This window comes from Triticum urartu, chromosome 6 (genome assembly GCF_003073215.2).
Source record: "Triticum urartu cultivar G1812 chromosome 6, Tu2.1, whole genome shotgun sequence".
Taxonomy (NCBI): domain Eukaryota; kingdom Viridiplantae; phylum Streptophyta; class Magnoliopsida; order Poales; family Poaceae; genus Triticum; species Triticum urartu.
This window is the reverse complement of record NC_053027.1, coordinates 227,550,793-227,617,162: the sequence shown is the minus strand read 5'-3', so window position 1 is coordinate 227,617,162 and position 66,370 is coordinate 227,550,793. Positions and strand designations below refer to the sequence as shown.

At 43.1% G+C, this 66,370-nt stretch overlaps 1 protein-coding gene across 3 annotated transcripts; it reads right to left on the bottom strand.

Annotated features, from left to right (window-relative positions):
- Positions 1-6,439: 6,439 nt before the first annotated feature.
- On the bottom strand, positions 6,440-18,903 carry LOC125512656 (MACPF domain-containing protein At1g14780-like). 3 transcript variants are annotated; one of them, XM_048677755.1, is made up of 9 exons: positions 18,361-18,492; positions 15,272-15,392; positions 15,032-15,163; positions 8,880-9,118; positions 8,352-8,553; positions 8,186-8,266; positions 7,924-8,107; positions 7,613-7,779; positions 6,440-7,461 (listed from the first exon to the last, which is right to left on the bottom strand). In XM_048677755.1, exons 3-9 carry the CDS (start codon positions 15,074-15,076, stop codon positions 6,721-6,723), a joined length of 1,659 nt encoding a protein of 552 aa, XP_048533712.1. In that variant the 5' UTR covers positions 15,077-15,163; positions 15,272-15,392; positions 18,361-18,492; the 3' UTR covers positions 6,440-6,720. The 3 variants fall into 3 exon arrangements, with proteins under 3 accessions (XP_048533712.1, XP_048533711.1, XP_048533710.1); XM_048677754.1 differs by having other exon boundaries at positions 15,032-15,392; XM_048677753.1 differs by lacking the exons at positions 15,032-15,163; positions 15,272-15,392 and having other exon boundaries at positions 18,361-18,903.
- Between the last annotated feature and the right edge of the window lie 47,467 nt (positions 18,904-66,370).

The window sequence follows — 66,370 nt, the reverse complement described above, 5'->3', positions numbered from 1 at the left end:
TTATCGCTTTAATCTCCCTAAAGTTGATAGTCTTGAGGACATCGTCCACATCATCCATCCTTAAATTCTTTGCTTTCCTGCATATTAAAAGCGAAAGGTCAGTGAAAAATGCATGTTGAACTGGCATCATGTCATGTGTTGCGTAATCGGTTTAAACTGACAGAGGAAAAGGAGGGAGGGGTCTGGGAGGAGAATAAGTTTGTACTTACGTGTTAATCAGGTTTTAGGCATTCATTTCGAGGAAGTAGCCACCGGTGCCATCGTCACCCAGTATGCTCATGATTTTCGCATGTTCAATGCCTTTGAACTACAGGAACTTGGCGTACTCCATGATTGTGGTGTTGAAGTTTTTGTGGGAGTGAAAGAACACAAGCATTTGGGGGCTAACCACTAGCCTGTGGTTGTGTTCCCAGCATATCTCCTTTACGACAAGTGTTCCATCATTTTCCTTCTTCAGTCTCATTTAGCCTTGCAGTTAGTCCTGGCAATGGTCTTGTTCCTCTTTCTATTTGCATCTGAAACCTTCGATTCATAGACTCCATAGCATGTGCACAAAAGGAAGACTCTAATATTAACCTTAGAACCTTCCCTGACAGCAATCCTTTGCTTCTTTGAAAGATTCAAACCGCATCTCTAGCCTTGGCGGAACGTAAGATTCAATGGTAGGGTGTTGCACGCAACAGTGAACAAACAAAACACGGTGATGAAAATGTTAGATGGGTGGTCACAGTACTATGGTATGGACTGTGCATGTATGTTTTTTCCTAAAGGGATACTTACATGTGTATAGCTTTGTGCTGCTTCTAGTATTTGCTGTTCACCCTGGTGTATGGCGCGGGTGGTGCCACCCTCGGCACATGCAGTAATGCATCTCTTGGAGAGAGCAATGTTGATGAAGCTCTCCGTCTGTCATTGTATGACCCTTTGCTCAGATTTGTTGTTAGGTGGCTCCTTTCTATACGGCTCATATCTGCTACTTTGCACCCTGCTAGATTGGTGAACATTCCTGTCTCTTTGGCCTGGTCTTCCTGTCACAACCGCTTTTGCAGCACGGATGATTGATGTTGATGGAGTGACTGATGGAAGCCTAGGTGTCCTTGCCTTTCTACATGCACGAGGGAAGGAAGACATTTGTTATTAGGGACATTGTGGACCTTGTTGCACACTAGCAGTGGCAAATCTTGTATTCCCAATAAGCGGTGTTTGCTGCAAAGAAGAACCAGGCCGTGCTTCTAGTGATTCTCGTGTAGCTTGAAACCTGCCTGTATAGTTGAAGAATCCAGGGGCTATTTCTGGTGTTACCCAACCAGGCGGCGCCTCATATCCTCTTGGCTCATCGAACCCTCCCCGTGTGTGTCGTCATGCATGTTTCTGCAATGACATTCAACACTTTTAGGATTAATCCTTTTGGATTTTCTCCTATAACTCATGGTAACATGTCATGTACTGGAGGTAACATATAAATTGAACTTGCATCGTTGGGCGTTATTAAACTTTGTGTCTATTCTCCCTGATGTACTTTCAGTCGAACTGGTGGAAGGACATGTTTAACACCGATGTACTGATGTACTGTTAGCACTGATGCATCAGTTATGCATAGTTTTTTATGGTTTTTCCCTATAACTGATGCATGAACATTTGGTGCACTACTGGTAAACTGAACATTGAACTTGTGGACAGTAGGCATATATAAAACAGATGTGTGTCTTTTTGTTTTCTAGTAGAACTGATGCATCTACATTAGAAGTACCCCCAGTTTGTGTATCATTGAACTTACTGTGTAATAGGTGTATTTTTTTCAATAGCAGTCTTCCTCGTTTGAACTGTTGCAACTACATGGCATGCATTATTAGTAATCTCAACATATAACTTGCAGTGGTAGTTGGACCTTATATGAACTATTGAAGCTACTTGGACTGATGCATAAGTTTTGTTTTTTGACTGGAACTGAAGCAAGCACATTAGAGGTACTGACGGTAACCTCGACATCCAAATTGTGTATCAAGTGGCAGGGGTGTAATGAACTGATGCAAGTATTTGAAATGTACTATCAGCTTCTGTATCATAGAACATGCACCACAAACAGGTGTAGTTCATTTTTATTAGTATTAATGAACCTAATAGTGTAACGTATAGACAGAGCATAGTGTGTGCAATTTTTAAATTAAATCTTTGCAGAGTAGGACTGATGAACTGACACAAACGTGGTATTTGCTTGAGGAAAACCCAGATCTGAAAACAGTTTCTGAACTGGTCGTTTGTGCTTCGGGAGCAATCAAGCAGATTGAAATTTGAGGAAAATCAAGTGGGAAGCACGCATCACCTGCAGAGGCATGTTCTTGCATGTGACATCTTCTTCCTCTCGTCGGTGGCGCATCGGAATAAGCTTGGAAGGCGGCGCCATTGATGCAGGCAAGGAGCTTGGGGAGATGGTGGCGCTCCTACTGGTGGTGGAGATCCGGTGACGAGGTCAGGGGAGGCAGCGACTAGTGGCGGAGATCACGGATCCGGCGAGCAGCTCCAGGGAGGCGGCAGCTGTTGGCCGAGATCATGGATCCGGCGAAGAAGCTCCGACGGATGCTGGTGGCGGAGATCACCACCCCGGCATTGATGCGCCAGCGAGGAAGCAGACGGCAGCGGTGGATCCGTCGGCGGCCAGTCACGGCGCCGCGGGCTTCCCTCGCTCCGGCTACCATCATCGCTCCCTCGCCCGCGACGGCTGCCTCCGGCCGTAGGAGGCGGGTTTGGGTGGGGAGGGTCGCAGCTTGTCGGGGAGTTTTCTGCCTCGTACCTGTTGGGCGCGCCGTGTCTTATAGAGGGCGATGGTAATTATTCTGTTACTAGTTATGACAAATTTTATCTACCACCAGTGATAATTACCACCACTTGAGTTTTGTATGTTGTATGTAGTATATATCAAATCAGAGAATATGTACGTGTAGTATGTAGTATATAAGAAAGTTTATGTAATATATATACTTCCTTTTGGATAGTATGCATCGTATTTTGAGTATGATCCTTTTTACGTATAAATATATACATATTTCATAAATATAATAAAAACCATGAGTCAATTTGCAATATTTTCAGGTAACTCACTTTGAAATATGTTATATGTAACGTATGAACATATTTACATAGTATATATAATACCACATGGTAGTATATGAGACATGTGGGGTAACTACCCCGGGTGGTAGGACGTATTTTTCCCTATATATGTCACCCTGGGTGAAGTCTATTTTAACATCAATGCACCGTAAATTTACGCTCCATAAATTTTGTCTTATTTCAGAAGTAAAAAGAGAACATAAGAAAATATATAATCGTCGTAAAAAATATTTTATGTTACATAAAATTACAAATCTAAAAACATAGTGTAAAATGTACATAAAATGTAATTTTTTTGATCTTATGACCTATATTCTATGCCAAATTTTACGCAGTGAATCAATACGAATTTAACTATTTATATTTCAAATGTAATTTATTTATGAAATGATCATAAGATTATCTCGATAAAGAATAACTTATTCTGCACCCTGTGTGATGAATAGACTTTATATATAAATAGTTGAATTTGTACTAAATTTGGCATAAGAAAAAAAATATAGATCATAAGACTAGAAAAATTACATTTTATGTATATTTTACACTGCTTTTACATTTGTAATTTTACGTAACATAAAATATTTTTACACAATTATATATTTTATTACGTTCTATTTTTATGTCTGAAATCTCTATCTCTACTACGTAAAAGAAACGTAATTTTCTCTCTCCCCTCTTACGTTCGTCCAATCTCCTCGTCAAGAGCTCCCGCCTATTTAAACCAGTGTCTCATCTTTGGTAATTGTTAACAAATCATGGTAATCCAATCACGTTTAAAAGGAAGGAATTAATCAATCACGTTAGTATTTGGTAATCAATCACGTTCGTAATCAGTACCAAATCAGTACAGAACGGGCTATTTGGTAATCACGTCCAAAAGAATGAGTTGCAAAAATATGAACACTGTTAACTAAAAGAATGCAGTGCTGCACCTTCTTATTAGACTTTCACCATCATATGCAGTTCCTAATGCTAATTGTGATGCCATCACTTCTTCTGTAATTAGACTGTGGCACTAATCCTTCCGTTTACAAATAGGAGAGTAAGATTTCCACAGAACTTCGGCGATGTGTTTCTTAAAAAAAAACTGTTTGGCAATGTGGAGCCAGCTCTGTACCATCTTTACTCAATTGTTCACGACTTCTAGCTCAGCCGACCGCCAATACAAAATCAATGATCGTGTTGGAAAACAAAAATTATGACATATTGGATAATTTAAAATTTTAATTCATAGCAATGCACATGTATTATAGTGGATGACGAACAAAGAAAAAGAGTGAATTTATCTTTTCGATAAAAAAGAATCGACTATGTCCTATAAAATAATAATATCAGATGTGAATGATGTCTCACATAAATTGTTGTTTTTCCGTTGCAACGCACAGGCATTTAGCTAGCAAGACAATATACGGAACGTAAAATTACAGTGTATTGATATTAAAATAGAGAGGGAGGGGGTGAAGAATAACTATTCCTCATCCAGGGTGACGAATAAGTTAATTTTTTTGGAAAACAGGTTCATATGCCCCCATATTCAGTTTGATCCCGTTAAGCGACTTCTACGGGAATTTTTCACATGAGATACTGGAGTTGCTCTAGGCTCATGCAAAAAAGTGTTATCTACGCCAAGTTCCAATGTCATTTTTGTGTAGATCACATGGTGACTTACTTCATCACACAAATTTGCACATGTTTAGTGTAAATCCATATGAACATTTAGATTTTATTTTTGGATTTTTTTGAAACTTCAAGTGTACATCCATATGAACATTTAGATTTTTCCTTTCAGGACTTCAAAATATCATTCTGACACTATTCGAAATATAGTTCTCACCCGTGCACCGAAGTGGTTCTTTTATTGTTGATTGATGGACAACCTACAAAAGTTCTGCTGGGAAAAAAAAAAGGCAACCTACAAAAGGTATAGTCTTTCCCTAATTAATAATAAAGCGGCTAGCGTTTCTGGTCATACGTTGTCATGTTGATTTTTTGTCTGTTCGCTCGTCCGGTTCCAAACGTTGTTTGCAGCTGCGTAAGTCAATGGGCCAAAAAAATTTATGGGCCATTAAAAAAGTTCGACCTCACAACCTGCCCTTCCCTCCCTTCCGGCTGCAGCAAACGGAATTTGTGCCAAAATTTCCAATTCAAATTGATAGTCCCACCCCGGTACTTTACATCAATTCCTAGGCATTTATTTACGTTCCAAATTGCAAGAACCAACAAGCGAACAAGAAGAGGATAGCTACGACCAATCAAAGACGACAGGCGCATGAATCCAACAAAAAGCAGTATGGGGTGCCCGGCCTAATAGAATAGTCGAGACAGAGCCGAGAGGATATAGAAAAAGATTGAAGATTGATAGCACGGCTCGTGCCGCCCTGGCATCTTGCAGCATCGGCAGCTGCAGTGCACGCAGCCGCCGAGGACGACCCTGAGCAGGCCGCCACCGCTGCGCCAGACCGCCTCCGCCACATGCCCACCTAGCAGGCATGCGCGTGCAAGTGACTCTGGGTGGGTGGCGGCGAACGAGGCAGTTGAGGAGGGGATCAGATCCCTCAATTCTTTTTTACAGAAATTAGAGAGAGGGTTGCGTCAAGAAAAAATGAAATTAGAGAGACGGGAAAGAGAAGAAAAGAAATAGCCAGTGATTTTATAAAATGTTCAACCTTTTTACATGGGGCCTAAGATTATACTTAACCCAAATAAAAAAGTTACACCCACTTTGGAAAAGTTGAATTCAGACTCATTTGAATTTCCAAAAATGTTGATATTTTTGGTGGAGCTATGGCAAATGCAGAAATAATTAAGGGAAAGGTTTGGAGGTCAATATTGAAGTAGGAAAGGCGTGGGATTTTAGAAAAGGTTTGGAAAGAATTTGAAAAGGAACTTAAATAAAAGGTAGGTTCAAATGATTCTCTTAAAACGTTCATATTTAGTTGCTTTAGTCCCTAGTTTTGTTTCAGATGCATTTATTCATGTGAATGCCTGGGTTTCCTAATTATATATATAATTATAAAAGGAGGAAAATACTACACCCATTCCATCATACGTTTGCTCTTACAGAGTAGCTTGCAGACCGCAGGCCTCACGTTGAGCTCGATGAGATTAGTTGTTTAAGTTTAAGTTTGCTCTTACAGGGTAGCTTGCAGACCGCAGGCCTCACGTTGAGCTCGATGAGATTAGTTGTTTAAGTTCTAAGCATTACTGGCATTGTTCACTGACATATGTGTTGTGCGGTATTTCTCCCGTTGCAATGCTCGGGCATATTTACTAGTAGTATCAAAGGGCTAAGGCAAATATGCCCGTGTGCAAGATGAAGAGATCAGAGTGATCATACATTCTCCTTGCATTACCAGAATCCAACTGATATCTTAGCTGTTAACTACGCAAATCTATTGAGTACAAGAATTGAGAATTTGCAATACAAGGCTCTTACGTTTACTGTTTGTGTCCTCTATACATTTTCTATAGCCCCCCCCCCCCCCCCCCCCCCCAAAAAAAAAAAAACTCTAACAATCTCGTATCCTAACGTTGCTTCCAAAATCCTGCCATCTACTCCATGGTAGCTCATGATACTGCATGGAGTACAAAGATCAACAATCACCTGTCCTATTTACAGTGGTAGCTCATGATACTTCCATGCGGTTGTTCTGTATCATCATAGTTGAGCAGGGCAAACTTCACATGCAATCCAATTTTGCCAGCTTCCTTCACAAGCTTCGCAGCTGTCACCAGCCAATGCCCAGGGACATCATGTGCCCCCTTCACCACCTCCGACATGTCAACAAACTTCAGGAGCTTCCTCGACTGAAGCGGAACAGGTGGACCATCAGGGTAAACACCTGAGTTCAGCTGCGCCGGCTCATGCTTCTGGGCAGGCTGTGCGTTGCGATGCATGAAAGGAGAGCTTAGAGTTGTGCTTATTGTTGTAAAAAAGCTTCCCTTTTGAGATGCTGCTGGTGCTCGGGTCCACTCAGATTTATGTATGGTGCACTTTGGGATATGTGTGTAGAGGAGCCGCAGATGGAGCACCTTCCTTGCCCAGGTTCCCTTTGTGAAGAGCTGGGCACCAGTGACGATGAAAACTCCACCAGAAACTCTCTTACTCCACTCGGGGTTGTACTTCACAACAGATGTAGAAATGCATGAGTAACTATTCCACTGGATAGCCTCAATGTACCCTGGGTCTGTATCTTCCGACTCACGCCACTCAGACATCGAAGATGCCATCGAGTCTCCAAGCATGCTTGGGACACTAGAGAGGTGCTGGACATGGATGGCCAACTGATTGCACTTCCTACCCTCAAGATATAACCGAAGACCGACTACAGGTTTCTGGGCGCTAGATACCTGGAACAAAAATACAATTGTTAATTAATAGATGGAAGCTCAGCTTTGTTGGAAAGTAATAGTAGTACTTCAATCTAATCTTTCTCAGCAGATAACTGGGAATTAAGACTCTACCTAAAAAAACCAACTATGGAAACAAACAATCTGGTACCTGAGAAGTGTTAACTCGAAGTTTGGGGCCAAGGAATCTGAACTGCAAGGAAGGGTAAGAGCCTTTTCTCTTCTGGGGCCCAAGGACAAGCACATTGAACACAGGTGCCCATTGCAAAGGCACTTGAAACTCCAAGAAATGTTGTAAGTCGTCAAGATCGGGTTTATCTGAGAGGTAAGTCAACTTTAAGAATTAACTTAACCAAATATCATGCTTGAGCTAGACAATCCATTAAAGTTAACACTGTTCAGAGTTTGCTTGGCAAAATGCAACAAGAGTTTAAGAAGAAGAAAAATGCCTCCAGGACTTACAGCGAAGATATAAATTGATGGCATGGCTGAGGTAACCACTACCAGGAATGCCAGTAAGAAGAGAGGTAATGGGAACAAATTTGAACATTATAGCGTCAGGATTCTTCGGAACTGTTGGTAACCACTTGGAGTGACTGGGTATATGTACATCTCCACCCCTTTTCGAACATGTAATTGTCAGGCCCTATTTGGACAAAAAGTTATGTTTAAGCATACAGAGAACTTTAGAGCCGATTGGCACAGTAAGGTAGGAAAAACTTACATCTTTGGTTGATGATTCTGAGTAACTGGAAAGATGTAGGTTATTAGGCTGCTGCACTATCCTGACAAAAACATCAGGCACCTATAATGATATGACTCAAGTTAGCTAAATTTCAAGCGATATACAGAAACATGGGCTCACCGGCTCAGGGTAGGACTATGTATACCTTGCTCTTGCCATCCTTGGTCTTACGATGTATGGGGGAGAGGTTTTTCCCATCGGAGAATAGAAAATCGCCAAGATCTTCCAGATGTAACTTTAGTTCAGCAGATGAAATAGTTGAAGAATGACTTTGTTTAACACATATGACATCCTGACCTCCAACTGCCATTTCAACAATTATGTGTGTCCCATAAGTTCTGATAAACCTGAGAAAAATCAAAAGATGAGAAATTAGATCATGTATCTTTTCTAGTTTGATATTTATTTCGGTACATGTAAGGTGCCGTTTGGGTGAGGTAGGTGATGTTTTTCATAGAATTTCCAGTCAGATGAATATATCTAGTTAATTGATGAAAAATAAGTTATTTTGATATTTATTTGGGTACATGTAAGGTATCGTATGGGTGAAGTAGGTGATCTGTTTCATAGAATTTCCAGTCAGATGAATATGTATAGTTAATTGATGGAAAATAAGTTAATTAGACAATATAAAACAGAGTTATGGGACTGAGTTAACAGTGTGTTTTATTACCAAGATAATGCTACAGGATCCCACTTGGATGGAACAGCCTTTTTGACTTCATCGCAAAGAACCAACGGAGAAGCTTTTAGGTTCAAGTTGAACAACGAAATGAAATAGCCGTCAAAAGCAAGATACTTAATCTCTTTGGCATCTGTCAACCAAGCTCCCATTAAATCAAAAAGTGCATTGAAATAGCCTGAAGGAACTTTCCCTTGGACTGAGGATTTCTGATTAAGTAATTCCGACATCTGTCAAGAAAACCAGAATGTGATTAACTACAAAATGATCCAGTTTCCAGAAGAGAGCAATAGCTGCATTCATCATGGTCATACAAGTCACTGCAGTTTTTGACCAAGGCATATCAATAACTGATATGGCTCTAGTTTAAATCAAAAAGGGTAAGAAGAAAAAATATTTGTTGGAGAACCAAGAATTTCAGATTTTTGCCCACAGGGGTAAAAAGGAAAATTAGATTTTCACCAACATATGAATCATTATTTTTCTCGATAAACAGCGCTTTTATTAACTCTAGTTAAGTTTTGTTGGTGCTAGAGTAGAGAAGTCGGCAGCTGCTTTTTGGCTCCAGTAATGAAAATGGATTTTATAGACGGATGCTTAGTTTGTTGGCACTCCTTTTTTCTCTTCCCATGAGTACAATTTCGTGGGGAATAGAAAATTGGCGTTCTACATCTTCCTCAGAGTTCCATTCCGAATGAAATTTTTTGGGCAAACTGCTCCTATCTGATGCACGATTATGCATGTATGCTCCTAATAGGCTGAGAGGATCGCGTGGGCCTAAGCAGCAGGAGCATGCGGACATATGCAGAGTGCAGAGGCGCGCGTGGTGGGAGGAGAATGTGGAGAGCGAGGAATCATGTGAATTTATTGACGCATCTAGTGTAAGCTCAGGGGCAAAATCATCTAGCAACACTCTTTGTCGGCGCTCCTTGGTATCCATGTTTCATCTTACGCGCAAAACAAAAAACAAACGGAGGGAGTATTAATCAGTAACTAAGTAGTTCTATGTGGGCAGGGATCTGAGCTCCTGCTGCCCTCAAAACAAGATTATTTCTTGCATATATAAACTCTTTCTCTTCAGGAAAAAGCAACGCTCCTGCCATCTTGGTAATAAAAATCCAACTGATCCAACTGGACAAACAGTGGTAGCCTGTACGCAACAGACATACGAATAAAAGTATTTCAAGACGGTAAAACCATTGTTGGTGGGAAAGATAAGATGTGGGTGAAGGAACAAAAAAAACTGAAATTCCGCCACTTCTTAAGACTGACTGGATGACTTAAGCAGCATACTTATGGCGGTTCCAGAGAAAATATCTTCGTGACACAAACAAAATGGTAATATGAAGCAACAGGAACATAACATGCCCTCACTCCGCAAAGCAAGCTAACCTTCACATTTTTTTACAAAAACTTAGTGGGTACCAGTTCGTCTAACTGCTTCTCTTTTAATGTTACCCCTTGCTTCGAAATTTGGTTCTCACCCCCAGGCTCAATCCCTTGTTGCCCCTTTCACCCAAAATGAAATCGACTCTTCTCTCGATTCGGTGGACGTCAAGTCTAGCCCAGGCCTGGATGGGTTTGGTCCAGCGTTCAACAATCCAATTGGGACCTTGTCAAACATGATCAGCTTCATGTCATGTCCGACCTCTTTTCACACCAGGCAGATCTTAAACGTATTAAAAGCTTTTATAGCTCTCATTCCTAATAAACAGGGAGCCATTCACTCTGACAACTTCAGGCCGGTGTCTCCACAAAATTGAACTATGAAACTAGGTTCCAAATGCTTAGCTAATCATGTTCAACCATTCACTATGCAGCAGGTCCACCAAGACCAAACGGCTTTTGTTAAGGGTAAAAGCATTTCGGAAAAATTTATCTATGCCACGGATACTATCCAATCATGTCATAGTCGGAAAGCTGTCGATTTGGTGTCTTGGCATGCTCTGATCGAAGTTCTAAAGGCCAAAGGTTTCCCGGAGCGTTGGTGCCGCTGGATCTCAAACCTAAACTCCTCGAGTCAATCTGTAGTTTTACTAAATGGTAAACCAGGCCCCTGGATCAAGTATCGTCGTGGCCTTCGCCAGGGCGACCCTCTATCTCCCTTTATTTCTATTATTGTCGCCGACGTACTCCAAAGGGTGTTTCTTGAAGCTAGCTCTTATAATCTTCTCTCACACCCGCTGGATGATTCTCTCACATGCCCAGTCATTCAATTTTCAATTCACAGATGACACACTTATTATCCTCAAGGCGTGCCAGGAGTCCGACACCTCAAATCTATCCTACTTGCGTTCTCCAAAGTAACCGGTCTCTATATTAACTTTGACAAGAGTAGCTTTGTTCCTATACAGGTTTACCATGACTTGGCCATATCTTTGGCATCTACTTCGGGCGGCTCGGTTTCACCTTGTTGCCTCTGTCAACCTCCAAACTTAAGATCTCGGCCTTCCACCCTTTGATCTACAAGGAAGATAAACGGCTGGCAGGTTGGCATAGAAGTCTTCTCTCGATTGATCGTAGGGTGATTCTTCTGCGTGCGGCTCTTAGGGCAGTACCTACACATGCGATGTCAGCGCTTCTCCTTCCTATCAACACTATTCAAGCTTTTGACAAGCTTTTTCTAGACAGGTCAGGACCACGTTAATGGTGGGCAATGCAAGGTTGCTTGGGACGCGATGTATCCGTTCGCAAAAGGTGGTCTAGGGTTCAAATTCCTTCATACTCATAATATTTGCCTCCTCTTTAAAAAACTTGCTAAAACTGACTGGCCTGGTTCTTCTACTTCAGAAGTTCGGTTCACTTCTATGAACAGTTGGACCAACTCCAGAAAACTCGGGGACTCAAATCACCTAGATACTGTTGTCTGAGGTTCTTTCGCCAGGTAACTGAAGTCATGATTGGCAATGGGCTACCTCATTCTGGCTCGACCTTTGGATCTTCGGAGACACTCCCACTCCACGCTTCTCAATGTTGTTTTCTCACTATAAGAGGCTCAATGATTCTGTCACTAGAGTGCTCAACTCCTCTTTGTTGATCCTCGGCTTACAACCTAAGATCTCCTCCACTGCCAAGAATGGGCTTACCTTGTTGCGCTCGATGGCCACCATAATCTTGAATTCGCGGGTGGAAGACACCTGCATAGGAAGACTAGATGGGAAGCCTCTCTCCACGAGATTGGCATATGCCGCAGCCTTTGCAAACAGGCCAATTGACTCATGGGCCATGGCGGTTTGGAAGAACTATGCGCCTAATAAATGCACCATATTCCTTTGGCTGGCATTCAAAAACAGGTTATTTACAAATGAGCGCAGGTTTCGACGTGGAATTGCTCATTCGGATTGCTGCCCTTTTTTGTCTATCTCCAGAAACAACTGCACATATGTTAGTACAATGTGAGCTTCTTCAATCTCTAGGGGCAACCCTAATTTTATGTACAGATGGTCCTGACAATACAACAGATTTGGGGCGACAACCGCGAAAACAAGGTCCGTTTGACTGTCCTTCGGAGTATTTGGAAACAGTGAAATGCAATGGTCTATCGCCAAGAATTGGAAGGGCTTCACGTCATAGACTAGGAGATGCTCAGATGCTATGATCTAATCGCTGCGAGAAGGAGAGGATTTTAATAATTATGGACTGGAGCATTATGTTGTACCATCTTGTGCAAAGATTTTCTGTTCTCCTTCCTCTTTACCTGATGTATCTTTATCCCGCTACATACAGTGCTTTTTATTAAGGGAATGCTCACAATCCGCCGACTGCTTACACTCACGCGTCGGCTGGCTCACGCGTGCAACACGCGTCATGTGAGCCCCGCACCTGTCCCCTCTCCTTCCTTATCTCCTTTCCTCTTCCGAATCGAGCGATTTCCCCATCCCCCTCACAGTCTCCCTCCCCATCCAGCGCTGCTCCTCGCAATTGAGACATGGCACTGCGGCCCTAACGAACTGGACAAGCAGACGGCTTGCTGCTGCAACGCCATGGGCTCGCCACGAACTGCGCACTGGCGACGCTGCTGCATGAAGGGGCGACAGCCACCACGGCTGCGGGGGTGACGGCGAGGTGCAGCAAGGCGCCGGGGGCACTGCTGCTGCAGGCTCCCCATGCTTCGAAGGGTCCAAATCTCCACATGATTCAGCAATGACGACGCGCTTCTGCAACGCCGGCAAAGTTGCATGGCGACAACCACGACATCTGTGATGTTGCGGTGGCGTAGTGCGACATGGATGATGCTGTGCAGCGGCGAATGCAACGGTGGCAACATTGTGACAACTGCAATAGGGACAATGCTGCGCAGTGCCGAATGCAACGGCCGCGAGGCCCGCGACACTGCGACAGGTTGACGGTGCGTCAACGGCAGCAAGGACTGCAACAGAGGGGATGTTGCGATGGTGACAACCACAATAGCGGGGATATTGCGATGGCGATCACAACAGCAGGGATGTTGCGATGACGCGGGGGCTGCCTTGATGTTCTCCAGCTGATCCAAACGGCCACATGTGGCAGATCCGACGGCGCTAGCCCACTGATTTCCGCCTAACGTGCAGCCCTGGCCTTTTACTAACTGTTGACGCTCAAAATTGGCACATTCATAAAATTAGCATAGGTTATATAAAGACCAATTCAAACTTATGATTGGAAGTCACCTTGGAATGTCTCTCTTCGAGAAGATCAAGATGGATATGAAGATGGTCTAAAACGGAGCTCGGACTCAAAAGTTATGACAAGTTCAGAGATGCTCATGTTGACACCAGAGTAAAGAAAGGCATAAAACTTAATCAAGATGGCATCTGATGGAAAACGTTTCAACATGAAAGTTGTGCGTCTCGATGAAACGATAGATTTTTGATATAAAAATCATCTTAATCCGAGGTCGTATGCAACCTGGGGAGGCAAAACAAGGTCAGAAACAGAAACTGCAGAGTCATTTCGGACCGACCAAGTTGATTTGATCGGTGAGACCGAGTTGGTCCGAAAATTTACCAGAGAGTTGGCAATGTTGACTCGGTAGGACCGAAGCAAACCAATCGGTGAGACCGAGTTGATCCAGGAAATTACAGAAGGATACAGAGAGTTGGCAAAGTTCACTCGGTGGGACCGAAATGAACCAATCGGTGAGACCGAGTTGGTCCGGGAAATTACCAAAGATTCCTGTCCGAGTTAAGTTAGGGTTTTTGATGTTTTGGACGGAATTTTTAGTCCTTTTCTTGTACGGGAAGTCCAGCCGCCTCACAATAGATGAGAGGTGACGGCCGATTGAACAACACACAATCGCAAAAAACACATCTACTACTTTTTCATCTACGTTTTGTCTCTCCCCCGTTCTTGCTTCCTCGTTCTTCGTCGTTCTTCGTGTTGGAGAGCTGCGAATTCCGAGGCTCTAAAGGCGGTTGGACCGACCTAGGGCAGCCCATAGCCGCCGCACTCCCCGACGGGGTCTCTCCCGGGAGTGTGGGGTTTCGGGTCCTCAAAAGCTCTCGCCGGTCGACTTGCGAATCGCGCTTCCGGTGAGACTCCTTCGACGTGAGCTGCAGTGCATCACCCCCGGCGTCGAGGGTACACGTGACGTGTTCGTGTGCCAACACACTTTTTGGCGACTCCGCTGGGGACGAAGCTTTGAACGGTCTCCGGCCCGTTCTTGCTATGAAGAGATCATCATCTAGGGTTTGCAATCTACAAAGGTAATATGAATACCCAATTCACATATGTAGATGCAAATAATGCGTATGTTGTTGCTAGATCATCTAATGAGCATAATGTATCGGCTAGCCCTAGCTTTATCAATCATGCATGGGATCAATCTTTCATGTAAAGAAGTTGTTGAAGAGCATAATGAACATAATCTTAAGGGCGAGAATTCCATGGAAGCTACAATGGAGACGCCAAGGACTGGGGGGCAGCAAGCAAATCCAATGATCGATGAAAGCAAACCAAAATAAAACAAAGGCCGAAATAAGCACAAGTGTAAGAGATCAAAAATCACCTTCTCTGAACTATTGGATAAATATCAAAAGAAGAGTGAAGAGAAGAATGCTTATCGGCCAAATCATTCAAAGAAACCAAGGTCACCCCCAAAGCGCAAATATGAGGGTCAGCATTGGCAAAGTGAGAATCTCAATGCAGCATATTCATATCCTTACTTTGGGCCGCCGATGCCGATGTCGTGGATACCTCCCTATGCTCATGTAAATCCATATCCATCATGGGACAGGTATGATACAAGGACACATTACCCATCTTATTTTGGACAATCTCACCAACATTATGCAGCTCTTCGAAAATCAACATTTGATGAACAATCACATGTCAAAGACCATTTCAATCACAAGGAATTGGTCCGGAGCTCAAGGAACAAGAAAGAGGTGGTCAAGCAAGTTTACCGTGTTAAAAAAGATGGCCGTAAGAGTGCTACTTCAGATTTGATCTCAAATGAAAATGAGCCAATTAAAGTGTTGACATTGGCTACTAAAGGCGATGAGGCAAGTCAATCAGGTGCCAAATCTGAAGAGAAGAAGTTGAGAGTGCACAAAGTAAAACAAGAGTTGCCATTGCTTCAAACAAAATCACAATCGGGGTGCCCACTCGGCTTATCATATTGGCAAAAGAAGAAATTGCAAAAACTTAGTGCACAAGAACTTGAGAAAGGAATATGGCATGGATTCCGAAAGGAAGTGCCCAAAGTGAGAATTATGTGCAAGCTTCCATTACAAGAAGTACAATAAAAGTGAAGAGAGAGAGAAGGATGGAAGCAACAAACAATTAAGTCGAAGGAGTGCATCACAACATCGAAATCTTCGGTTAGCACATCATCCATTTTCTTCAACCATGCCATTGATGTCTTTGCCATGGAACTCATCCCTAGGTATGATCAATTACCCTCCATGGATTTATTTTCATCCATGGATGCAACATAATCTTCTATATCATGAGAGGGTATTACCAAATCACTATACATTTGATTAGCTACAAGTTTGTTGTTGATCCAAAGAGCCGAAATACTTGATTTGCTATTTCATTTGTTTATTTCGGCTATACATGCTTTGGTGGATGAATTCTACATGAACCTTATGGAGGTGGCCGATATTTATTTATCGCCCTAAGAATATGACAAAGCATGGCCGGTGTACCATTCTAACATCGTCCTTAGTTTGGTTGGAGAGCAAGACAAGGTACATGTTCATGGAAATCTATACATATACTTATATTATGCTTGCATGGAGATGAAACATTATGACCGGTGCCATTCAAAATATGTTGCATAGACCGATTCATAGAAATTGAGTGGGTTTATGCTTTGATTTAATATATATGATTCGGCCTACGAATATGAGAGGCCAAATCATTGTTGTTTTATTATCGACCATCGGATTTATGACATGCATAATATTGATATTAGCCTTGTCTTTTTAGTACTATGGAGATTATATTTTGATGGTTGAATTCATAACAATGGCCAAGGTGTTGGTGTTGTTTATATATATCCTTATGGTACTATTTTGTGAAGCCTCATGCCACTTAAAATATTTTTTTGCACAATAATCAAAGCCGAATATGCAATGTTATTCGGTTTGGATCTTTTGGGTGCCATAGGTGCTACCCACATTGAGGCTTTGGGTGATTCGTTATGAGTAGTGCAACAAATATCCAAGGGTCATCAATGTTTTGACAAATCACTAATAGTTTACCTTGAGGTATCTCTAGATATAAAATTTACCTAGGGTTGCTTTAATATTTCTCATATATCTAGACATGAAAATTGAAGAGCAAATGAGTTGGCGCAACAAGCATTCGGCTACCATGTAGATCATGGTGTATTGCACATCTATCAATAGCCGATGCTTGATCTCACCGACATAGGTAAGGCCGAACCAAAGCCCATTGCTTCGGCCACTAATGAAATTTGTATGCAGGTGAAAGAAAGGATTAGAGGGAGTTCATTCTTGATTATCTGCAAAATCCTAGCAAAAGGGTGAACGATATGGTTCGGATGATGGTTTTGATCTATGGAACCTTATCACCGGATTGTTATAGAAGTTGAGAAGTTTTTCACCCAAGTTTGCATCAAGAGGTTCAAACAAGCAATGGCCGATATATACTTATCATCCTAAGAAGATGCAGAATGGCCGATGGAGTGTTGACATCGTCCTTAGAACCAACATGGTACAAGGGGGACATGTGTTGACGCTCAAAATTGGCACATTCATAAAATTAGCATAGGTTATATAAAGACCAATTCAAACTTATGATTGGAAGTCACCTTGGAATGTCTCTCTTCGAGAAGATCAAGATGGATATGAAGATGGTCTAAAACGGAGCTCGGACTCAAAAGTTATGACAAGTTCAGAGATGCTCATGTTGACACCAGAGTAAAGAAAGGCATAAAACTTAATCAAGATGGCCTCTAATAGAAAATGTTTCAACATGAAAGTTGTGCGTCTCGATGAAACGGTAGATTTTGATATAAAAATCATCTTAATCCGAGGTCGTATGCAACCTGGGGAGGCAAAACAAGGTCAGAAACAGAAACTGCAGAGTCATTTCGGACTGACCAAGTTGATTTGATCGGTGAGACCGAGTTGGTCCGAAAATTTACCAGAGAGTTGGCAATGTTGACTTGGTAGGACCGAAGCAAACCAATCGGTGAGACCGAGTTGATCCGGGAAATTACAGAAGGATACAGAGAATTGGCAAAGTTCACTCGGTGGGACCGAAATGAACCAATCGGTGAGACCGAGTTGGTCCGGGAAATTACCAAAGATTCCTGTCCGAGTTAAGTTAGGGTTTTTGATGTTTTGGACGGAATTTTTAGTTCTTTTCTTGTACGGGAAGTCCAGCCGCCTCATAAATAGATGAGAGGTGACGGCCGATTGAACAACACACAATCGCAAAAAACACATCTACTACTTTTTCATCTACGTTTTGTCTCTCCCCTGTTCTTGCTTCCTCGTTCTTCGTCGTTCTTCGTGTTGGAGAGCTGCGAATTCCGAGGCTCTAGGGGCGGTTGGACCGACCTAGGGCAGCCCATAGCCGCCGCACTCCCCGACGGGGTCTCTCCCGGGAGTGTGGGGTTTCGGGTCCTCAAAAGCTCTCTACGGTCGACTTGCGAATCGCGCTTTCGGTGAGACTCCTTCGACGTGAGCTGCAGTGCATCATCCCCGGCGTCGAGGGTACACGTGACGTGTTCGTGTGCGAACACTAACAATGAAGGGTTCAGGCAGGCCGGGCGCCGTAGTTCCGTCAAAAGAAAAAGGCACGATTGGTACAGGTACAGGTCGCAACCTCCGATCGTTGAAAGCATATTTCGCGAGGACAAAACCCACACGATCCAACAATACGAGAAGAGAAGAAGCATGTGGCCACGACGCCTAATCCACAGAATTCCCTAACTGATGCACGGCACGGCAACATACAGAAAGCTGGAACTGAGGAAAGCCAACAGAGACGGATGGCGACATGCGGGGGGGTGCACCTGGTTGAACTCGAGGACGTCGGAGCGGAAGCGGATGCGGTCGCCCTTGTCGATGCCGACGTCGCGCGGTATCCCGCGCAGCACCGCGCCGCCCCCGCCCGGGACGGGGACGTCCCTCGCCCCGGCCTCGTTGAGGTCCACGAGCCGCCGCCGGAGCTTCGCGAAGCGCAGGCGGAAGTCGGACGTGAGGTCGAAGCCCGTGCCCAGCGCGCGCGCCACCTCCTCCCCCAATTCCATCCTCTCCTCCCCTTTCCTTCCACTCCGACGCACGTGCACGATGGTCCCTCGCCGCAGCAGCAGACCCCGACCGCGACGGAGCCTCCTACCCTTGTGGTGATGATGATTCTACTGAAGAAGGCGAAGGCGAAGAAGAAGAAGAAGAACTGGTAGGAAGGTTTGAGGGAAAGGTCGTAGGGAGGGGAAGTCCAATGCTAGAGGAGGATTCACACCGGTGGTTGGGGGTGGCGACATCAGAGTCTGGTCAGAGGCGGCCGCCCCGGTCGTCGGGTGGTTGGGGAAAGGCGTCCCTTCGGATGGTTGGGGAAAGACGTGTGAGGAGAATTCACAACCAACATCCTTTTAAAAAAAAAACAGAGTACAACAAATGCTCATATACACACGCATACACTCATCAATGAACACACACGCACATCCTACCCCATGAGCATCTCTGAAAGACTGAGCCTTACGAAGTCATCGTAAGCAACTCGTCATCGATGTGAACATCTCCTCCCACTGAATGTGCATAGCTAGAAATCTTAAATAAATCCAGGAATAAATGCAAGTACCAGGACTTACCCCGATGGGCTGGGAATACCACAGTCTCTCTAACCATCTAACCGTAGGTTGGTTCGCCCAACATCCTGTTAACGTTGGCTAAAAAGCATGGCGTCTCTGAATTGTTTAGCCAATATCGTTGGCTAAATAAATTAGGACGTCGATAACGCCCACACGTGTGGCACCTAAGGGGTATCTGCCGCACGCCTCGTGTGGCATCGATCCAGACCCGCCCGCGCGAGCACGTCCGGGCGCCCCCCGTCGCAGCCCGCACGTCCCGTGTGCACCACGATCGCCCACACGTCCAGGCGAGCCACCCCGCGGCCCGCACGATCAAATCCACCCCTCGGGCATCGTCCCTCCCCACCCGCGCGCCAGGGTAACCACCGTCAGTCGTCTCCAACATCCGGATCGACAAATCGTTCCCTACCTGCCTCCTCCTCCTTCGATATTTGCCATGGCAACCAGATCAGATCACTAGCGCCCCCTCAACAAAAAACACGGCAACGAACTCAAACAAAGGTGAGAAACATCTTGGATCAGGGCGCAAACCTATCTCCCCTACTAATTTCACTTCGAGATTGCCTGCATAGATGGCGATTGGATCCACTTGGTCATGGCAACCAGACCACATACGTCCTAGATTTGTGTCGTATGGATCTAAAAACACATGAATCCGGCCATTCTCCTCTCCCCTCTAAAATCAACAAAGTTGCCATCTTGTATCCTAGTTTTGATCTGCATAATGCTTGTGATCAGAAGTTCGTACTAAGTTGGGTTGCCATCAAAATATGCTCGAAAAGTATGTTAAGGCACACTAAGATTTAGAAGAAAAAAAGAGGATCAAGCAAAAAGTTGAGTACAGGGAGGAACAGTGCAGAAACAGAGTATTTTCGGCTGGCAAGTACGAAGGTAAAAAAGTTGCCACCCAACTTAGCTGGTAGTCGCCACCATGTTATGTAGTTAGTTGCCGCCAATCCTACATGGTAGTTGCCATCCAGATTGTAGAAAGATTGACACATGCTATGCTAGGGGTTTATGCCAGTCATATAATAAGATTGTCGTGTTTTTTTGGGAACAACAAAACTGGAATGGGAAGAATAATGCGTTATCATTCATGAAGTGGTTAAAAACATTCTACATGAGTGTGAAAAAATAGGGGGAGAAGCAGAATGAATCCTGGAGACGGGCCTGATCCTTGGTTTTCCGGACAGCCACAAGCCCCCCCCCCCCCCGGATACGATAGGGTACAATGAACTCATTTTAGGAGGACCATTGCTGTCACTACTACAGCAGTACGCAGACATAGGTACCATGTGTGAAGAAAAGGTGAAATTTGGCATGTTTGTGGACATGAGAAAATGGCATTCTTCTTATGTATTGCAATGAAATTGTTCACAGGTTCTTACGACGCAAGCACACCACCAGGAATACCAGGGCAAGTTGCAACCAAGGGGGTATCGGTAATAGAGATGTGAGAGACCAACTTCAAGAAGCATATGTGGAAAATCAATGTATAGTGAACTCGAAAAAATCATGCAAACATATTGATGTGGCAAAACATCATGCAAGGATGGCAAACATACGAGTAATTTGGAAAACGCAGGACCATCATGCAGCACGTGGCAACAGCTGGCAACCGGATACCTGCCATCAACATTATGCAGGTGAGGAGTAAAAAAAAGATCGTGCGCACAATGTATCAGAAAAAGGAAACTACAAAAAGACAAGGCGGTTACGAGGTGTGACAAAAATGAAAAGTAGATGACATTAGCGTATGTAGCTAATGCAAAACAAAAAATAACAAATAGTGCAACTGTGAAGCTTGGTCAACTATATTTTCCTCCGTGAACAAGTGCAATTGGCAATTAAAGTATGAATATCGTTGCCAAATGTGATTGCACGCAGTTGCCATGTCTGAGCAACTCCAGTTGCCATGCATGACCAACTGCATTTGGTCAGGGCTTGTCGACTGTAGTTGCCATGTATGATGGATTTTTTTTGCCATGATATAAAAACTAAACTTCCACACGATGCGTGCAGGAAAAAAATGAAATTTATTTGTATACACAAAAATGGTATCCCGTCTTATGATTTATGTTGACATGTTCGCATGTTCTTACGGTACAACCACAGCACCAGGAGTCTCGTGGCAAGCTGCACCATTGCGGGCCATCAATAATGCAGATGCAGCACACCAACTTCAAGTAGCACATGTGGCAAATCAAAATAATTTGTGAACCAAAATAAATCGTGCAAACACGTTGATGTTAAAAATGTTGGTTGCCATGACTGGACAATTGCAGATGCCATATTAGGTCAACTGCAGCTGCCATGGCTGGACAACTGTAATTGCCATACCTGGCCAAATGAAGTTGTCAATACTTTCATCTTTGCATGTTGCCAGGCAAAGATGGATTACAGTTACCGTGATTTAAAAAATGCACATTCCAAGAATTTAGGCATGTAACTAACATACCTAGTTATTTACCTATGAAAAAAATGAAAACAATTACATTTGCAATGCCTCAATTCAATGTGTCATCCATGCGTGGGCACCTACAATTTTGCCTTGTAGAATAAGCTACAATTGCCATGAACAATTAGATGAAGTTGCCATATTTGATTTTAATGAAGATGACATTCAAGCAATACTGATTACACATGTACCTGATTTAAAAAAATACAGGAGCTTCGACTATGTTCAACAGCGGTGCACGGACATCTGCTACGGGTACCTCGGAGCACACAAAAGGGTCATTCCAAGAGTCGGTCAACCATCCTATCACGGACTATGCAGAATCAATGTCAGAACTTGACATCATTGCAGCAATGACGACAAACACGCCTGTGCACACCAGCACAAGCAACATTCGAACAGATGAAACAGCCACCAATACTGAAGTGAATGATGAAACTGATGACAAAACGCAAGGGGAAGAAGAAGAGGGACAATCAGAATTCATGCCAACTCAACCACCTTATGTTGGACAGAGATTTAGTTCATTTGAAGATGCCAAGAAATACTATCAGAGCTATGCGTTGTTCCATGGATTCGCTGTGAACACGGAATATCATCAGAAAATAAAAAAACTAACGAGTACAGCAGAGGTGAGCTAAGGTGCTACAAGGCGCGAAAGAACAAGAAGGGTAAAAGTGTTGTGCCAGTCATGCCAGAACGAAGGAGAGGCATCATTCTCAAGACCGAATGCCCTGCCAGAATGAAGCTAAACACAGATGGAGCCTGGGGGTGGTCACCGAGTATGTCGAAGAACACAACCATGATATGATAAAGAAGTTTGACCTAGTAAGATTTCTGAGTGCCCATAGAGGATTTAGTCCTCACGAGAAGAAATTCATAAAGTTACTACATGATTGTAACGTTAGTACATCGAGAATGGTCTGGATACTGTCCCTGATCCACAGCAAAGATGGTAGTCTGGGTAGCACGCCCTACATACCAGCAGACATCACAAACCTAAAGGCGAAGTACTGTAGAGAGAGCAAGTTGGCTGACATAGAAGACATGACTACCTACTTCGAAGAGAAAGCAAAAGAAGATCTTGATTTCTTCTACAAAATAAGACTGGACGATGAGGAATGTGTAAGAAACATGTATTGGGTGGATGGTGCAGCAAGAAGAGCCTACAAGCATTTTCGTGATTGCATTTTTTTTGACGCGACATATCTCACGAATATGTACAAGATGCCATGTGCTCCATTCATAGGAATAAATAACCACCACTACTGCAGGATGCTGCTAACGCGACACTATGATTAGAGACCCTTCGAGAAACTGTGTGCGATGCCATAATCGCAAACGGTGCTGTATGAAAACTGTCAAAAAGGTGAAAACATTTGCGATGGAGAATGCATCAAACACGGTTCAGATTTTAGTTACGTGTGCGATCCAGGGCATACGGTTCAGTCTAATGAACTATTTACGATGAGGCAGAACAAAAGAAACGGGCAGCCTAATGAAGGCGTGTGCGATATAGAGCATACGGTTCACTCGAATGAACTGTTTGTGATTAGGCAACACAAAAGAAACGGGCAGCCAGATGAAGGTGTGTGCGATATACATCATACGGTTCACTCGGATGAACTGTTTGTGATTAGGCAACACAAAAGAAACGGTCAGCCAGATCAAGGTGTGTGTGATTGAGGGCATACGCTTTAGAAGGATTAACTGTTTGCGATTAGGCAACATAACAGAAATGGGTAAGCCAGATCGAAGTGTCTGCGATTGATGGCATACACTTCACATGGATGAACTGTTTGCGATTAGCCACAACAAACTGAAACAGTTAGATAGATCAACGTGTGTGCGCTAGACGGGCACACCCATTCTAATTAAAAGACGTGTGTTGACATTGCCTACTGCGGTGCACCCTATGGTGCAAACGCCATGTACGCGGCCGCGAAGGCGTACGTGCCCACGTTACGCCTTCCGGGAATAGTGCCGCACTTATAACCGTCAGTAAATTTTGAGCATGCGTCCCGTCACATTCCAAATTACAAACCTGTTCACACCGATCAAAACCTAAATGGTTTCCCACTTAGGAGCGTATTACTACACGGTTATAAATACTCCTACTCCAAGATGAATGCACATTCCTCATCAACTCCTCATCCACAAAAAGTCAAAAACAAACAAGTCATTCATCATCATTCCCTTGCGTCCACCGTGGCCAGCGTGAGTTCTGGGTCGAGAGATTGCGACCAGGGAGGGCGAGCCTGGAAGCGGGAGCACAAGAGATGTCCCGCCTCACCGCGATAGCAACCAACATGTCCCGTTGCACGGTCGTAGCAGCAGAAAGGTCCCGCCGTGCCGCCGAAGCAGCACGGAGGACCCGCCGCACCATCGCTGCAGCAGACTGGTCCGGCCGCACCGCGAAAGCAGAAGAGATGTCCCGCCGCGCCGCGAATGCAGCAGAGATGTCCTCCCTTGCCGCGGCGGCCTGGGAAAATGCCTCACGGGCAGGCGAGAACTCTTACAGGCGCATTGTAACGCCCTCGATGCGGCTATATCTCTCACGTGTCGAAGCACGACTTAGAGGCATAACTGCATTGAAAGCAATGTCGCAAGTGAGGTAATCTTCACAACAACCCATGTAAATAATAATGGAAAGAGATACATAGTTGGCTTACAATCGCCACTTCACACAATACATGAATATAACATTACATCATCCAGATACACACAAGGTCCGACTATGGAACCAAAATGAAAGAAGACTACCCCAAATGCTACACAGATCCCCGATCGTCCCAACTAGGCTCCACTACTGATCAACTGGAAACGGAACAACATAACGAACACGATCTTCATCGAGCTCCTCCTTGAGCTCGGTTGCATCACCTGCACGGTTCAACGGCACCTGCAAACTGGTTTTGGAAGTATCCGTGAGTCACGGGGACTCAGCAATCTCACACCCTCGCGATCAAGACTATTTAAGCTTATAGGTAAGGCAAAGGTATGAGGTGGAGTTGCAGCAAGCGACTAGCATATATGGTGGCTAACATATTCGCAAAAGAGAGCGAGAAGAGAAGGAAAAAGCACGGTCGAACAACTATGATCAAGAAGTGATCCTAGAACAACCTACGTCAAACATTACTCCAACACCGTGTTCACTTCCCGGACTCCGCCGAGAAGAGACCATCACGGTTACACACGCGGTTGGTGCATTTTAATTAAGATCAACTTCAGGTTTTCTACAACCGGACATTAACAAATTCCCATCTGTCCATAACCGCGGGCACGGCTTTCGAAAGTTCAAATCCCTGCAGGGGTGTCCCAACTTAGCCCATCACAAGCTCTCACGGTCAAAGAAGGATATTCCTTCTCCCAGGAAGACCCGATCAGGCTCAGAATCCTGGTTACAGGACATTTCGACAATGGTAAAACAAGTCCAGCAAAGCCGCCCGAATGTGCCGACAAATCCCGATAGGAGCAGCACATATCTCGTTCTCAGGGCACACTCAGATGAGACTAGCTACGAGTAAAACCAACCCTCAAGTTTCCCCGAGGTGGCTCCGTAGGCAGCTCAGTTCGGACCAACACTCAGAGGAGCACTGGCCGGGGGGGGGGGGCTGGCCGACCCAAGGGAAAAAGGGCTAGGTGGCAAATGGTAAAACCAAGGTTGGGCCTTGCTGGAGGAGTTTTATTCAAGGCGAACTGTCAAGGGGTTCCCATTATAAGCCAACCGCGTAAGGAACGCAAAATCAAGGAACATAACACCGGTATGACGGAAACTAGGGCGGCAAGAGTGGAACAAAATACCAGGCATAAGGCCGAGCCTTCCACCCTTTACCAACTATATAGATGCATTAATATAAATAAGAGATATTGTGATATCCCAACAAATATCCATGTTCCAACAAGGAACAAACTCCAATCTTCACCTGCAACTAGCAACGCTATAAGAGGGGCTGAGCAAAACGGTAACATAGCCAAACAACGGTTTGCTAGGACAAGGTGGGTTAGAGGCTTGGCTTAACAATATGGGAGGCATGATATAGCAAGTGGTAGGTATCGCAGTATAGGCATAGCAAAAGAGCGAGCATCTAGCAAGCAAAGATAGAAGTGATTTCGAGGGTATGGTCATCTTGCATGAAATCCCGCAAGGAAGAAGAACGAGTCCATGAAGAAGATAAACAGACGTAGTCGAACGGATCCTCACAACTCCGGAACAAAACTGAAGCTAACGCGAGAAGTAACCCGGAAAGAAGCAAACAACATAGTAAACAACCACCACATAGACATGGCATGATGCACAACCAAGTATGATGCATGTCCGGTTTAAATATGCATGGCATGGCAAAGGGCACAAACAAAACTACAAGTTAAGTGGAGCTCAAAACAAAGCACCGCATCAACTATTTAGTTCTCTCTCGTTTAGGTACTCAACAATATTAAATGTTGGTTAACATGGCAAGAGGTGAAGCATAACAAAACTATACCATTTAAACAATTTAAATGGGGCCGGCCCATATGCATTTAGCAAATTGGTGCAACAACAAAGTTAAACATTTAAATTTTATTATTATGATGCGGAGGACATGTTCAAGATTATGCAATTTTAATGAAAATGTTGATAAGAGCATTATGAAGCATGTTGTCATCGTGGCGGAAAAGGAAAGGGGTGCCACGACAACGATAACGAAAACGGTGCCACGACAGTGTTCCGGTTCCGGTAACTCGATTGAGATACCGATGCAAAGGAGAAATGTGCGGATGCGTGCAAAAGATGGTGGGGCGCTCCCGGATACCGGGTGTCCCACGAGTTGGCGACAAGGAAACGAGTGACAATTTGGACACGATGCAGACACGAGCATCTCAAACATCGCAAGCATTCGTTCACGGACGCCGTCTCGAGGTTATACCTTCGAAGCGTGTGTTATCGGAGGGGTTCGAGTTCGATGCGGTGTAGGGGAAGTAGACGTTCTCGGGACGTTGAGGGAAGTAGTGGTTCACGCGACGGTAGTCGAAGTAGTCGTCCTATCGTTCATCGACGATCACCGGAGCGGCAGTGGAAGTAGAGGCTCATGACGTCTTGTCGAAAAACACGGCGGCGGTAGTCGTACACAATTGTAGATGTTCAGGGTCATCGGGGTACTTGTCGGTCGGGTCTTGATGGTCTCGTTTTTGCGACGGTGGTCGTGCTAGTCGGCGGTAGTGAAACTTGACGGTCCGAGGACTCCGGGCATCGTGGTACTTGTCGGAACACCGTGTAGTCGTACATTTGAAGAGGAACTTGGCCATCCGAAGGTGTACTTGGCGAACAACGGTCGTCGTGGTACTCGTCGGTCCACGAAGTCGTTCTCGTAGGTCTTGGCGTTTCGTTCGGTACTCGTTCGAGCATCCGTTTGGTCTTGTCGGTGGTGTACTTGGCGAAATTCCACGGAGGCGGTCTTGCATCCCTGGATTCAGTGGCCTTGGCAACGACAACAAAAAGGCAGTAGGGCAGCAGCACGTAGACGACGCAGGTGACAGGTAGCTCGGCAAGAGGCGGTAGGGCGCAGCAGCATCGGACGGCGAGGGACAAGGAGCTCCTGCAGGGCCGGTCCGGCGGCAGTGGAGGACCCCGGCGAAGCGTAGCCTGATCCGGCGGCGGCGGCGTTGGCCCGAACGGAGGAAGAGGAAGGCGAGGGCGCGAGGAAGGAGGGCAGTGGCACTGGCAGGTCGGGCCGCTGGCGCGGCGGCATGGCCGGTGACGGGGAGGCAGCAGCGAGGTCTTGCGGCGTTCATGGTGGGGCAAGGCAGGAACGTGAGGGGAGGAGGCTGCTGGAGGCGGCGCTGGTGCAGGGCGGCGGCCTGCGGTGCCTGGCGGAGGAGGAGAAACTGCAGGGGCGCCGGGGCTTCAAGGCGAGGAGGAGGCCATGGCAAGGAGGCGCGACGGCGTGGTGCCTCGCTCCTCTCTTTGGCGAAGCAGGGAAGGAGGGGATCGAGGGAGAGGGCGCTGTGAGCGAATGGAGATGGAGATCGGGCAGCGCGTGCGAGGCTGGCGGCGGAAGGGAACGAGAAGGAGGGGATCGAGGGAGAGTGAAACTCTCTTTGTGGCGGCGCGAGGGAGAGCGATGGGGTCGAGGGAGCGATCGGGATGGGGTTTCGCTCGGGCCTCGGGTTAGGTTAGGTGGGCCAAAAGGCCAGCCCAGTTGGGAGGGCGCCAGCTGGGCATGAGGAGACCAAGGCTGCAAGGTTGAGTTGGGCTCTTTCTCACTACTAAAAGAAAAGAGAAAAAAACAGAGATAAAGAAAGAAAAGAAAGAGGGGTTAGGGGAAGAAGTTGGACACGCAGATAGTTTTTCACGGACTCACAAAAATGTGCTTAATCCAAGAAAAATGGAGTGGACATGAAAGAAAGATTAAATTCAAATTCCTTTGAATTTAATCCAAATGGTTCGAAAAGGAAGTGAGGGTTAGGAAGGTCCAAAAATGTTCGGATTTTTGGTGGAGCTCCGAAAAATGAAGAAAGGATATATGGCAAGGTTTGAGGAGCAACTCGAAGCAGAAAAGACCTGAGAGTTTTTAAATTGCAAGTGTGTTTGCGGTAAATGTTGGAAATATGCCCTAGAGGCAATAATAAATTAGTTATTATTATTATTATATTTCCTTGTTCATGATAATCGTTTATTATCCATGCTAGAATTGTATTGATAGGAAACTCAGATACATGTGTGGATACATAGACAACACCATGTCCCTAGTAAGCCTCTAGTTGACTAGCTCGTTGATCAATAGATGGTTACGGTTTCCTGACCATGGACATTGGATGTCGTTGATAACGGGATCACATCATTAGGAGAATGATGTGATGGACAAGACCCAATCCTAAGCATAGCACAAGATCGTGTAGTTCGTATGCTAAAGCTTTTCTAATGTTAAGTATCATTTCCTTAGACCATGAGATTGTGCAACTCCCGGATACCGTAGGAATGCTTTGGGTGTGCCAAACGTCACAACGTAACTGGGTGGCTATAAAGGTACACTACGGGTATCTCCGAAAGTGTCTGTTGGGTTGGCACGAATCAAGACTGGGATTTGTCACTCCGTGTGACGGAGAGGTATCTCTGGGCCCACTCGGTAGGACATCATCATAATGTGCACAATGTGATCAAGGAGTTGATCACAGGATGATTTGTTACGAAACGAGTAAAGAGACTTGCCGGTAACGAGATTGAACAAGGTATCGGGATACCGACGATCGAATCTCGGGCAAGTGTCGTACCGATAGACAAAGGGAATTGTATACGGGATTGATTAAGTCCTTGACATCGTGGTTCATCCGATGAGATCATCGTGGAACATGTGGGAGCCAACATGGGTATCCAGATCCCGCTGTTGGTTATTGACCGGAGAACGTCTCGGTCATGTCTGCATGTCTCCCGAACCCGTAGGGTCTACACACTTAAGGTTCGATGACGCTAGGGTTATAAAGGAAGTTTGTATGTGGTTACCGAATGTTGTTCGGAGTCCCGGATGAGATCCAGGACGTCACGAGGAGTTCCGGAATGGTCCGGAGGTAAATATTTATATATGGGAAGTCCTGTTTTGGTCACCGGACAAGTTTCGGGGTCAGCGGTATTGTACCGGGACCACCGGAAGGGTCCTGGGGGTCCACCGGGTGGGGCCACCTGACCCGGGGGGCCACATGGGCTGTAGGGGGTGCGCCTTGGCCTACATGGGCCAAGGGCACCAGCCCCTAGAGGCCCATGCGCCAAAGGGACAAGAGGAGGGGAGAGTCCTAAAGGGGGAAGGCACCTCCGAGGTGCCTTGGGGAGGATGGACTCCTTCCCCCCTTGGCCGCACCCTTCCTTGGAGGAAGGGGCAAGGCTGCGCCCCCCCTCTCTCCCTTGCCCCTATATATATGTGGGGGTGGGAGGGCAGCCATACCAATGTTCTGGTGCAGCCCTCTCCCCTCTCCCAAGTACTTCTCCTCTCCCGTGGTGCTTGGCGAAGCCCTGCAGGATTGCCACGCTCCTCCATCACCACCACGCCGTTGTGCTGCTGCTGGATGGAGTCTTCCTCAACCTCTCCCTCTCTCCTTGCTGGATCAAGGCGTGGGAGACGTCACCGGGCTGTACGTGTGTTGAACGCGGAGGTGCCGTCCGTTCTGCACTAGGATCATCGGTGATTTGGATCACGACGAGTACGACTCCATCAACCCCCAAGGGTATGTAGATGCACTCTCCTTCCCCTCGTTGCTAGTCTCTCCATAGATAGATCTTGGTGACACATAGGAAAATATTGAATTTCTGCTACGTTCCCCAACAGTGGCATCATGAGCTAGGTCTATGCGTAGTTTCTATGCACGAGTAGAACACAAAGTAGTTGTGGGCATTGATTTTGTTCAATATGCTTGCCGTTACTAGTCTTATCTTGATTCGGCGGCATCGTGGGATGAAGCGGCCCGGACCAACCTTACACGTATGCTTACGTGGGACCGGTTCCACCGACTGACATGCACTAGTTGCATTAGGTGGCTGGCGGGTGTCTGTCTCTCCCACTTTAGTCGGATCGGATTCGATGAAAAGGGTCCTTATGAAGGGTAAATAGCAATTGGCATATCACGTTGTGGTTTTTGCGTAGGTAAGAAACGTTCTTGCTAGAAACCCATAGCAGCCACGTAAAACATGCAAACAACAATTAGAGGACGTCTAACTTGTTTTTGCAGGGTATGCTATGTGATGTGATATGGCCAAAAGGATGTGATGAATGATATATGTGATGTATGAGATGATCATGTTCTTGTAATAGGAATCACGACTTGCATGTCGATGAGTATGACAACCGGCAGGAGCCATAGGAGTTGTCTTTATTTATTTATGACCTGCGTGTCAACATAAACGCCATGTAATTACTTTACTTTATTGCTAACCGTTAGCTGTAGTAGTAGAAGTAATAGTTGGCGAGACAACTTCAAGAAGACACGATGATGGAGATCATGATGATGGAGATCATGGTGTCATGCTGGTGACAAGATGATCATGGAGCCCCAAGATGGAGATCAAAGGAGCTATATGATATTGGCCATATCATGTCACTATTATTTGATTGCATGTGATGTTTATCATGTTTATGCATCTTATTTGCTTAGAACGACGGTAGTAAATAAGATGATCCCTCATTAAAATTTCAAGAAAGTGTTCCCCCTAACTGTGCACCGTTGCGACAGTTCATTGTTTCAATGCACCACGTGATGATCGGGTGTTTGATTCAAACGTTCACATACAATGGGTGTAAGACAGATTTACACACGCGAAACACTTAGGTTGACTTGACGAGCCTAGCATGTGTACAAACATGGCCTCGGAACACAGAAGACCCAAAGGTCGAGCATGAGTCGTATGGCAGATACGATCAACATGAAGATGTTCACCGATGTTGACTAGTCCGTCTCACGTGATGATCGGACACGGCCTAGTTGACTCGGATCATGTAATCACTTAGATGACTAGAGGGATGTCTATCTGAGTGGGAGTTCATAAGATGAACTCAATTATCCTGAACATAGTCAAAAGGTCTTCGCAAATTATGTTGTAGCTCACGCTTCAGTTCTACTGTTTAGATATGTTCCTAGAGAAAATTTAGTTGAAAGTTGATAGTAGCAATTATGCGGACTAGGTCCGTAAACTGAGGATTGTCCTCATTGCTTCATAGAAGGCTTATGTCCTTAATGCACCGCTCAGTGTGCTGAACCTCGAACGTCGTCTGTGGATGTTGCGAACATCTGACATACGCATTTTGATAACTACGTGATAGTTCAGTTAAACGGTTTAGAATTGAGGCACCGAAGACATTTTGAAACGTCGCAAAACATATGAGATGTTTCGAGGGCTGAAATTGGAATTTCAGGCTCATGCCCACGTCAAGAGGTATAAGACCTCCGACGATTTTCTTAGCCTGCAAACTAAGGGAGAAAAGCTCAATTGTTGAGCTTGTGCTCAGATTGTCTGAGTACATCAATCATTTGAATCGAGTGGGAGTTGATCTTCCAGATGAGACAGTGATGTTTCTCCAAAGTCATTGCCACCAAGCTGCTAGAGCTTCGTGATGAACTATAATATATCAGGGACATATATGATGATCCTTGAGATATTCGCGATGTTTGACACCAAAGTAGAAATCAAGAAGGAGCATCAATTGTTGATGGTTGGTGAAACCACTAGTTTCAAGAAGGGCAAGGGCAAGAAGGGATACTTCATGAAACGGCAATTCAGCTGCTGCTCTGGTGAAGAAACCCAAGGTTGAACCCAAACCCGAGACTAAGTGCTTCTGTAATAAGGGGAACAACCACTGGAGCAGAATTACCCTAGATACTTGGTAGATTAGAAGGCTGGCAAGGTAGATAGAAGTATATTGGATATACATTGTGTTGATGTGTACTTTACTAGTACTCGTAGTAGCACCAGGGTATTAGATACCGGTTCGGTTGCTAAGTGTTAGTAACTCGAAACAAAAGGCTACGGAATAAACGGAGACTAGCTAAAGGTGAGTTGACGATATGTGTTGGAAGTGTCTCCAATGTTGATATGATCAAGGATCGCACGCTCCCTCTACCATCGAGATTGGTGTTAAACCTGAATAATTGTTATTTGGTGTTTGCGTTGAGCATAGACATGATTGGACTATCGCAATACGGTTATTCATTTAAAGAGAATAATAGTTACTCTATTTATTTGAATAATACCTTCAATGGTCTTGCACCTAAAATGAATAGTTTATTGAATCTCGATCCTAGTGATACACATGTTCATGCCAAAAGATATAAGATAGTAATGATAGTACCACCTACTTGTGGCACTGCCACTTAAGTCATATCGGTATAAAACGCATGAAGAAGCTCCATGTTGATGGATCTTTGGGCTCACTCGTTTTTGAAAAGTTTGAGACATGCGAACCATGTCTATTGGTAGATATGCATGAAGAAACTCCATGCAAATGGACCGTTTGGACTCACTTGATTTTGAATCACTTGAGACATGCAAATCATACCACATGGGCAAGATGACTGAAAGCCTCGTTTTCAGTAAAATGGAACTAGAAAGAAACTTGTTGGAAGTAATACATTTTGATGTGTGCAATCCAATGAGTGTTGAGGCATGTAGTGGATATCGTTATGTTCTTACTTCACAGATGATTTGAGTAGATGTTGAGTATATTTACTTGATGAATCACGAGTCTGAATTATTGAAAGGTTCAAGTAATTTCAGGGTGAAGTTGAAAGATCGTCGTGACAAGAGGATAAAATATCTATGATGTGATCATAGAGATGAATATCTGAATTACGAGTTTGGCACAGAATTAAGACATTGTGGAAATTGTTTCACAACTAATACAGCCTGGAACACCATGGTGTGATGGTGTGTCCGAACATCATGACTGCACCTTATTGGATATGATGCATACCATGATGTCTCTTATCGAATTACCACGATAGTTTATGGGTTAGGCATTAGAGACAACCACATTTACTTTAAATAGGGCACCATGTAATTCCGATGAGATGACACTGTATGAACTATGGTTTAGGAAAAAACCTAAGCTGTCATTTCTTAAAAGTTTGGGGCTGCGACGCTTATGTGAAAAAAGTTTCAGGCTGATAAGCTCGAACCCAAAGCGGATAAATGCATCTTCATAGGACACCCAAAACAGTTGGGTATACCTCCTGTCTCAGATCCAAAAGTAATAAGGGATTGTTTCTTGAATCGGGTCCTTTCTCGAGAAAAGTTTCTCTCGAAAGAATTGAGTGGGAGGATGGTGGAGACTTGATGAGGTTATTGAACCGTCTCTTCAACTAGTGTGTGGCAGGGCACAGGAAGTTGTTCCTGTGGCACCTACACCAATTGAAGTGGAAGCTTATGATAGTGATCATGAAACTTCAGATCAAGTCACTAACAAACCTCGTGGGATGACGAGGATGCGTACTACTTCAGAGTGGTACGTAATCCTGTCTTAGAAGTCATGTTGCTAGACAACAATGAACCTACGAGCTATGGAGAAGCGATCGTGGGCCCGGATTCCGATAAATGGCTCGAGGCCATAAAATCCGAGAGAGGATCCATGTATGGAAACAAAGTGTAGACTTTGACAGAACAGCTCGATGGTCGTGAGGCTGTTGAGTACATATGGATTTTAAAAGGAAGACGGACAATGATGGTAAGTATCACCATCAAGAAAGCTCGACTTGTCGTTAAAATGTTTTCCGACAAGTTCAAGGAGTTGACTATGATGAGACTTTCTCACTCGTAGCGATGTTAAGAGTCTGTTGGAATTATATTAGCGATTACTGCATTATTTATGAAATCTTGCAGATAGGATGTCAAAACATTGTTTCCTCGACGATTTTCTTGAGGAAAGGTTGTATGTGATACAACCGGAAGGTTTTGTCAATCCTGAAAGATGCTAATAAGTATGCAAAGCTCCAGCTATCCTTCTAAGGACTGGAGTAAGCATCTCGGAGTTGGAATGTATGCTTTGATGATGATCAAAGATTTTGGGTGTATACAAAGTTTATGAGAAACTTGTATTTCCAAAGAAGTGAGTGGGAGCACTATAGAATTTCTGATGAGTATATGTTGTTGACATATTATGGATCAGAAATGACGTAGAATTTCTGGAAAGCATATAGGGTTATTTGGAAAGTGTTTTTCAATGGAAAGCCTGGATTAAGCTACTTGAACATTGAGCATCAAGATCTATAAGGATAGATCAAAACGCTTAATGGTACTTTCAAATGAGCACATACCTTGACATGATCTTGAAGGTGTTCAAGATGGATCAGTCAAAGAAGGAGTTCTTGCCTGAGTTGTAAGGTATGAAGTTAAGACTTAAAGCTCGACCAGGGCAGAATAGAGAGAAAGGACGAAGGCCGTCCCCTATGCTTAAGACATAGGCTCTACAGTATGCTATGCTGTGTACCGCACCTAAAATGTGCCTTGCCATGAGTCAGTCAAGGGGTACAAGAGTGATCTAAGAATGGATCACAGGACAGCGGTCAGAGTTATCCTTAGTAACTAGTGGACTAAGGAATTTTCTCGATTATGGAGGTGATAAAGAGTTCGACGTAAAGAGTTACGTCGATGCAAGCTTAACACATATCCGGATAGCTCTGAGTAGAGATACCGGATACGTATAATGGAGCAACATTTTAGAATAGCTCCAAGTAGAACAGTTATTTGGAATAGCTCCAAATGTAGCTAGTAGTTGCATCTACAAGATGACATAGGAATTTGCGAAGTACATACTTATCTGAAAGATTCAGACCCGTTGACTATAACATCTCTCACAAGCATAACATGATCAAACCCAGAACTCATTGAGTCTTAATCACATGATGATGTGAACTAGTTTAGTGACACTAGTAAACTCTTTGGATGTTGGTCACATGGCGATGTGACCTGTGAGTGTTAATCACATGACGATGTGAACTAGATTATTGACTGTAGTGCAAGTGGGAGACTTTTGGAAATATGCCCTAGAGGCAATAATAAATTAGTTATTATTATTATTATTATTATTATTATTATTATTATTATTATTATATTTCCTTGTTCATGATAATCGTTTATTATCCATGCTAGAATTGTATTGATAGGAAACTCAGATACATGTGTGGATACATAGACAACACCATGTCCCTAGTAAGCCTCTAGTTGACTAGCTCGTTGATCAATAGATGGTTACGGTTTCCTGACCATGGAAATTGGATGTCGTTGATAACGGGATCACATCATTAGGAGAATGATGTGATGGACAAGACCCAATCCTAAGCATAGCACAAGATCGTGTAGTTCGTATGCTAAAGCTTTTCTAATGTCAAGTATCATTTCCTTAGACCATGAGATTGTGCAACTCCCGGATACCGTAGGAATGCTTTGGGTGTGCCAAACGTCACAACGTAACTGGGTGGCTATAAAGGTACACTACGGGTATCTCCGAAAGTGTCTGTTGGGTTGGCACGAATCAAGACTGGGATTTGTCACTCCGTGTGACGGAGAGGTATCTCTGGGCCCACTCGGTAGGACATCATCATAATGTGCACAATGTGATCAAGGAGTTGATCACGGGATGATGTGTTACGGAACGAGTAAAGAGACTTGCCGGTAACGAGATTGAACAAGGTATCGGGATACCGACGATCGAATCTCGGGCAAGTGTCGTACCGATAGACAAAGGGAATTGTATACGGGATTGATTAAGTCCTTGACATCGTGGTTCATCCGATGAGATCATCGTGGAACATGTGGGAGCCAACATGGGTATCCAGATCCCGCTGTTGGTTATTGACCGGAGAACGTCTCGGTCATGTCTGCATGTCTCCCGAACCCGTAGGGTCTACACACTTAAGGTTCGATGACGCTAGGGTTATAAAGGAAGTTTGTATGTGGTTACCGAATGTTGTTCGGAGTCCCGGATGAGATCCCGGATGTCACGAGGAGTTCCGGAATGGTCCGGAGGTAAAGATTTATATATGGGAAGTCCTGTTTTGGTCACCGGACAAGTTTCGGGGTCACCGGTATTGTACCGGGACCACCGGAAGGGTCCCGGGGGTCCACCAGGTGGGGCCACCTGCCCCGGGGGGCCACATGGGCTTTAGGGGGTGCGCCTTGGCCTACATGGGCCAAGGGCACCAGCCCCTAGAGGCCCATGCGCCAAAGGGACAAGAGGAGGGAGAGTCCTAAAGGGGGAAGGCACCTCCGAGGTGCCTTGGGGAGGATGGACTCCTTCCCCCCTTGGCCGCACCCTTCCTTGGAGGAAGGGGCAAGGCTGCGCCCCCCTCTCTCCCTTGCCCCTATATATATGTGGGGGTGGGAGGGCAGCCATACCAATGTTCTGGTGAAGCCCTCTCCCCTCTCCCAAGTACTTCTCCTCTCCCATGGTGCTTGGCGAAGCCCTGCAGGATTGCCACGCTCCTCCATCACCACCACGCCGTTGTGCTGCTGCTGGATGGAGTCTTCCTCAACCTCTCCCTCTCTCCTTGCTGGATCAAGGCGTGGGAGACGTCACCGGGCTGTACGTGTGTTGAACGCGGAGGTGCCGTCCGTTCGGCACTAGGATCATCGGTGATTTGGATCACGACGAATACGACTCCATCAACCCCGTTCTCTTGAACGCTTCCGCTTAGCGATCTACAAGGGTATGTAGATGCACTCTCCTTCCCCTCGTTGCTAGTCTCTCCATAGATAGATCTTGGTGACACGTAGGAAAATATTGAATTTCTGCTATGTTCCCCAACAGTAAATCCAAATAATTGGAATACTTACTATAGCTCTTTAAATATCGAGAGGATATGTTGTAAAGAGAATCACCATGTGAATTCCCTCGGTTTAAATGGATCAAAGATCCATGCCATTTATTTAGTTGAGTTAAGAAAGGAAATGACATGATGGCAGGATGACATGATGCAAAGATGAATGCAACAAGCAGAAACAAATCACACAACGAATCTCGGAAACCCTGGAAGGCATCTGAAGCTCCGGTCTTGGGGCATTACAACACTCCACCACTACGAGAGGATCTCGTCCCGAGATCTAGAATGGCACCGGAGAGAAAAACGGAAGAGGAAGACGAGAGGTGAAACTAAGTTGCTTCTTTGACAAATGAGTGAAAACAAAGAACCTCGCGAGGTTGAACAAATTGAAAGAAAGAATACCACGTAGATGAACAAAGTTGAAAACACTCCGTTAGAAGAGAGGAACAAGAAACATTACTAGAACCTTGTAGGTTGCAAGACATAGGAAAAAAAGGGGTGTAATGGACAAGAAGTACATGCAAGCGCTCCGGTAGAAACGAGATGTACAAGGAATGATAAGGATCAATTACGACAACCTCCGGTTGGAACAGGAAGGTAAAGAATGTGAGCTTGGCAAAAGAAAGCACTTGGATGAGACTCCGGTTAGAAGAGGAATGATAGCTACAACACTCCAGTTAAAACAAGATAGAGAAGGTAAAAGAATGATATAATTTGGGCAGCACTCCGACTGTAAATGGAAGGAATTGAACAGGATCTTGACAAACAAGATGATGGGTTGAAGAGAGAAACATCACAATGCATTCGGAACAAAAGATAGAACTGACTGAAAGTAACAAAGAAGAAAACAACATCTTCTATGTCGAATGAATTTGAAAGCGTCCTAAGAAATTAGGATTGAATGGAGTTGTTGAAAATTAAACAACAAAAGAATAAGGTTGTTGTGGGATTATGAAAAAAACATCTCAAAACTATGAGGTGAAATTCTGCCACTAACGGAAATAATAGATTGGATTGATATCAACAAGAAGACGAGAAACTTATTTCACCGAGAGGATAACTGAAGAACTTGGGTCATTTATAAGCACCATAATTAGCAATAATCCTTAGGGAAGGCTTTAGGTGAAATATAACCCAAGATAACTCTAATGACGAGATTGATGGATTTAAAATATCTCATTCTTGATAACTTGTGAAACATGAAACACGAAGGAAAAATTATAAAGAATGACATAACACCACCTCAAAAGACAAGATAGAACGAATTGGACTTTGGGATGCAAGATGAATAAAAATTGAACTCCTCTGGAAAGAAGCTCAAAGAACACTTCGAGAAGGGATTAAATCCTTGGTTAACCATCATGTAGAACCTCCGTGAAGAAACTCCGGTAACAAAATGATGATAAAAAGAAAGAGAAGTTGAAAACACAAGGTGAAGCCTTGCAATGATTTATATGGAACTCCGCGATGATATAATTGCGAGAGCTTGGAACTCCGGGAAGAAAAGATAGAGCATCTCGAACCGAGAATTTAACCATCGTGAACAAACTCCGGAAGAAGGGATTAACATAAGAATGACACAAGAATAAGAATTACATTATGCTTATCCTTCACCAATTAACTTGATGACAAGCAAACGGATTTGGCATACCACTTATTCTCGTAGCAAGGATGAAGATAGATATAGCGCAACTTGGGAAGGTCTTCAATGAACCACCGGTAGGATTAGGAAGAACAAAAGAATTGATAAGGTAACGAAGAAAGAGAAAACTTGAATGAACCACCGTAAGAATTGAAACAACGAATAAATTGATGTGATAAACAAAGGGAGAAGAATCTTGACGAACCATCTTAAGGATTGAAAAATGAACGTAGCAAAGGCACAATTCACCGGGAAGAATTGGAAAACGAATGAAGATAACTTGAAGGAATTTACATCCATGAGAACGAATAGATCCCGAGATGATTAGAGAATACTTGAATGATGCGCCGGTAAGATTTGAAGAAAGATAACTAAGAGCTGAGAATGAATAAACCTGAATTGATGGCCTTCGGAGAATCGAACTGAAAAGACTCTCGAATTGCTCCGGATGGGTGAAAATAATTCTCATAATCGAAAACAATTATGAAAGGATGGCATCAAGCCTGAACTTCACATCTTTGGAAGAACGAATAAGATTTGGAGGAAAAACTCTTCTTCGGTCTTCAAAATTCGAGAATGACGACGAGAAACACCACCTTGAGTTGTTGAGGCACTCCAGAATGGAAATTAGAAAGGTTGAACCGACGATGAAAAGAGTTTGAAAGATCTTGGAGAAAGACATATGACTGACGACAACTCATACTTACGTCAAACTTTAAGATGAATTTGAGGGTAACACCGGGAAAATTAGAAGAGTCGGGTAAGATCCTGGGAAAAGACCCGTGGGTTAGGGCCCACTCAAAAGATACACCGTTGAAGAGATTGCTTGAAAAGAGAGATTGCACCGGTTGAATTAGATGGCTTGAATGAGATAACATCCTCGAAAGAGCTTGAATGAAAGCAGAGTGCAAACACGAATCTTCGAGATATCTTCAGCACTCCGGAACAAAAGAATAGCGAGAGGTGAATGATCATGAGGTGCACCGGCAAGAGAAGACATTTGAAACGAGGAAAGGATATGATCAACAAAGCTTGACTTGAATCCACCGTAGAAGAAAAAGGAATGATGAATGATGAACGAGAGGCTCCGTTAGAATCTTCATGAGAATCACCGGATAAGAACATTGACAGAAAAGAATGGAGAGACTTCACATCAATAAGATGGATACTTGATTAAGAAAAATCTGAGTCCTTGAAGAAAACAAGGGAGGGAGGGCGGGAAAAACAAAGGCAACTTGGGATGGATGAAACAAACAACATTGAGAAGACTTGAGTTGATCTTGCGGATGTTGAAATGATTGGACCCACTTGAAGAGAAACACACCGGTTGAGAAGAGGATTGACATGACAATATCGATTATCATGAAGGATTGGTATTCACATCGGAGTATGAGAACACCGTTTAGAAAAGGGATGGAATCCACCTTTGACTTCGAAGCAACTCGAATACCACAACCCAAAACAAAACAAAGGATTTCGTCCGAAGTTTTCGTGGTGGGGCCTACACGGGCTCGATCGTACAGCACCATCATGTACAAGGCAGTGCACATGACATACGAAGCGTCCCCGAGTCAGCATAGCCAAGGATTCTTTAAGACACAACGAGACCACTGTAAAACCAACCGTGGATAGGCGGACCACTAGACGTCGAACCCCAATCTCATATCATGCATCTGTCGGAAAGATATCCTAAGAGCTACTTGAATTCCCACTTATAAACTCCCGAAACTTTCCGGTTATGCAATCAGGTGTTGGGGATACAGGGGAAGCATAATATCTCACCCAAATCTAACAAATCCTACATCCAGCTGTATCCATCCTTCAACACATAACCAAGAAACCTTCGGAAATCGTTTACCTCAACCTTCGAAAAGCATCTGTTATATGAGTTATGGCAATACTCCCGAACTCCCGCCCCAGTACTGGGTGGCGTCGAGGTTATCTCACCAACAACTGAATAAAAGAGATTTTCGATATCGGCGAAAACTCAGGTATTCCAGAATTGCAACGATAAAATTGTGACGACAACACCTCGGAGCTCAACTCCCCGGGACACTGCCACAACCCCTAAATGTCAGGAGGCACCAAGAACAATGGTCTCGTCAGAAAACCATCAGAACGATTCCAAGATACCCGCGTGATCCTAATTTTTTTAGTGAAATTTGAGAAGAGAAGAGTGAAAACTCTACATCAGGATGCCTCACCAGAGCGACGAAGGGACTAAGGAGTAAAAAGAATCCTACTATCCGATATATATAATCCTAAATGACTCAAAACATTTTTCTAGACTCAACAACGCCAACGATTCGATCAAGCAGGGGGCTCCTAAAGTCGGGTAAGGCTCTGATACCAACTTGTAACGCCCTCGATGCGGCTATATCTCCCACGTGTCGAAGCACGACTTAGAGGCATAACCGCATTGAAAGCAATGTCGCAAGTGAGGTAATCTTCACAAGAACCCATGTAAATAATAATGGAAAGGGATACATAGTTGGCTTACAATCGCCACTTCACACAATACATGAATATAACATTACATCATCCAGATACACACAAGGTCCGACTACGGAACCAAAATGAAAGAAGACTACCCCAAATGCTACATAGATCCCCGATCGTCCCAACTGGGCTCCACTACTGATCAACTGGAAACGGAACAATAACAAACACGATCTTCATCGAGCTCCTCCTTGAGCTCAGTTGCATCACCTGCACGGTTCAACAGCACCTGCAAACTGGTTTTGGAAGTATCTGTGAGTCACGGGGACTTAGCAATCTCACACCCTCGCGATCAAGACTATTTAAGCTTATAGGTAAGGCAAAGGTATGAGGTGGAGTTGCAGCAAGTGACTAGCATATATGGTGGCTAACATATTCGCAAAAAAGAGCGAGAAGAGAAGGCAAAAGCACGATCGAACAACTATGATCAAGAAGTGATCCTAGAACAACCTACGTCAAACATTACTCCAACACCGTGTTCACTTCCCGGACTCCGCCGAGAAGATATCATCACGGTTACACACGCGGTTGGTGCATTTTAATTAAGATCAACTTCAGTTTTTCTACAACCGGACATTAACAAATTCCCATCTGCCCATAACCGCGGGCACGACTTTCGAAAGTTCAAATCCCTGTAGGGGTGTCCCAACTTAGCCCATCACAAGCTCTCACGGTCAACAAAGGATATTCCTTCTCCCAGGAAGACCAGATCAGGCTTAAGGGGTTCCCATTATAAGCCAACCGCGTAAGGAACGCAAAATCAAGGAACATAACACCGGTATGACGGAAACTAGGGCGGCAAGAGTGGAACAAAACACCAGGCATAAGGCCGAGCCTTCCACCCTTTACCAAGTATATAGATGCATTAATATAAATAAGAGATATTGTGATATCCCAACAAATATCCATGTTCCAACAAGGAACAAACTCCAATCTTCACTTGCAACTAGCAACGCTATAAGAGGGGCTGAGCAAAACGGTAACATAGCCAAACAACGGTTTGCTAGGACAAGGTGGGTTAGAGGCTTGGCTTAACAATATGGGAGGCATGATATAGCAAGTGGTAGGTATCGCAGCATAGGCATAGCAAAAGAGCGAGCATCTAGCAAGCACAGATAGAAGTGATTTCGAGGGTATGGTCATCTTGCATGAAATCCCGCAAGGAAGAAGAACGAGTCCATGAAGAAGATAAACAGACGTAGTCGAACGGATCCTCAGAACTCAGGAATGAAACCGAAGCTAACGCGAGAAGTAACCCGGAAAGAAGCAAACAACATAGTAAACAACCACCACATAGACATGGCATGATGCACAACCAAGTATCATGCATGTCCGATTTAAATATGCATGGCATGGCAAAGGGCACAAACAAAACTACAAGTTAAGTGGAGCTCAAAATGAAGCACCGCATCAATTATTTAGTTCTCTCTTGTTTAGGTACTCAACAATATTAAATGTTGGTTAACATGGCAAGAGGTGAAGCATAACAAAACTATACCATTTAAACAATTTAAATGGGGCCGGATATAACAAATAACGAATCCGTAAATCCCCATATGCATTTAGCAAATTGGTGCAACAACAAAGTTAAACATTTAAATGTGATTATTATGATGTGGAGGACATGTTCAAGATTATGCAAGTTTAATGAAAATGTTGATAAGAGCATTATGAAGCATTTTGTCATCGTGGCGGAAAAGGAAAGGGGTGCCACGGCAACGATAACGAAAACGGTGCCACGACAGCGTTCCAGTTCCGGTAACTCGATTGAGATACCGATGCAAAGGAGAAATGTGCGGATGCATGCAAAAGATGGTGGGGCGCTCCCGGATACCGGGTGTCCCACGAGTTGGCGACAAGGAAACGAGTGACAATTTGGACACGATGCAAACACGAGCATCTCAAACATCGCAAGCATTCGTTCACGGACGCCGTCTCGAGGTTATACCTTCGAAGCGTGTGTTATCGGAGGGGTTCGAGTTCGATGCGGTGTAGGGGAAGTAGACGTTCTCGGGATGTTGAGGGAAGTAGTGGTTCACGCGACGGTAGTCGAAGTAGTCGTCCTATCGTTTATCGGCGATCGTCTTGTCGAAAAACACGGCGGCGGTAGTCGTACACAATCATAGATGTTTAGAGTCGTCGGGGTACTTGTCGGTCGGGTCTTGACGGTCTTGTTTTTGCGACGGTAGTCGTGCTAGTCGGCGGTAGTGAAACTTGACGGTCCGAGGACTCCGGGCATCGTGGTACTTGTCGCAACACCGTGTAGTCGTACATTTGAAGAGGAAGTTGGCCATCCGAAGGTGTACTTGGCGAACAACGGTCGTCGTGGTACTCATCGATCCACGAAGTCGTTCTCGTAGGTCTTGGCGTTTTGTTCGGTACTCGTTCGAGCATCCGTTTGGTCTTGTCGGTGGTGTACTTGGCGAAATTCCACGGAGGCGGTCTTGCATCCCTGGATTCAGTGGCCTTGGCAACGACAACAAAAAGACAGCAGGGCAGCAGCACGTAGACGACGTAGGTGATAGGTAGCTCGGCAAGAGGCGGCAGGGCGGAGCAGCATCGGACAGCGAGGGACAAGGAGCTCCTGCAGGGCCGGTCTGGCGGCAGGGGAGGACCCCGGCGAAGCGCAGCCTGATCCGGCGGTGGCAGCGTTGGCCCGAACGGAGGAAGAGGGAGGCGAGGGTGCAAGGAAGGAGGGCGGCGACACTGGCAGGTCGGGCTGCCGGTGCGGCGGCATGGCCGGAGACGGGGAGGCAGCGGCGAGGTCTTGCGGTGTTCATGGCGGGGCAAGGCAGGAACGCGAGGGGAGGAGGCTGCTGGAGGCGGCGCTGGTGCAGGGCGGCAGCCTGCGGCGCCTGGCGGAGGAGGAGAAACTGCAGGGGCGCCGGGGCTTCAAGGCGAGGAGGAGGCCATGGCAAGGAGGCGCGGCGGCGTGGTGCCTCGCTCCTCTCTCTGGCGAAGTAGGGAAGGAGGGGATCGAGGGAGAGGGCGCTGCGAGCGAATGGAGATGGAGATCGGGCAGCGCGTGCGAGGCTGACGGCGGAAGGGAACGAGAAGGAGGGGATCGAGGGAGAGCGAAACTCTCCTGTGGCGGCGCAAGGGAGAGTGATGGGATCGAGGGAGCGATCGGGATGGGGTTTCGCTCGGGCCTAGGGTTAGGTTAGGTGGGCCAAAAGGCCGGCCCAGTGGGGAGGGCGCCGGCTGGGCATGAGGAGAGAAAGGCTGCAAGGCTGAGTTGGGCTCTCTCTCACTACTAATAGAAAAGAGAAAAAAACAGAGATAAAGAAAGCAAAGAAAGAGGGGTTAGGGGAAGAAGTTGGACACGCAGATAATTTTTCACGGACTCACAAAAATGTGCTTAATCCAAGAAAAATGGAGTGGACATGAAAGAAAGATTAAATTCAAATTCCTTTGAATTTAATCCAAATGGTTTGAAAAGGAAGTGAGGGTTAGGAAGGGCCAAAAATGTTCGGATTTTTGGTGGAGCTCCGAAAAATGAAGAAAGGATATATGGCAAGGTTTGAGGAGCAACTCGAAGCAGAAAAGACCCGAGAGTTTTTAAATTACAAGTGTGTTTGCGGTAAATCCAAATAATTGGAATACTTACTATAGCTCTCTAAATATCGAGAGGATATGTTGTAAAGAGAATCACCATGTGAATTCCCTCGGTTTAAATGGATCAAAGATCCATGCCATTTATTTAGTTGAGTTAAGAAAGGAAATGACATGATGGCAGGATGACATGATGCAATGCACATGATGCAAATATGAATGCAACAAGCAGAAACAAATCACACAACGAATCTCGGAAACCCTGGAAGGCATCTGAAGCTCCGGTCTTGGGGCGTTACACGCATGCGTGCCCTCGTCCATAGGCAGATGGATCAGATCTCCAGGTGGACGAGGTTGCAGGATGACCTGCAAGCCATGTTTGAACATTCTACTGACATCATTCGGCAACTAAATGAGAGCAATGCGAAGCTCTAGGCCGAGCGCGACCTGCTGAGGGCGAAGATCTTCGGAAGTGCGGAGCAGCAGGAGCAGACCACTGCCTTTTTGAAGAGGACAGGCGTCATCATGGAGAAACTTATGGACGAGAATAACAAGCTGTGCATCAAGCGTAAAGGCTGGTGGAGGAATCCGTGGATGCTCTCAAGCAGCATCTTGAGGACAAGAAAGAGCTCATCATGGCTCTCCACGGAGACTAGTTCCCGCGGCCTGCAGCAACGCATCTAGAAAGTAGAGATCAGCAAGCCAGATCGTTGTCTTCCTTCTTCTTTTACCCTCGTGTATTTTGAGCGTTGCCGTATGTGGCTTTTTTAAATTATGTTTCTAAATATGTAAGACAATTATTATCCACTGTCATCATCCTTATATTCATCATGCTTGCTATAAGTCGCAGTCGATGCTATATAGGTCCGTCGGATCTTACATCAAGATCCGTGCAAAACTTTCTTTTCAGATTTTCATTTTTCTCTCTTAAATCTCGGTCTAGTGAGGCATAGCCACACCGTAGAACAGGTGCTCAGGCGCCATTAACGGAGACGTTGGGAGGGAGGTGCTCGGCGGGTAGCTGTCAAAGGGCTCTCCTCCCGATGAGCACGCGCAGGGGTCTGATCGCACGCCTCCCGTACTCAAATAGCTACCCCGCATGGCTCCTCCTAGCCAATAAAAAAAGGGGACGCGTGGTCGCACGTAATTGGTAAGTCGAACGCCCATGGTTTCAATAATACTTGTGTTTCCGATTTGTAATGTGACAACACTTGTTCCAAAATGACTTTGTTGATTATTAATGTGTGGGCCTTCGCAAATCGGAGAGAAAAATTACCACAGCATGTTGGTGCCATGTCATGAGACCATGCCAAGTTTCATGATTTTCAGGCGTGTTTTGGAATTACAGGAATTAAAAAACCAAGTTTCTCAATCTTTCTGGCCGAGCCATGATGCCCAGATGTTTGAATTTCACTCCCATCTCTTGCATGGGACCTAGAAATTCACCCAAGGACACACATGTGATTTTTCAAACAACTTTGGCGCACTTGAGCATGTGCTAGTAGTTCAAATTTGAATTATGCACATTAAATGCCCGGAAACTCAATTAATGTATAAAAAGGGCCAAACGAACCCGGAATAATTCCAAAATTTAGCATGTTACTTCTATTTGGTCTAAGCTGGCTTTGTATAAAAAAATAAGGCGGGAGAAGGCAGTGTACGTATGTCGTTTCGCACACGGAGATGACACGTTCCCTCTCGGAAACATGAGCCTTCTTGAGGGAAGCTCCGGTTTGCAAGAAGCTTACACCAAAGCTTGTCCCAATTTTGCAAAAAATATTACCGCAACATGTTGGTGCCATGTCATGACACCATGCCAAGTTTCATGATTTTTAGGCGTGTTTTGGAATTATAGGAATTAAAAAAACCAAGTTTCTCAATCTTTCCGGCCGAGCCACGACGCCCAGATGTTTGAATTTCACTCCCATCTCTTGCATGGGACCTAGAAATTCACCCAAGGACACACATGTGATTTTTCAAACAACTTTGGTGCACTGGAGCATGTGCTTGTAGTTCAAATTTGAATTATGCACATTAAATGCCCAGAAACTCAATTAATTTATAAAAAGGCGAAACGAGCCCGAAATAATTCCAAAATTTAGCACGTTACTTCTATTTGGTCTAATCTGGCTATGTAAAAAAATAAGGTGGGAGAATGCAGTGTACGTATGTTGTTTCGCACACGGAGGTGACACGTTCCCTCTCGGAACCACGTGCCTTCTTGAGGGAAGCTCCGGTTTGCAAGAAGCTTACACCAAAGCTTGTCCCAATTCGGCCAAAAAAATTACCGCAACATGTTGGTGCGATGTCATGACACCATGCCAAGTTTCTTGATTTTTAGGCGTGTTTTGGAATAACAGGAATTAAAAAACTAAGTTTCTCAATCTTTCCGGCCGAGCCACGACTCCCAGATGTTTGAATTTCACTCCAATCTCTTGCATGGGACCTAGAAATTCACCTAAGGACACACATGTGATTTTTCAAACAACTTTGGTGCACTGGAGCCTGTGCTTGTAGTTCAAATTTGAATTGTGCACATTAAATGCCCAGAAACTTAATTAATGTATAAAAAAGCGAAACGAGCCCAGAATAATTCCAAAATTTAGCAAGGTACTTCTATTTGGTCTAATCTAGATGTGCAAAAAAATTAAGGCGGGAGAAGGCAGTGTACGTATGTCGTTTCGCATATGAGGTGACACGTTCTCTCTCGGAACCACGAGCCTTCTTGAGGGAAGCTCCAGTTTGCAAGAAGCTTACACCAAATCTTGTCCCAATTCGGCCAAAAAAATTACCACAGCTGTTGGGGAACGTAGTAATTTCAAAAAAAAAATCCTACGCACATGCAAGATCATGGTGATGCATAGCAACGAGAGGGGAAGAGTGTTGTCCATGTACCCTCGTAGACCGTAAGCGGAAGCGTTATGACAATGCGGTTGATGTAGTCGTACATCTTCACGATCGACCGATCCTAGTACCGAAAGTACGACACCTCCGCGATCTGCACACGTTCGGCTCGGTGACGTCCCACAAACTCTTGATCCAGTTGAGTGTCGAGGGAGAGCTTTGTCAGCACGACAGCGTGATGACGGTGATGATGAAGCTACTGGTGCAGGGCTTCGCCTAAGCACTACGACGATATGACCGAGGTGGATTATGGTGGAGGGGGGCACCACACACGGCTAAGGGATCAATGATCAACTTGTGTGTCTATGGGGTGCCCCCTGGCCACGTATATAAAGGATGGAGGGAGGAGGTGGCCGACCCTTATAGGGCGCGCCCAAAGTGTGGAGTCCTACTAGGACTCCCTAGTCCTAGTAGGATTCCACCTCCCACATGGAATAGGAAAAAGGGAAGGGAGAAGGAGAAGGAAGGAAGCGGGCGCCCCCTTTCCCTAGTCCAATTCAGACCAGTCCATGGGGAAGGGGCGCGGCCACCCTTGAGGCCTTTCTCTCCTTTCCAAAATGGCCCATTAAGGCCCAATACGAATTCCCGTAACTCTCCAGTACTCCGAAAAATACCTGAATCACTCGAAACCTTTCCGATGTTCGAATATAGCCTTCCAATATATCGATCTTTACTTCTCGATCATTTAAAGACTCCTCGTCATTTCCCCGATCTCATCCGAGACTCCGAACAAACTTCGATCATCAAATCACATAACTCATAATACAAGTCGCCACAGAATGTTAAGCGTGCGGACCATACGGGCTCGAGAACTATGTAGACATGACCGAGACTCATCTCCGGTCAATAATCAAAAGCGGAACCTGGATGCTCATATTGGTTCCTACATATTCTACGAAGATCTTTATCAGTCAAACCGCATAATAACATACGTTGTTCCCTTTGTGATCGGTATGTTACTTGCCCGAGATTTGATCGTCGGTATCTCAATACCTAGTTCAATCTCGTTACCGGCAAGTCTCTTTACTCGTTCCATAATGCATCATCCCGCAACTAACTCATTAGTCACATTGCTTGGAAGGCTTATAGTGATGTGCATTACCGAGAGGGCCCAGAGATACCTCTCCGACAATCAGAGTGACAAATCCTAATCTCGATCTATGCCAACTCAACAAGTACCATCGGAGACACCTGTAGAGCACCTTTATAATCACCCAGTTACGTTGTGATGTTTGGTAGCACACAAAGTGTTCCTCCGGTATCCGGGAGTTGCATAATCTCATAGTCATAGGAACATGTATAAGTCATGAAGAAAGAAATAGCAACAAACTAAACGATCATCATGCTAAGCTAACAGATGGGTCAAGTCAATCACATCATTCCCCAATGATGTGATCCCGTTAATCAAATGACAACTCATGTCTATGGTCAGGAAACATAACCATCATTGATTCAACGAGCTAGTCAAGTAGAGGCATACTAGTGACACTCTGTTTGTCTATGTATTCACACATGTACTAAGTTTCTAGTTAATACAATTCTAGCATGAATAATAAACATTTATCATGATATAAGGAAATTAATAATAACTTTATTATTACCTCTAGGGCATATTTCCTTCAGTCTCCCACTTGCACTAGAGTCAATAATCTAGTTCACATCGTCATGTGATTTAACACCAATAGTTCACATCATTACGTGATTAGTTCACATCTCCATGTGACTAATACCCAAAGGGTTTACTAGAGTCAATAATCTAGTTCACATCACTATGTGATTAACACCCAAAGAGTGATCATGTTTTGCTTGTGAGAGAAGTTTAGTCTACGGGTCTGCAACATTCAGATCCGTATGTATTTTGCAAATTTCTATGTCTACAATACTCTGCACGGAGCTACTCTAGCTAATTGCTCCCACTTTCAATATGTATCTAGATCGAGACTTAGAGTCATCTAGATCAGTGTCAAAAAAGCTTGCATCAACATAACTCTTTATGACGAACTCTTTTATCACCTCCATAACCGAGAAATATTTCCTTAGTCCTCTAAGGATAATTTTGACCGCTGTCCAGTGATCCACTCCTGGATCACTATTGTACCCTCTTGCCAAACTCTTGGTGAGGTAAACAATAGGTCTGGTACACAGCATAGCATACTTTATAGAACCTATGACTGAGGCATAGGGAGTGACTTTTCATTCTCTTTCTATTTTCCGCCGTGGTCGGGTTTTGAGTCTTTACTCAACTTCACACCTTGCAGCACATGCAAGAACTCCTTCTTTGACTGTTCCATTTTGAACTACTTCAAAAATCTTGTCAAGGTATGTACTCATTGAAAAATATATCAAGCGTCTTGATTTATCTCTATAGATCTTGATGCTCAATATGTAAGCAGCTTCACCGAGGTCTTTCTTTGAAAAACTCCTTTCAAATACTCCTTTACGCTTTCCAGAAAATTCTACATTATTTCCGATCAACAATATGTCATTCACATATACTTATCAGAAATGTTGTAGTGCTCCCACTCACTTTCTTGTAAATACAGGCTTCACCGCAAGTCTGTAAAAAACTATATGCTTTGATCAACTCATCAATGCGTATATTCCAACTCCGAGATGCTTGCACCAGTCCATAGATGGATCGCTGGAGCTTGCACATTTTGTTAGCACCTTTAGGATCGAAAAAACCTTCTAGTTGCATCATATACAACTCTTCTTTAAGAAATCCATTAAGGAATGTAGTTTTGACATCCATTTGCTAGATTTCATAAAATGTGGCAATTTGCTAACATGATTCAGACAGACTTAAGCATCGCTACAAGTGAGAAAATCTCATCGTAGTCAACACCTTGAACTTTGTCAAAAACCTTTTTCGACAAGTATAGCTTTGTAGATAGTAATACTGCTATCAACGTCCGTCTTCCTCTTGAAGATCCATTTATTTTCTATGGCTTGCCGATCATCGGGCAAGTCAACCAAAGTCCACACTTTGTTCTTATACATGGATTCCATCTCAGATTTCATGGCCTCAAGCCATTTCGCAGAATCTGGGATCATCATCGCTTCCTCATAGTTCGTAGGTTCGTCATGGTCAAGTAACATGACCTCCATAACAGGATTACCGTACCACTCTGGTGCAGATCTCACTTTGGTTGACCTACGAGGTTCGGCAGTAACTTGATCTGAAGTTACATGATCATCATCATTAGCTTCCTCACTAATTGGTGTAGGAGTCACAGGAACATATTTCTATGATGAACTACTTTCCAATAAGGGAGCAGGTACATTTACCTCATCAAGTTCTACTTTCCTCCCACTCACTTCTTTTGAGAGAAACTCCTTCTCTAGAAAGGATCCATTCTTAGCAACAAAATATCTTGCCTTTGGATCTGTGATAGAAGGTGTACCCAACAGTTTCTCTTGGGAATCCTATGAGGATGCATTTCTCTGATTTGGGTTCGAGCTTATCAGTTTGAAACATTTTCACATAAGCATCGTAGCCCCAAACTTTAAGAAACGACAGCTTAGGTTTCTTGCTAAACCACAGTTCATATGGTGTCGCCTTAACGGATTTAGATGGTGCCCTATTTAATGTGAATGCAGCTGTCTCTAATGCATAACCCCAAAACGATAGTGATAAATTGGTAAGAGACATCATAGATCGCACCATATCTAATAAAGTATGGTTATGGCATTCAAACACACCATTACGCTATGGTGTTCCAGGTGGTGTGAGTTGCGAAACTATTTCACATCGTTTCAAATGAAGATCAAACTCGTAACTCAAATATTCGTCTCCGCGATCAGATCATAGAAACTTTATTTTCTTGTTACGATGATTCTCCACTTCACTCTGAAATTCATTGAACTTTTCAAATGTTTCAGACTTATGTTTCATCAAATAGATATACCCATATCTGCTCAAATCATCTGTAAAGGTCAGAAAATAACGATACCCGCCGCGAGCCTCAACACTCATCAGATCGCATACATCAGTATGTATAATTTCCAATAAGTCAGTGGTTCGCTCCATTGTTCCGGAGAACTGAGTCTTAGTCATCTTGCTCATGAGGCATGGTTCACAAGCATCAAATGATTCATAATCAAGTGATTCCAAAAGCCCATCAGCAGGGAGTTTCTTCATGCGCTTTATACCAATATGACCTAAACGGCAGTGCCACAAATAAGTTGTACTATCATTATTAACTTTGCATCTTTTGGCTTCAATATTATGAATATGTGTATCGCTACGGTCGAGATTCAATAAACCATTTATTTTAAGTGTATGACCATAGAAGGTTTTATTCATGTAAACAGAACAACAATTATTCTTTGACTTAAATGAATAACCGTATTGCAATAAACATGATCCAATCATATTATGCTCAACGCAAACACCAAATAACACTTATTTAGGTTCAACACTAATCCCGAAGGTAGATCTTATCAACCTTGGAATCTCTTCCAACACACATCGTCACTTTGCCCTCAATTAGTCTATGTTCATTCTATAACTCCTGTTTCGAGTTACTAATCTTAGCAACTGAATCGGCATCAAATACCTAGGGGTTACTATGAACACTAGTAAAGTACACTTCAATAATCTGTATATCAAATATGCCTTTGTTCACTTTGCCATCCTTCTTATCTGCCGGGGAAACTTCCCTCCTGGAGGGGGAAATCACCACCATCGTCATCACCAACGATCCTCTCATCGGGAGGTGGTCAATCTCCATCAACATCTTCACCGGCACCATCTCATCTCAAACCCCAGTTCATCTCTTGTATCCAATCTTTGTATCCAAACCTCAGATTGGTACCTGTGGTTTGCTAGTAGTGTTGATTACTCCTGGTAGTTGATGCTAGTTGGTTTATTTGGTGGAAGATCATATGTTCAGATCCATTATGCATATTAATACCCCTTTGATTATGAACATGAATATGCTTTATGAGTAGTTACGTTTGTTCCTCAGGACATGGGAGAAGTCTTGCTATAAGTAGTCATGTGAATTTGGTATTCGTTCGATATTTTGATGAGATGTATGTTGTCATCCCTCTAGTGGTGTCATGTGAACGTCGACTACATGACACTTCACCATTGTTTGGGACTAGAGGGAGGCATTGGGAAGTAATAATTAGATGATGGGTTGCTAGAGTGACAGAAGCTTAAACCCTAGTTTACGCGTTGCTTCGTAAGGGGATGATTTGGATCCATATGTTTCATGCTATGGTTAGGTTTACCTTAATACTTCTGTTGTAGTTGCGGATGATTGCAATGGGGGTTAATCATAAGTGGGATGCTTGTCCAATTAAGGACAATACCCAAGCACCGATCCACCCACATATCAAATTATCAAAGTACCGAACGCGAATCATATGAACGTGATGAAAACTAGCTTGACGATAATTCCCATGTGTCCTCGGGAGCGCTTTCCTTCATATAAGAGTTTGTCTAGGCTTGTCCTTTGCTACAAAAAGGATTGGGCCATCTTGCTACACCTTATTCACTTTTATTACTTGCTACTCGTTACAAATTACCTTATCACAAAACTATTTGTTAGCGATAATTTCAGTGCTTGCAGAGAATACCTTACTGAAAACTGCTTATCATTTCCTTCTGCTCCTCGTTGGGTTCGACACTCTTACTTATTGAAAAGCTATGATAGATCCCCTACACTTGTGGGTCATCAAGACTCTTTTCTGGCACCGTTGCCGGGGAGTGAAGCGCCTTTGGTAGGTGGAATTTGGTAAGGAAAAAATTTATATAGTGTGCTGAAATTTACTGTCACTTGTTACTATGGAACATAATCCATTGAGGGGTTTGTTCGGGGTATCTTCACCTTGTCCGGAACCACAATTAGCCACCCCTCAACCTACTAAACCTACTGAAAATGTGTACTTTGAAATTCCTTCGGGTATGATAGAGAAACTGCTAGCTAATCCATTTGCAGGAGATGGAACATTGCATCCTGATTTACACTTAATCTATGTGGATGAGGTTTGTGGATTATTTAAGCTTGAAGGTATGCCCGAGGATGTCATCAAGAAGAAGGTTTTCCCTTTATCTTTGAAGGGAGATGCATTGACATGGTATAGGCTATGTGATGATATGGGATCATGGGACTACAAGCGATTGAAATTGGAATTTCACCAGAAGTTTTATCCTATGCATCTTGTTCATCGTGATCGTAATTATATATAATTTTTGGCCTCGCGAAGGAGAAAGCATCACTCAAGCTTGGGGGAGGCTTAAGTCAATGTTATATTCATGCCCCAATCATGAGCTCTCAAGAGAAATGATTATTCAAAAAATTTATGCTCGACTTTCTGTCAGTAATCGCTCCATGCTCGATACTTCTTGTACTGGATCTTTCATGATGAAGACTATTGAATTCAGATGGGATTTATTGGAAAGAATTAAACGAAACTCTGAAGATTGGGACCTCGACGAAGGTAAGGAGTTAGGTATAACACCTAAGTTTGATTGTGTTAAATCTTTTATGGATACCAATGCTTTCCATGAATTTAGCACTAAATATGGACTTGACTCTGAGATAGTAGCTTCTTTCTGTGAATCATTTTCTACTCATGTTGATCTCCCTAAGGAGAAGTGGTTTAAATATAATCATCCCATTGAAGTAAAAGTAGTTGCACCTATTAAAGTTGAAGAAAAGACTATCACTTATAATGATCCTGTTGTTCCTATTGCTTATGTTGAGAAACCACCTTTCCCTGTTAGAATAAAGGATCATGCTAAAGTTTCAACTGTACTCAACAAAAGTAATATTAGGACAGACAAACCCCCTGAGCAAGTTAAAGTTGAACCTAATATTGCTATGGTTAAAGATCTCTTGGCCAATAATATTGATGGGCATGTTATTTACTTCTGTGATGAGACTGCTAGAATTGCTAGACCTGATACTAAAAATAAACATAGACCTGTTGTAGGCATGCGTGTTATTTCTGTTAAAATAGGAGATCATTGCTATCATGGCTTATGTGATATGGGTGCTAGTGCAAGTGCAATACCTCATTCCTTATACAAAGAAATTATGCATGATATTGCACCCGCTGAGATAGAAGATATCGATGTTACCATTAAGCTTGCCAATAGAGATACTATTTCACCAATTGGGATTGTTAGAGATGTTGAAGTCTTGTGTGGGAAGGTTAAATATCCTGCTGATTTTCTTGTTCTTGGTTCCCCACAAGATAGCTTTTATCCCATTATATTTGGTAGACCCTTCTTGAATACTGTTAATGCTAAGATAGACTGCAATAAGGATATTGTTTCTGTTGGTTTAGGGGATATGTCTCATGAGTTTAATTTTGCTAAGTTTCGTAGACAACCCCGTGATGAGGAATTGCCTAGTAAAGATGAAATTATTGGTCTTGCTTCTATTGCCGTGCCTCCTACTGACCCTTTAGAACAATATTTGCTAGACCATGAAAATGATTTGTTCATGAATGAAAGAAGGGAAATAGTTGAAGTATTCTTTAAATAGGGACCTATTCCGAAACACAACTTGCCTATTGAAATCCTAGGGGATCCTCCTCCACCCAAGGGTGATCCTGTGTTTGAGCTTAAACCATTACCTAATACTCTTAAATATGCTTATCTTGGTGAAAAGAAGCTATACCCTGTTATTATTAGTGCTAACCTTTCAGAGCATGAAGAAGAGAAACTATTGAAAACTCTAAAGAAGCACCGTGCTGCTATTGGATATACTCTTGATGATCTTAAAGGCATTAGTCCCACTCTATGTCAACACAAAATAAATTTGGAGAAAGACGCCAAACCAGTTATTGATCACCAACGATGGCTGAATCCTAAGATGAAAGAAGTGGTAATAAAGGAAATATTAAAGCTCCTTGAGGCAGGTATAATTTATCCCGTTGCTGATAGTCAGTGGGTAAGTCCTGTCCATTGTGTCCCTAAGAAGGGAGGTATTACTGTCGTTCCTAATGATAAAGATGAATTGATTCCACAAAGAATTATTACAGGTTATAGGATGGTAATTGATTTTCGCAAATTAAATAAAGCTACTAAAAAGATCATTACCCTTTGCCTTTGATTGATCAAATGCTAGAAAGATTATCCAAACATACACATTTTTGCTTTCTAGATGGTTACTCTGGCTTCTCTCAAATACCCATGTCAGCTGATGATCAAGCAAAGACCACTTTTACTTGCCCTTTCGGTACTTTTGCTTATAGACGTATGCCTTTTGGTTTATGTAATGCACCTGCTACCTTTCAAAGATGCATGATGGCTATATTCTCTGACTTTTGTGAAAAGATTTGTGAGGTTTTCATGGACGATTTCTCCATTTATGGATCCTCTTTTGATGATTGCTTGAGCAACCTTGATCGAGTTTTGCAGAGATGTGAAGAAACTAATCTTGTCTTGAACTGGGAGAAGTGCCACTTTATGGTTAATGAAGGTATTGTCTTGGGGCATAAAATTTCTGAAATAGGTATTGAAGTTGATAAAGCTAAAGTTGATGCTATTGAAAAGATGCCGTGTCCCAAGGACATCAAAGGTATAAGAAGTTTCCTTGGTCATGCCGGTTTTTATAGGAGGTTCATTAAGGACTTCTCAAAAATTTCTCGGCCTCTCACTAACCTATTACAAAAAGATATTCCTTTTGTCTTTGATGATGCGTGTGTAGAAGGATTTGAAATACTTAAGAAAGCTTTGATTTCTGCACCTATTATTCAGCCACCTATTGAAATTATGTGTGATGCTAGCGATTATGCTGTAGGTGCTGTTCTAGGACAAAGAGTTGATAAGAAGCTGAACGTTATCCAATATGCTAGTAAAACTCTAGATAGTGCCCAGAGAAATTATGCTACTATTAAAAAAGAAATTTTAGCAGTTGTTTTTGCTTGTGATAAGTTCAGACCTTATATTTTTGATTCTAAAGTAACTATTCACACTAATCATGCTTCTATTAAATACCTTATGGAAAAGAAAGATGCTAAACCTAGACTTATTAGATGGGTTCTCCTGCTACAAGAATTTGATTTGCATATTATTGATAGAAAGGGAGCTGAGAATCCCATTGCAGACAACTTGTCTAGGTTAGAGAATGTTCTTGATGACCCACTACCTATTGATGATAGCTTTCCTGATGAACAATTAGCTGTCATAAATGCTTCTCGTACTGCTCCATGGTATGCTGATTATGCTAATTACATTGTTGCTAAATTCATACCACCTAGTTTCACATACCAGCAAAAGAAAAAGTTTTTCTATGATTTGAGACATTACTTTTGGGATGACCCACATCTTCATAAAGAAGGAGTAGACGGTATTATTAGACATTGTGTACCTGAGCATGAACAGGAACAGATCCTACGAAAGTGTCACTCCAAGGCTTATGGAGGGCACCACGCTGGAGATAGAACTGCGCATAAGGTATTGCAATCCGGTTTTTATTGGCCTACTCTCTTCAAGGATGCCCGTAAGTTTGTCTTGTCTTGTGATGAATGTCAAAGAATCAGTAATATTAGTAGAAGTCAAGAAATTCCTATGAATTATTCACTTGTTATTGAACCATTTGATGTTTGGGGCTTTGATTATATGGGACCTTTTCCTTCCTCTAATGGGTATACACATATTTTAGTTGTTGTTGATTACGTTACTAAGTGGGTAGAAGCTATTCCAACTAGTAGTGCTGATCATAACACCTCTATTAAGATGCTTAAAGAAGTTATTTTTCCGAGGTTTGGAGTCCCTAGATATTTAATGAGACTGATGGGGGTTCACATTTTATTCATGGTGCCTTTCGTAAAATGCTTGCTATGAATGATGTTAATCATAGAATTGCATCTCCTTATCACCCGCAGTCTAGTGGTCAAGTAGAATTGAGTAATAGAGAGCTCAAATTAATTTTGCAAAAGACTGTTAATAGATCTAGAAAGAATTGGTCCAAGAAACTTGATGATGCATTATGGGCCTATAGAACTGCATATAAAAACCCTATGGGTATGTCTCCGTATAAAATGGTTTATGGTAAAGCATGTCACTTACCTCTCGAACTAGAACATACGGCATATTGGGCTATCAAAGAGCTCAACTATGACTTCAAACTTGCCGGTGAAAAGAGGCTATTTGACATTAGCTCACTTGATGAATGGAGAACCCAGGCCTATGAGAATGCCAAACTGTTTAAGGAAAAAGTTAAAATATGGCATGACAAAAGGATACAAAAGCGTGAGTTTAAAATATAGGTGATTATGTATTGCTATACAACTCTCGTTTGAGATTTTTTGCAGGCAAACTCCTCTCTAAATGGGAAGGTCCTTACGTCATCGAGGAGGACTATTGTTCTGGTGCCATAAAAATCAACAACTTCGAAGCCACAAATCCGAAGGTGGTGAACGGTCAAAGAATCAAACATTATATCTCAGGTAATCCCATAAATGTTGAAACTAATATTATTGGAACCATAACCCCGGAGGAATACATAAGAGACACTTTCCGGAATGTTTCAGACCCCGAAAAGGAATAGGTACGTGGTATGGTAAGTAAACCGACTCCAAAACAGTCCTAATGGAAATGTTTCTCCGTTTTGGAATATTTAAGAAAATAGAAAAATAAGAAGCAGACCGGAAAGGACACAAGGCTCCACGAGGGTGGAGGGCGCGCCCCCTGCCTCGTGGGCACCTCGTGTGCTCCACGGACTCCATTTTCTTGCACGATAGTCCTTTTGGTCAGTAAAATTTCATTATATAATCTCCCGAAGGTTTTGACCACCGTATCACGCAAATATCTCCTGTCTTTGTTTCAAGCTGTTTTTCTGACAGATCTAGATCGCCATGGCGTCTTCAAGTGCCCCGAAGGACAAGTTCTTCGAGAAGGTCATCAACCCCTACCTCGCAGAAGTGCTGCAACACCCTCAAACCATTGAGATGCGTGAGGGGTTGTTGCACATCCGCGATGTGGAGGGACCGAGGAGGGCCGGAAGCGTGGAGACAAGGCTCGAGGCGATGGAGCAACAAGTTTTCAAGTGTCAGGAGATGGTGGAGCATAGACTCGACTCCAATCACATAATGATCACAGAGTTCACCAACAAGCACAAGCTGGACGCCAAGGACATTGGGGAGGACATCTTCAAGCTTCACGAGAAAATCGAGCGTCTCCAAGCCCAGATCTATGACCTGCAAAACCAAAACTATGAGTATGAATATAGATTCAAGAGGATGAGTTTGGCTGCAGATTTGAGGATTCCGAAGACTCGATCATCCTTCTATGATGGTGAGCCTATGCCTTGGAAGATGGACGACAATCCTACATCATCAACACCTCCTTCATCACCACCTCAGAGGAAGGAGACATAATCACATGGGTATGGGCACTCCCCTTGGAAACTGCCAAGCTTGGGGGAGTGCCCCGGTATCGATCACCATCACTTTTACCTTTACTGTTTTTCTAAGTTTGATCCTTTTGATAATATCTTGATCTAGTAGAATAAAGTTTTAGTATGATCTAGTTGTGAGTTTTGCTTTATGATCCTTCTATGTAATCGAGTCTGTGAGCTATATATAAAAGATTAGTGTTGAGTCAAGGGCTTGATTACCTTGCTATGATCTTGAGGGAATAAAATAAAATAGAAGAAATAAAAAGAAATAAAGAGATCATATGGATCTTATGGAGAGTAATGAGCTCACATATAAAGAGTATGATGACTAAAAGTTGTTGAGAGTTGACAAACATAGTTTTGGTCATCATTGCAATTAATAGGAAGTAATAAAGAAAGAGAGGTCTTCACATATAAATATACTATCTTGGACATCTTTTATGATTGTGAGCACTCATTAAAGTATGATATGCTAAAGAGTTGACGTTGGACAAGGAAGACAACGTAATGGGTTATGTTTTCTTACATCTGAGATAAATTATATAGTCATGGATCATCCAACATGTTGAGCTTGCCTTTCCCTCTCATGCTAGCCAAGTTCTTTGCACCAAGTAGAAATACTACTTGTGCTTCCAAATATCCTTAAACCCAGTTTTGCCATGAGAGTCCACCATATCTACCTATGGATTGAGTAAGATCCATCAAGTAAGTTGTCATCGGTGCAAGCAATAAAAATTGCCTTCTAAATATGTATGATTTATTAATGTGGAGAAAATAAGCTTTATACGATATTGTGATATGGAAGAAATAAAAGCGATGGACTGCATAATAAAGGTCCATATCATAAGTGGCAATATAAAGTGACGTTCTTTTGCATTAAGATTTTGTGCATCCAACCATAAAAGCGCATGACAACCTCTGCTTTCCTCTGCGAAGGGCCTATCTTTTACTTTTGTCTTCTACCTTATATAAGACTCATGGTGATCTTCACATTTACTTTTTACATTTTATCCTTTGGCAAGCACAATGTATTGGAAAGATCTTGATATATATGGATAATTGGATGTGGGTTTGCATGAACTATTATTGTTGACATTACCCTTGAGGTAAAAAGTTGGGAGGCAAAACTATAAGCTCCTATCTTTCTCTGTGTCCGATTAAAACTTCATAACCATAAATATTGCGTGAGTGTTAGCAATTATGAAAGACTAAAAGATGGTTGAGTATGTGGACTTGCTGAAAAGCTCTTATATTGACTCTTTCCTATGTTATGATAAATTGCAATTGCCTCAATGACTGAGATTAGAGTTTGTTGGTTCTCAATGAAGTTTATGATTCATACTTGAAATTGTGATTGAATTGTTACTTTAGCATAAGAGATCATATGACAATATATATATGTTGCTGTTCTAAGAATGATCATGATGCCCTCATGTCCGTATTTTATTTTTATCGACACCTCTATCTCTAAACATGTGGACATATTTTTCAATTTCGGCTTTCGCTTGAGGACAAGCGAGGTCTAAGCTTGGGGGAGTTGATAGGTCCATTCTGCATCATGCTTTTATATCGATATTTATTGCATCATGGGCTGTTATTACACATTATGTCACAATACTTATGCCCATTCTCTCTTATTTTACAAGGTTTACATGAAGAGGGAGAATGCTGGCAGCTAGGATTCTGGGCTGAAAAAGGAGCAAATATTAGAGACCTATTCTGCAAAGCTCCAAAAGTCTTGAAACTTCATGGAAGTTATTTCCAGAATATATAAAAAATGTTGGGAGAAAGAAGTTCCAGAGGGGGCCCACACCCTGGCCATGAGGGTGGGGGGCGCGCCCTACCCCCCTGGGCGCCCCCCTGCCTCGTGAGCCCCCTGGTGGCCCTCCGATGCCCATCTTCTGCTATATGAGGTCTTTCGTCCGAGAAAAAATAATAAGCAAGCTTTGGAGAAGAAACTCTGCCGCCACGAGGCGGAACCTTGGCGGAACCAATCTAGGGCTCCGGCAGAGCTGTTCTCCCGGGGAAACTTCCCTCCGGGAGGGGGAAATCATCACCATCGTCATCACCAACGATCCTCTCATCGGGAGGGGGTCAATCTCCATCAACATCTTCACCAGCACCATCTCATCTCAAACCCTAGTTCATCTCTTGTGTCTAATCTTTGTATCCAAACCTCAGATTGGTACCTGTGGGTTGCTAGTAGTGTTGATTACTCATGGTAGTTGATGCTAGTTGGTTTATTTGGTGGAAGATCATATGTTCAGATCCATTATGCATATTAATACCCCTCTGATTATGAACATGAATATGCTTTGTGAGTAGTTATGTTTGTTCCTGAGGACATGGGAGAAGTCTTGCTATAAGTAGTCATGTGAATTTGGTATTCGTTCGATATTTTGATGAGATGTATGTTGTCATCCCTCTAGTGGTGTCATGTGAACGTCGACTACATGACACTTCACCATTGTTTGGGCCTAGAGGGAGGCATTGGGAAGTAATAATTAGATGATGGGTTGCTAGAGTGACAGAAGCTTAAACCCTAGTTTATGCGTTGCTTCGTAAGGGGCTGATTTGGATCCATATGTTTCATGCTATGGTTAGGTTTACCTTAATACTTCTGTTGTAGTTGTGGATGCTTGCAATGGGGGTTAATCATAAGTGGGATTCTTGTCCAAGTAAGGACAGTACTCAAGCACCGGTCCACCCACATATCAAATTATCAAAGTACCGAATGCGAATCATATGAACGTGATGAAAACTAGCTTGACGATAATTCCCATGTGTCCTCGGGAGCGCTTTCCTTCATATAAGAGTTTGTCTAGGCTTGTCCTTTGCTACAAAAAGGATTGGGACATCTTACTGCACCTTATTCACTTTTATTACTTGCTACTCGTTACAAATTACCTTATCACAAAACTATCTATTACCGATAATTCCAGTGCTTGCAGAGAATACCTTACTGAAAACTGCTTATCATTTCCTTCTGCTCCTTGTTGGGTTCGATACTCTTACTTATCGAAAAGCTATGATAGATCCCCTACACTTGTGGGTCATCACTATGTGTTTGATCTCTCTCTCTCTCTCATGTTCATGATTCGGCAAGATCTTGATGTACCGCGAGCTTTGCTATTATAGTTGGATCTTATGATGTTTCTCCCCCTCTACTCTCTTGTGATGGATTGAGTTTCCCTTTGAAGTTATCTTATCGGATTGAGTCTTTAAGGATTTGAGAACACTTGATGTATGTCTTGCACGTGCTTATCTGTGGTGACAATGGGATATCACGTGATCCACTTGATGTATGTTTTGGTGATCAACTTGCGAGTTCCGTGACCTTGTGAACTTATGCATAGGGGTTGGCACACGTTTTCGTCCGACTCTCCGGTAGAAACTTTGGGGCACTCTTTGAAGTTCTTTGTGTTGGTTGAATAGATGAATCTGAGATTGTGTGATGCATATCGTATAATCATACCCATGGATACTTGAGGTGACATTGGAGTATCTAGGTGACATTAGGGTTTTGGTTGATTTGTGTATTAAGGTGTTACTCTAGTACGAACTCTAGGATAGATCAAACAGAAAGAATAGCTTCATGTTATTTTACTACGGACTCTTGAATAGATCGATCGGGAAGGATAACTTTGAGGTGGTTTCGTACCCTACAATAATCTCTTCGTTTGTTCTCCGCTATTAGTGACTTTGGAGTGACTCTTTGTTGCATGTTGAGGGATAGTTATATGATCCAATTATGTTATTATTGTTGAGAGAACTTGCACTAGTGAAAGTATGAACCCTAGGCCTTGTTTCAACGCATTGCAATACCGTTTTCGCTCACTTTTATCATTAGTTACCTTGCTGTTTTTATATTTTCAGATTACAAAAACCTATATCTACCATCCATATTGCACTTGTATCACCATCTCTTCGCCGAACTAGTGCACCTATACAATTTAACATTGTATTGGGTGTGTTAGGGACACAAGAGACTCTTTGCTATTTGGTTGCAGGGTTGTTTGAGAGAGACCATCTCCATCCTACGCTTCCCACGGATTGATAAACCTTAGGTCATCCACTGGAGGGAAATTTGCTACTATCCTACAAACCTCTGCACTTGGAGGCCCAACAACGTCTACAAGAAGAAGGTTGTGTAGTAGACATCAAGCTCTTTTCTGGCATCGTTGCCGGGGAGGTTAGCGCTTGATGGTATATCTTTAGATCTTGTAATCGAATCTTTTAGTTTCTTGTTTTATCACTAGTTTAGTGAGGGTGCCTCATATGCTTCATCTTTTTAACATCTTTCGTGAAAATGATGGAAAGGAAAATTGTGCCCAAGTGCTAGAAGAAGAATGCATTTAAATGTTTGGCACTAAATCTTTGAATGATGAGCATGATTGCAATGTTGTTAGTACGAACTCTTTGAATATCCATAGTACTAATGATGATTACACTAGTCATGATGAAAATGTCTCTTATAAGCATGTCAATTTTTGTAGAGTGCATATGGTTTGCAAGTACACACAAAATAGGGAAGATAGATTTTTCAAGAGGCATAAGTATTTAGAAACTAAATGGTTGCAAGAAAGGCTAGATGTTTGTGATGAAAATTTAAATTTTCTTAGCCATCCTTGTGAACTTTGCAATGAACATGGTCATTTAAATATCCAATGCAAATTGTTTCATGATCGAATTGTGTCCAAAAATTGTGATGACTTGATTTCCCTTGCACATCATAATGAACTTAGTTTGCTTCTGGGTTATGAAGAAATGAAACGTATAACTAAGGATATTCCAGAATTTGCCCTTGACAAAGTTCTTGATTTTGATATAGGGGAAATTTATATGTATTGTGCGGTGAATTGCATTGAAAATCCTTATATTGCCAATTACATAAAGTCAAGAAAACAATTATAATATGAAGAGAATACTAATGAAAGGGAAGAGACTTCCCAATATCCTCCTATTTTTTCTTATGATGAATCAGGTAACGAGGAGGAGCCTTCTATCCAACCAATCTCATTAATAAGGAGCTCCAAAAAGAGGGTTAAACCCACACATGATACGAAGAAGAAAAAGAAAAGATGTAGAAGCAAAGGTAAAAAGGTATCCCTCCCAAATGAGGTTGCTCCTATTACTCATTGTGATGATGATAATTGCTATACTATTGGTGCTATCCATACTATTAATGATGAGAGTGATTATGCTTATGATATGAAAAGGCCCAAGCTTGGGGATGCTATGTTTGATGAGAATGATATGTTTGAGAATTTATTTGCTGCAATTAATGTTTGTCCCAAGCTTGGGGATGCTATGTTTCATGAATATGATATATTTAACCTCCCAAGTTCTGATATGCAATTTTTTTATGATGATAGAATACCTCCTATTTATGATGGTTATATTGATGAAAGTGGGTTTGGAAGAGTGTCAACTTTAGTAAGTAATGATCCCACTATTTTGGAGGGTGTTGAATATTATTGTGACAATTATGAAAGTGGATTTGGAGAGGTCATGACTTTATTTAGTAATGATTCCACTATTTTGGAAGAGGTTTCAATTGATTATGATGAGAACAAAGTTGCTACTTATGATGATTATTGTGATGACACTTATGCTATAAAAAGTAGTGATGATTATATTTATAAAACTTGTCATGATTATGATTACCCTTTTTCTGAACATTACTCTTTTAATGTGGAAACCATTTATAGTATTCAGGTTTTTTATGATACTCCCACTATTCTGAATGAGAAGAATTTTGCTTATGTGGAGAATAGTAAATTTTCTATGCTTGTAGATCATGAAAAGAATGCTTTATGTGATGGTTATATTGTTTAATTCATTCATGATGCTACTGAAAATTATTATGAGGGAGGAATATATGCTTGTAGGAATTGCAATAATATCAAGTTTCCTCTCTATGTGCTTAAAATCTTGAAGTTATGCTTGTTTTGCTTTCCTATGCTACTTGATTATTGTTCCCATAAATTGTTTGCTCACAAAATCCCTATGCATAGGAAGTGGGTTAGACTTAAATGTGCTAGTCCTATGCTTCATGATGCTCCAATTATGTTTCAATTCTTATCTTTTATGTGAGCATCATTGAAATCATCATGCCTAGCTAGGCGCGTTAAACGTAAGCGCTTGTTGGGAGGCAACCAAATTTTATTTTTGTTCTTGCTTTTTGATCCTATTTAGTAATAAATAATTCATCTAGCCTCTGTTTAGATGTTGTTTTATGTTTTAATTAGTGTTTGTGACAAGCAGAACCTTTGGGAAGACTTGGGTGAAGTCTTTGCGATCTTGCTGTAAAAAACAGAAACTTTTGTGCTCATGAGATTAGCTGCCATGTTTTACTGGAGAGTGCGATTAGGTTGATTTTTTTGCAGATGATTAATAGACAAATTCCTCATGTCCACCAATTTATTTCAGAATTTTTGGAGTGACAGAAGTATTCGAATGATATATATTACTACAGACTGTTCTGTTTTTGACAGATTCTGTTTTCATCGTGTTGTTTGCTTATTTTGATGAATCTATGAGTAGTATCGGAGGGTATGAACCATAGAGAAGTTGGAATACAGTAGATATTACACCAATATGAATTTAAAATGAGTTCACAACAGTACCAAAAGTGGTGATTTATTTTCTTATACTAATGGAGCTTATGAGTTTTCTGTTATGTTTTGTGTTGTGAAGTTTTCAAGTTTTGGGTAAAGATTTGATGGACTATGGAATAAGGAGTGGAAAGAGCCTAAGCTTGGAGATTCCCAAGGCACCCAAGGTAATATTACAGGACAACCAAGAGACTAAGCTTGGGGATGCCCCGGAAGGCATCCCCTCTTTCATCTTCGTTCATCGACAACTTTACTTGGAGCTATATTTTTATTCACCACATGATATGTGTTTTGCTTGGAGCGTCATTTTATTTTGTTTTGTTTTGTTTGATGTTTGAATAAGATATAAGACCTGAAATTATTAAATGTTAGAGAGTCTTCACATAGTTGCATAATTATTCGACTACTCATTGATCTTCACTTATATCTTTTGGAGTAGTTTGTCATTTGCTCTAGTGCTTCACTTATATCTTTTTAGAGGACGGCGGTAGTTTAATTTTGAAGAAATAGATGAACTCTCATGATTCACTTATATTATCTTGAGAGTGTTTAGAACAGCATGGTAATTTTCTTGGGTTATAAATTAGTCCTAATATGATAGGCATCCATGATGGGTATAATAAAAACTTTCATATAAAGTGCATTGAATACTATGAGAAGTTTGATACTTGATGATTGTTTTGAGATATGAAGATGGTGATATTAGAGTCATGCTAGTTGAGTAGTTGTGAATTTGAGAGATACTTGTGTTAAATTTTGTGATTCCCGTAGCATGCACGTATGGTGAACCGTTATGTGATGAAGTCGGAGCATGATTTATTTTTTGATTGTCTTCCTTATGAGTGGCGGTCGGGGACGAGCGATGGTCTTTTCCTACCAATCTATCCCCCTAGGAGCATGC

Bases quoted from the DNA above. Each gene is read 5' to 3' on its own strand.
- LOC125512656 (XM_048677753.1), bottom strand. From the start codon at position 18,597: ATGGAATTGGGGGAGGAGGTGGCGCGCGCGCTGGGCACGGGCTTCGAC. The intron at 8,554-8,879 runs GTAATAAAACAC...GATTTTTCTCAG, and splicing joins GATCCTGTAGCATTATCTTG to GTTTATCAGAACTTATGGGA. The intron at 7,780-7,923 runs GTAAGTCCTGGA...CTTACCTCTCAG, and splicing joins CATCAATTTATATCTTCGCT to ATAAACCCGATCTTGACGAC.